This window comes from Hibiscus syriacus, unplaced genomic scaffold (assembly GCF_006381635.1).
Source record: "Hibiscus syriacus cultivar Baekdansim isolate YM2019G1 unplaced genomic scaffold, ASM638163v2 tig00111582_pilon, whole genome shotgun sequence".
NCBI lineage: Eukaryota > Viridiplantae > Streptophyta > Magnoliopsida > Malvales > Malvaceae > Hibiscus > Hibiscus syriacus.
The window spans coordinates 3,336,062-3,408,150 of record NW_024063126.1 but is presented as its reverse complement, the minus strand read 5'-3'; the positions used below and the strand labels follow the sequence as shown (position 1 = coordinate 3,408,150).

The following is a 72,089-nucleotide window of genomic DNA, read 5'->3' as shown; positions in this document are numbered from 1 at the left end:
AAACTGAGGGTGCAAAGTGAGCAAGTCTGCTCACAGTATGTCAGGATGGAGGAGTGGTCCAAGTTGAGGCATCTCAGGCATAAAGAGACACTTAAGGAGTATGTGAGTCGATTTAGAAAACTCATGCTCAAAGTCCCAAGTTTGACTGAAGAAGATGGATTCTTCACCTTCATGTTCAGATTGAAGCCATGGGCGAAGAGAGTGTTGGAGAAAATGGAAGTCAAGGAGTTGTTTAAAGCCTTGACAACAGTTGAGTCCTTCAAAGAATTTGGAGTCAAGAAGAATAAGACTTCCAAAGCAAATCCGAAAGCCAAGGGTAGCGGCAAGAGATTCCGTGATGAAGGCAAGTCAAAGGATGAGAAATGTTGTTCCTCAAGTGGCAGAGAAAATTCACTCAATGATGAACCAGCTGGTGAGTTTGGGGAAGATGTGTGTAGTCTTGGCACAAGTTCAAGTGTCAAAGATGCTAAGCCGAGTGTAAGAGTCGAGAAAATGAGGGGGCACAGACTTAAGATGCCAGAACTATTGCAAAATTACCCGAGGGGAGCCGAGTCATCCAAGGTGATGGATGAGCCCAAGATCGAGTTGTCCATAGAAGAGGATGAACTCATGATCAAAGAGGCGTTAAGAGTTGGATCAATAAGGTTCATTTATGCCAAGACGAGTAGAAGCCAAGTGCAAGAAGAGTTGTCCGTGTCCAAGGAGTTTGCCAAGCATGTTCATCTAGAGAACATGACTTCAGAGACCATTTTAAGAGAAGGGTCAAAGCAGAGGCTTGACGAGGATGTTCAAGTGAGGAACAATCCTTCAAAGACTAGTGGACAAGATTCAAAAGGAGCCAAGACGTTGAGGGACAAGGCAACCACGGAGAAACTGCCCATTTACAAGGTGGGAAGTGAGCTCCAACCTTTGTGTTAGAAGGGAGGAGGCAAGAAAAGGCATCGAACTTTGCCGTGACAAAGTGCCGATGCATGATGGCGCAAAGAAATCCAATTATAAGGGTTCAATGCGAGGAGTGTCAAACTTCAAGGAGTAAGAATGGATGACGCAAATTTTGAGTAAATGCCAATGAAATCAGAGGGGGAGGTACATCTCAACACTAATCTAATGTTCTTTTGAGTTTGATTTGCTGTTTTAAGTGAGTATAGGTCGAGCAAGACCTAACTTTTAACGCGGAGGAAACAAAGTTTGGAGGGGATCCAAGACTTTTCCGCATGACCGGGAAGGTCCAAACCAAGGCAAATCAAGACTTTTAGGAAAAAGAGTTCATACGGTAGAGATGCACTTGTGGGCGTGTTAGCCCATTTCATCACTTGGCGGCAAGAGCCGAAGCAAGCACAACCATTATGGGAGGCCGAGTCCTTATAGGGGGACATGACCAAGTGGTAGTGTCGAAAGGCAACCAAGTTGATGCAAAGTATGGCGCGAAAGATCGTGAAGTTACATGCGGCAAAAGCCAAGGCAAGCGGTTCATATGGGAGGACCAGAGTGCTATGATGAAGCAATGTAGGTGGAGGATTCAGTCAAGTGGTGGAGTTTTCCATGAAAGATGAGATGGACTCGCTTATGTCAAATCAGACGTGAGAATTAGTTGTATTATCACCAGACAAGAAACCACTACATAACAAGTGGGTTAACAAAGATGGTAACTATGGACAAACTGAAATTGTGTTCAGTTTCAGTTGGCATGCTAAAGTAACAAGACCATAAATGTTGCTGCATTGATCGAGGTGTGAAGACAGATTAAAATCAATCTTCAAGTGGGAGATTGTAAAGTCAAAAAGGGTGTGCCACTGCCTAAATGGATTTCAACAAAGGGGGCACCGAATTCAGTGCCCTCTTTTGTTGAAAATGATAATAGGGATAATTGCAATTTAGTCCCTACACTTTAGGGTATTTTCAAAGATTAGTCTTTCAGCTTCAACTATAAATACCCTTACCCATTTAGCTTCAATATCATCACAAATCATCTATTTTCCCTAATACTAAAGAGTTTAGAGAGTTTTCTTGTGAGTTGTGAGTGTTTTGTAAACACCTGTAAATTTTCTCTTTAGTAAAAGATTTACAGCAGTCCGGAGACGTATGCATAATTGGCTGAACTCCGTTATCAATTTCGGGTATTATTTTTCCGTTTTTATTTCGCATCCTCACTAATCTGGTTATAGGAAAATTACTCATTTATTTCCCAACACTTACCGACCAGCTAGTTCTCACAACCAAAATCCACGGTTGGATCAGTAGGAATAGAGGTGACCACTGTCACACACTCTTCCTCTGTAAACATTAAGTCACCCATATGTGATGAAAGCTCGTCTACTATATGCAATGAAAGAAGACAAAAAAAGGTAAATCCGGACACAAATATGTGTAAGAGAGAAGTAGGGAAAAATAGTGTATACGACAATGATACTTGTAAAACCGCAGATTATAAAGCCACAAGGAATTCCAAATTATGGAAAAATAAATATAAGTTTCCTTAATTCCTTTGATTGTAATCCAGATAATAATAGAGTACCTAAACATGTACTGTTAACCAAAGAATAAAAAATCTCATAATGCCGAAATCTAGCAAATAAAAGATAGCCTCCTAAAACAAAAGGAGAAACCACTCCCACTAGAAATAAAGGAGGGCATATAAATAAATATAACCTATTAAAGGAATCACACGAATTTGTAAAGGAAAAGGAATAAAATATCGAAGTCAAATCCTTTTCCACACAATACTCCTGAATCAAGGTAAAATAAGGAAAATCATATCCTTGCATTGATGCATAACAGAAAAGAATGAGGTTCCCAATCACAAATAGAATCTCTAGCCATCATATGCCAACCTTTACATGGTATAAATGGATAGAATGAAATATATAGAAATAAATGGGACGACTCTATCATAAGTTTCCATTTATAAGGCTCAACAAGCAACGCTGTCATATTTGTAGGATAAAAATAATCGGGATTAATAGCCCCCTGCAATTTAGTACTAGTTAAGCTCTCCCAACATGGGCTGTCCCTTTTTTCCCATATGTATGGGGTAAGGGGGAGGTAAGATAGTAGGCTGCCCCCAACACCAGGTTGAGAGCAGCTTCCGTAGGAGACCTCCAAATTATGAAATGCCCTCCGTGGGACTTGATCCCACGACCTCAAAGTTTAGAACCTTGTGCTCTACCAACATGATTCCTTATAAAAAGGAAGAAGTACGTTCCCCTTTGCATGGATAAAATGCAACCATGCAAAAATAGGTAAACTCCAGCCACAAAAAGAACAATAATAAAAAAAAGGAAAACTCCACAAGTTGCGTTGAACGGCCTGTAAGAAATGACCACCACACAGTCAACCAAGTCAAGGGAATATAAATTATTAAACCAAACAGAAATTTCAAAAAATTTATAAATAAAGTCAAATATAGGGACTTTCTCCTTTGTAAACTAACTAGTTGTCATAGAAGGTCCCACGTCCATATCACCAAACCCGGTTCCATATATGTATGGAAACGAAACCCATGCAAAATACGATCGTGGAATAATCTCAACTTTGAAATTTGAAATCAATAAGAAATCGTTAGGGACAAAGAATCCTAAATTTGCGGACCTTTCATTTATAATCTTGAAACAATAATTGTGAAAGATAACTCCAACGAAATACACACGCCACCATGTATCGTCTACTACACCACTGCAAACCCACAGCTCCCAAGATATGAAAGAAACAGAACCTTTGTAATTTGTTGAAAATGATGACCACCATTACCAAAATCTGCTAAACTATAACGAGAATTTCCAGCAATAATAAAAAACCAAGACCAACTCCATAAATCAGTCACCAACACAGTAGATCAGCATCCACAAAATTTGCCAATGGCAACGATGAAAAAAATAGAGAACACGAGTCAGCATAAAAGAAACATCGAGTAAACCAAAATCCACCAATGGACGGCATCCACAACCAAAACCAAGAAACAAGCACCAAATCAGTTGGAAGATAACCATCCCAATGCATCGACGACCATAGAGAAAACCACATAAACCAGAGCCAATAATTCTTGAAATGGAGAAATACACCACACATCAGAAATAAAAAGCATGAAATGTAACCTGAAATCAAAGGTGTACGCACTATTTTTTACCCGAAGAATAAAAAATTTATTTACGTACTTTAAAAATATTGGGAGTCACCACCTATCAGTTTAGGTATGATTGGATCGCCAAAATGTTTAAGTCTGCGAAAATAAAAATTGAGTTCGGGGCACAGTTACGTGTGATGAATGATTAGCATCTCACAATGCCCGTAAAACCGATGTTGACTTGATCACAATTTTTTTTGTTTAGATTATGAATGCAATTAATGTATTTTTTAAATTAATACAGAAATTTTAAATTTTTAAGGATAATCTCAAATTCTCTAAAGATAGAGAACCAAAATTAAACTCAAATATTCTAAAAATTCAAAATATTAATCTAATTAAAATTTGTTGAAAGCGTAGTATTTCATGGGAAATTTCGAACATTCCCCAACGTCTAAAGAGAATATTAATAACTTTGCCTCACTCGATAAAGCACCTTGAATTTATGTATTACGCTAAAAAAGCTGAAATCTAAAATTCTTTAAAATACTCCCAAATTCTCTAACATTTAAGGGAATTAAAAAAAATCTCAAAGTCCTAAGAGTTCATGATTATAATATATATATATATATATATATATATATATATATTAAAAATCAAGGATAAAATATTTTGTCTAGTAATCTCAAAATCCTCCCATGTCTAGAAATATATCGAAGTCCCACTTAAGTCGAGATAATACCTAGCTTTAAAATAATGCAATAATAATAAATAAATAAATAATTAAACATGCGACCTATTATTTAATCTAAATCCGAAAGTTTAAGCAATTTTAAAGGATTCTCTAACCATAAGGTTGAGTACAAAATTCTCTAATTAATTTTCTAAACCCTAAATAATGATAATAAAATTGTCAAAACCGTCTTTTGGGTGGACACAGAATTGGGCTTCAACTTAAGTAAGTGGGTTAGAGTCGACATCGATCATTTATTTTAAAAGAAATTTGGTTGATCAGACACCATCTTATCTGATTTGCGTTTTACCATAAATGTATCGGGCTTGGGAGTCGGTTACAGCCAAGTAAAGAATAACACCCTTGTACTGCAGTTTCGGTACCAATTAATTTTTCGGTTGTCTTAATTGCGAAAATTAAAATTAAAATTAAAAATTAAAAACTCAATTCAAATTATTTACCTTTGATCGATTTTAAAAATTTCCCTAAAAAGTAAAAAATGTTAGATAAAAAATATTAAATAAATCAAAGGGAAAAAATAAAATTAAATAAAATTAAATTAAAAATTAAAATTTTAAAAGTAATAAAATAAACGAAATAAAAAAAGGAACGAGCGAAAAGTCAAAAATATTAATGAAAATAGAATAATAATTAAATAAAAATATTAAATCAAATCTTAAATGAAAAATAAATTAGGGGTTAGATTGACAATAATAAAAGTTAAACATCAAAATTAAATTACAAAGAAATGGACTATGTTATGGTGCATTAAAGATAGGGGACCAGAAGAAGAATTTAACCATAATATTTAAAAGGCTATGGACGAGTTTACCCCTAATTAAAGGACCATAGGGAGAATTTACTCAAAGTCTTTGGTCAAGTGGGGTTTTTGTTTAATTTCACGCGTACAGGAGCCTTTTTAATGAATTTGCAATTCCATTTAAAAGAAACTTCCCCTGTAAACAAGGCGATGTTGGAGAAGACGAAGAAATTGGTGATTTGGCTTTCCCCGAAAAATCATCATAGAAATCGAAATTTGTGTGCACCGGGCCTCAGGGAACACCTGGGTATTTGGATCCGGATTACCACTTGTCGTTCCGCTTAATGGAGAAAGCGACGTTTACAGCTTCGGCGTCGTTTTATTGGAGTTGATTTCGGGGTTGATGTCGGTGGATCACGCATGGATTCTGCACGTTCTTCATGGTAACGTGTTGGAAAAAATGTTCCTAGTAAAACCATTGCTGCTGGGTCTGGCCCAAGATTTTATCCGCACACCATTCTGGTTACCGATGAATGCGGCTGTTTTGACGGTCACATTCTGCACTCCAGCCTCGTTTTGGTCCTTCCCCAAGCTCCCGATGCTGATGACGTGACCAGGGCCGCATGTGATTTGCTCCATCTAGAGATTAGTAGCACCCGGGCCGATCGACACACAATCAACGTCTGTTTGAATCTTGGAGTTGAGGTTGGTGACGTCGCTCGACAGTTGTACGAGAATACCGGCGGTGTTGGGGTTGTTACCGGAGGCGGTGACTGTCACTCCTTGCATTTTCACATTCTGGCAGCCGTTGATGATGATGTGGAACATTTGTCTTTTTACCGATGTTAATACGACGACGACGACGTTCTTCGATTTGCTAAAGCTTAGTGATATCACACCGCTGAGGTTCCTTGCAGTCGGGTTCTGAAGTAACCATGGGGAGCTCGGGTGTAAAACTGGAAAAGGAAAAAAGATTTGAGAGCAGAGGAAGAGAGGGGACCATAGCTACCCCCTTGAAAGCCCGAAACCTACTTTATTTATATTCCAAAAAGAAAACCCCCAGTCCAAAGAAAAAGACGTGAGGTGAGGAGTTGAAGATAATGTGGTGGGAGTAGTGGAGGTTGTTGGGTTGTGTTTATGAGAGAACGTCAATGGAAATGGGGTAGTGGGTTAAGATTTGGTTTTTTACTTCGGCTTTAGTGGGTGTTGGTTGCTGGGCTCGAATAAAAACTGGGGTATAGAGGATTTAAAACATTTAAAACCATTTTAACTTTTGATCAAGTAAAGTAAGAAAGATTCTTCTCGAACATCTAAATTTTTATTTGTAAAATAGACACATAAAAATGACTATTAATATTCATTTATTTTTATGAAAAATAAATTTAATTCAAAAGATTCTAGTTTGCCTAACATCTAAAGCAACTAGATTCTTCTCGAGTAACAAAATGTAAAGTTGAATATTTTAATGTGAAATGCAAATAAAATCGAGGAAATTCGACTTGCCTAACATCTAGGATAAGAGAAATTTTCATCAATTTATTTCTACTCCACATTTAAAAATTAAAGAAAAGTATATAGAATGGAATAATAATTTTAATATTGGTTAATAAGTATATAAAAATGTTTATAAATATATAAAAGGTATAATTACAAATTAACATAGGAATATATATACATTACATACATATATATATGAAAGGTTCATTATACATAAATTACATAACATATGATATATTGGGGTGGAAAAAGGCATTCACATTATTTAGAAAAAGCAGAAACATATATAAAAATATATATATATATATATATATATATATATATAACACATTTAGACTAATAACTTTAGGTAACTTACACGCATTTAATAAAAAAATGAAATATTAAAAGATCCTAAATTAAAGCATTTCAAATTAAAGCTTACACAATAGCTAAATTAAAGGGATTTGTAAATTATGGGATTTAATTAATGGAGCAAAAACTAAGGTTACATAAACAAAAGTCAGAACAGTGACTAAAATGAATAACCTATAAGTTTGCAAGTTTTAAATGAAATATCTAAAACTAACTAATAAGCTTAATGTTTAGGACTAAAACGAATCAAAGCAAAGTCCAAATGCCAAACATATGATGAGCATTAAGTAAAATACTAAAATTAAATGAACAAACATCAAACAAAAATAAATATGGGCAATGGAATGTAAATAACATAAAATATGAACACTGGAATTAAAATAAACCATAGACATTAACTAGGAGTAAAATGAAAGCTGGATGAAAGTAGGTGCTAAAATGAGAAGATTAAAAGATGAATAAATGCTTAAATAAAATCACCACTAAAGTTGGAGGACCGAGGGGATGATAATCACGCTCTTAAAAACACGCAGACACTTGGGCATGTGAGTTGCGTTACACGAGGGTCCCTTAAATGGGAATATAAATCTCCAAACTCAAAAACAACTTTTAAATTTTAATTCTAAAATTTTGAATAAAAAATGCATAAAATCCTCTAAATTGTTCAAAAGGTGTTCTTCATGTTATTCGTGTATTCACCGAAATCTTATTATTTTTCAGATTTCGGTGACTTCCCCACCGTGCCGGTTGCCATTGATCGGTATCGGTTGACATCACCGATGGCGATTCAAAGGAAAATTAAACCTGTTTTCTTCCAATTTCTCTCTTTTATCCGAAAATCACCATCGAAACTCCAAAAACAACATAAATCTTAGTAGATATAGAAAATAACATATAGAAAAAATACCTCTTTTTTATTCGATTTCTTTGAATGAAATGTTACAGATCCTAAGTTCTATTACAACAAGCCCTCCTCTTTCTCGTTTTCAGTCTCTTTTTTTTCCTCTGTTTTTTCCGATCTTTCTCCTCCCTGAATTATTGTGACTGAAAAAAATCCCCCCTTTTCTGGTTGTTGATTTCTTGCATGTTATAACAAAGGTGGCATGGAGATGGTGTGCGTTTGGTGAAACAACAACAATTGAGGTGTGGGCACTCTGAACATCATTAAGATTCGGTTGAAAACAGTGGCAGCTCAAGGCAGTTGGCTTCTTGGAGGCGACTGAAGACCTTGGAGTTGAAGGCCATGGCGACGGCTGGAGCTAGTGTGAGCGGCGACTAATGGCTAGGGTTAATAATAAAACTCCAATTGTCCTTAAATTTGGATTGTTAGATACCAAGTAGATCCAACGGCTAGCATTGGGAGGCTAAAAGGTTAATGATAAAACCCTAGTTCTTTTGGGTTGTAATACATGGGCCTCATCCTTGTTGGGTTTTATTTGTTAGATTGGCTGACTTGTATGAGTTGTTTTTGTAATGGATTGGACATGTAAAATAATAGTTAATAAAAATTAAATATTTAGCCTTTTAATATATATTTGATATCTAATAATTATTAATAATTAATAATAATATTATTATTATTAATAATCCAAATGAAATCGAGTGTTTACAGATATCCCTCTTTGCCCATTGTCGTGTCACAAGAATTGGACAAAGACGAAAAAGATATAAGTTTTCGTTTGATATCCAATCTAAGTTTAATCTAATGTCCTGCACGACTGGGTTCATTTTTTGAATCTTGATATCCTCCATGATTGAGGCTTTTAATTTTGTGTTCGGCTTCCTCCGCTGCTAAGGGTTCGCCTACTAATAGGGCATCCTTTATGATTAAGGCTCAGGGTTACGTTTGACTTTCTCTATGGTTGAGGGTTCATCTATTAGTGGGGTATCCTTTATGACTGAGTCTCAGGGTTGCATTCGGCTTCTTTCATGGATAATAGTTTGCCTACTAGCGGGGTGTCACTCATGGCTAAGGCTTGGGGTTGCGTTCAACTTACTCCAAGAATTGGACAAAGACGAAAAAGATATAAGTTTTCGTTTGATATCCAATCTAAGTTTAATCTAATGTCCTGCACGACTGGGGTTCATTTTTTGAATCTTGATATCCTCATGATTGAGGCTTTTAATTTTGTGTTCGGCTCCTCCCTGCTAAGGGTTCGCCTACTATAGGCATCCTTTATGATTAAGGCTCAGGGTTACGTTTTGACTTTCTCTATGGTTGAGGGTTCATCTATTAGTGGGTATCCTTTATGACTGAGTCTCAGGGTGCATTCGGCTTCTTTCATGGATAATAGTTTGCCTACTAGCGGGGTGTCACTCATGGCTAAGGCTTGGGGTTGCGTTCAACTTACTCCATGGCTGAGGGTTCATCTACTAATGGGTGTCCTCTATGACTAAGGCTCTAGGTTATGTTCGGCTTCCTCCATGAATGAGGGTTCGCTTACTAACAGGGTGTCCGCCATTACTAAGGCTCCAAGTTGCGTTCGACTTCCTCTATGTCTAAGGGTCCTTCCACTAACATGGTCTTTCCAATAATAGGGTTTTCTCTATGACTTAAGCTCGGGGTTGTGTTTGGCTTCCTCTATGGATAAGGGTTTGTCTACTAACTGGGTGTTCTCTATGATTGAGGCTCAGGGTTACGTTCGGCTTCCTCCATGGCTGAGGGTTCGCTTACTGATGGGGTGTCCTCTATGATTAAGGGTTGTGTTTAACTTCCTTCATGGCTGAGGGTCCGTCTAGTAACGGGGTGTCCTCTATGACTGAGGCTCAAGATTGCGCTCGACTTTCTCCAAGGCTAAGGGTTCGTCTAGTAACGGGGTGTCCTCTATGATTGAGGCTCTGGATTGCGTTCGACTTCCTCCAAGGTTGAGGGTTCATCTACTAGCGAGGTGTCATCCATGATTGAGGCTTAGGGTTGCGTTCAACTTCCTCCATGGTCGATGGTTCGTCTATTAATGAGGTGTCCTCCATGAATGAGGCTCGAGATTGCGTTTAACTTCCTCCATAGCTGAGGGTCCATTTACTAACGAGGTGTCCTCTATGATTAAGGCTTGGGGTTTTGTTCGACTTCCCTAATGGTTGAGGGTTCATCTACTAACTAGGTGTCTTCCATGACTGAGGCTCGAGATTGCTTTTGACTTCCTCCATGGCTGAGGGTTCATCTACTAACTGGGTGTCCTCCATGAATAAGGTTCAAAGTGACGTTTGACTTCCTCCATGGCTGAAGGTTCACCTACTAACGTGGGTGTCGTTCATGACTGAGGCTCTGAGTTACATTTGACTTCCTCCATGTCTGAGGGTTCGTCTACTAACATGTTGTCCTACAATACTGAGGCTCAAGCCTGTGTTTGGTGTTTGACTTCCTCCATGGCTAAGGCTCAGGACTGTGTTTGACTTCCTCCATGGCTGAGGGTTCATCTACTAACTGGGTATCCTCTATGACTGAGGTTCAAAGTGACGTTTGGCTTTCTCCATGGCTAAAGGTTCACCTACTAACGGGGTGTCATCCATGACTGAGACTCTGAGTTACATTCGACTTCCTCCCTGTCCGAGGATTCGTCTACTAACACGTTGTTCTCCATGACTGAGGCTCAGGGTTGTGTTTGGCTTTCTCCATGGCTGAGGGTTTACCTACTAACGGGATGTTTGTCGTGACTACGGCTCGGGGTTACATTTAATATTTACTATTTAATAAGAAAATTATTATTAATAATAGCTCGAACGAAAATAAGGGTCTACAAAAGGAAAACAAAAACCACCAACCAATCCAAAGATCGTGCATCAAATCGTTATTGATCCCACGGTGATGGCCAAAGAAATCCACCTTCCTATTTGCACAATAAGAGAATTCCGGAATGAGATGGAAATAAAGAATTTCAGAGAATTTATTAGATACATAATATTGGTGCATTCATCTTTTGGTCTGTTTTTTCTCTGGGAGGACACCTTAATGATTGGTGCACATATTTGTTTATCTTCATATTTGAGGCTAGAAACCACTAAAATGATCCCTAAACAAACTCGCAACCCTTCGTATCTCGAACTCCACCGACCCAAAAATTCTCAACCTATATTCCTCTCCGATGATGAAACTTCAAACTACCATGAAGAAGGTCCAAGAGATTTCACCGCGTTGCTTTAACCACTCAAGTAAACGTAAAACCTTGTCTCTTTTTATTTCGAAACAAGGGTTGTTGTAAATGCGAAAAAAAAAAAGTAGATATGCCTTTTGAAATTCCTCTATTTGTATTGATTTCTTTCAAATATGGGGAGGCCATCCTTTACAATATTTTTGTGGGGGTTTATATCAATATGCATCGGGTTACAATTAAAAAATGAAAGAATAATGCAAAAATTTGTCCCCTCCAATGTTTACCAAAATAGTCATTTTGCCCTCTATCCATTTTTTTAGAGCATTTTGGCCTCAATGTTTCATTTTAGGGCAAGAAGGCCCCTAACATTTGACAGAATAATCACTTTGCCCTTTATTCTTTTTTGAATCATTTTAGACCTCGATGTTTCATTTTAGGTTAAAAAAGGTTCTAATTCTAGATGGAGCTTTTTTGTCCCAAAGTGACATTGGGGGTTAAAATGTTCCAAAAAAACAATAGAGGGAAATGACTATTTTGGTGAACATTATGGGTTGTTTTTTGCATTATGCCATCGAGCAACTGCTAGGTTTGGGACCACTGTTGTATGAAGGGCTTCTAGTGAGATGGTCAATCCTACGTGAGGGAAGCTAGAGAGGTGACGATTGGAGTCCTTGGTTAGTGTTTTAACAACACTAATCAGCTTGCAATCTGGCCTATTAGATGTTGTTGATTGATGATGCGTGGTGGGTGATGAATTATGTCAAAATCATAGATTTGTTTGGGTTAGACCAAACGGGCCTTGGCTACTGTCTGGCTAACAAGTTTAGGTCTTAAATATAATGGGTAAAGGTTAAATGAATGGGTATGTGTTCTCTTTAGAAGTGTGCCTGTTGATTGGTATTGTAAATAAAATAAGAACTTTCGTTTTGAGGTATTTTTGGTATGTAAATGGATTTTAATATTGATTTTTTTAATTTGTTTGTATTTGGTATCCAATAATGACGGTTTTAATTTGGACTTTAAATCCCAAAATAAACACATGGTCACTAAACCCAATTAAGAATAGACTTAAACCAATCATTCACTGCCAACATTTCTCAATGGACTCGTTAATCATATGCAGAAGTCCACGAACTATTATTCCTCAATTCTATTTGAAGTAATTTGATATCAACTTGCGAACAACTTCAAATTGGTCTTTAGTCGCCTTCAATTCAGTTTGATTTGTTTAGAAAAAAATTAGGGTATTACATAGGGTATTGAAGGAAATATGTGCTCAATTTTTGTGGACAATGCTCCTTACAATGATGTAGCTGCAAGGATATTGAAAGATAGCCTTCCATTTCATATAATGCTTTCATTGAATGGGAAATTGTTCCATGATTATCATGGTGCACACATCTTGAACCTATTGGTGCATGATGATCTTTTTGAAATTGAAGATGTAATATATAATGTAAAATAAAATGTGAAGCACATCACAACATCCGTTATACGTTTGACTATATTCAATGATAGTGTTAAATAACTTCAATTACCAAATAGGAGGTTGATTTTAGATTGTTGTACACGATAGGATACGATATATTTGATGTTCTCATGTGCAGTGGAGTTTAAGGATGTATTTTCGTGATGTGTGCAATGAGATGCAAATTATAAGAATTTGCCTAGTGCTGAAGATCGAGTGAGAATTGAGGAAATTTGCTCTTTATTGGAACTTTTTAATGAATTTACCTACATTATATCATGTAAACAATGTAAATATATAGTTTTATTTTATTATTTCTTAATTTTTATTTATGATATTTTATTTAATACATGGTTTTTTTCATAAATAACATTTATTGAAGTGGATGTTCACATTTACTCCATTTATGTTTCCTTTATAATTAATGTATAATAACTATTAAGGTTTTATTTGGTTTTAGTAACCTATGATTTTTAAGCCTATAAAAGGATGCGTGTAAGCTTATAAGAGATGAGCAATAAAAGGATTGTTATCTACTCACATTGTATTTTATGTGTATGTATAATTTTATAACATGTTATTAGCACGAGTGCTATAATTAATAGAACAATCTTGTATTCTTTGTTGGCCTAGATCAAGACATAACTTCTCAAATCAATTCAAAGACTATGTTTTTTATAGCATTGGAACGAAGTATGTATTATATTTTATCATGATATTCTCATATGTATATATATATATATGTAAAAGATAACACGTTAATATGATTAATGTCTAAAAGCATACATGTATAATATACAAGGTAAATGATTAAAAGATTAATTTAAGGCTTAATGCTAAAATAAGTGTCCAACCCATACCCTAAGTTAAATTTAGGTGCCTAAAGATTTATTCGTTACAGATAGATGTCTAATGTTTTCAACGTTACACTTTTACATACCTAACATTTTCTCATGTTACACTTTTAGGTGCCTATGCAGTAACGACCATTAACAAACCATTAAGTGACATGTGTCATGTTTATATTTTGGCTTATGCAAAAATAAAAGTTCAAACTATACCTTAAGTAACTTTAGGTGCCTAAAGCATTTTTCGTTAAAAATAGGTGTATAAAACATTTTGACGTTACACTCTTATGTGTCTACACAGTAATGGCCTTTAAAAAATCATTTAGTGAAATAAATAATGTTAATATTTTTTATTTAAAAAATTTATCAATTTTTTTGTTTTTTTAAATTACAAAAAAATCATGCAACCATAAAATCTCTCATTTCAACCCCATTATTAGTTGTTGTAAACCATTATCGATCACCTTCGCCATCATCGAATGGCCACTCACCTGCTCCACTATCAACTATCCCTTTTGTTATCGTCTTAATCCCCTTAAATCCATAAAGTTAGACTTAAATCTCTAAACTTAATACCAAAATCTCTAAACCTAATCTTATATTTATCATCCTCAGCTTAAGTTAATTTTAGGGATTTATGGGGGACGGTGGAGGAGGGGAGAATGTAACTGGGGAGGGGAGAATTTTTTTCTTAATTTTTTTAAAATAAAATTTTAAAACAATATATAAATATGATACATGTGAGATAACTTAGGGTATAGTTTGAGAACTTATTTTTGCATTAAGCTAAAATATAAACATGACATGTGTCACTTAACGGGTTTTTTTAACTCCCGTTACTATTTAGGCACCTAAAAATGTAACGGAAGAAAACTTTAGGCACCTAAAAGTGTAACGAATATGTTAGGCTCCTATTTTTAATGAAAATTTCTTTAGGTATCTAAAGTTAACTAAGGTAAAGTTGGGGTGCTTATTTTTGTATTAAGTCTTAATTTAAATATTAACTTAATATTTTATACTTGTTTATTCTAATTTATTTGTTTATTTTATGATAGTATATCAATGAAAATCTTGCAAAATGAGAATTTGTGGCTCTAGACATTTTCAGAAATAACTATTTGTCTTGGATTTTAGATACCGAAATACACCTAGATGCAAATGGTCTAGGTGACACTATTAAAGAAGAAAATAAATAATATGCTCAAAATAAGAATAATGTAATGTTATTTCTTCTTCATCGCCTCCATGAGAGACTAAAATATAAATATTTGGTTGTTAAAGATCCTCTTGTTCTCAGGGATAGTATAAAGGAAATGTACGACCACCAGAAAACCATTATACTTCCTAATGCTTGATATGACTGGTTGCCTTTAAGATTATAAGATTTTAAATCATTTAACAAATATAACTCAACTATGTTTCAGATTACTTTAGAATTGAAATTATATGCTCAGAGTATCACATATGAGGATATGTTAGAAAAGTATACTCTACCTTTCACGCAAATAATGTTATCCTACAGACATAATATCGTGAAAAAAAGTTTTAAGAAATATTCTGAGTTACTATATTGTCTTCTTGTGGTCAAGAAAAATAATAAATTATTATTGAAAATCATGTATCTCATCCTACTAGTGCCAATCCATTCCCTAAAGTGAATGCAACATCTTATAGAAGAAAAAATAAAGGCATGATCAAACACTGTGGTCATGGTTATGGACGTGGTTGAGGTCATTATCATGGTCGAGGCCACAGATGAAGTGATCATTTTAAGAAACCTAATAACCACCAGAAGTGGGATTATAAGGATAATAAGAATGATAAAGATCACATTAAGAAAACATAATTTTTGTGCTACCAATGCGGTGGTACAAACCATTGGCCGTGTACTTATTGTATGCCAAAGCATCTCATGGACCTTTATCAACAAGCATTAAAAGATAAAAGAAAGAAAATAGAAACAAATTTTGTTTGCAAAAAGGATAAAAAAATTAATATAACATTGTTGGTCAAACACACTTGAATCCAATGTGGGTATTCATTTCATGGCTCATCGAGTGTCAAAATTTTAAACTTTGAATGGCCTCATCAACTTTCCATTTATCTAACAACCCCATGCTCACAAATTGGGTCAATATAAATGCCATCATATGTCTTCCTTTCATGTTCTTTGATTTGATGGTTTAACGACAAGGGTTTCTGCATCACTCATTCTTCTTGCTATAGTTTTCACTTTTTGCCATATTTCTTATTTTTCGGCATTTGAGGCAAAATGAGCCCCATTACCTTCAAAGACCTTTTCTATTCTCGAGAGATTATCATGTTTGTTTGGCCCAGATGATAACGTCTTGGAAAATTTTCTTTTGAGGAAGATTGAATTGTCATCCTTATGTAGTTTTTTCTATGATTTTGGCTCATATACATCTTTCCTTGTCATGCTCTACCATACACTTTTTCAATGAACATGAGTGTTAAAGTTATGACCTACTTTGGATTCTTTACACTAAAAAGATTAGTTCAAAGTAATAACTAGAAATCTTTTGTTTTCTTTTTAAATGTGTTAATATACTCACAAGATGCTTATAAATGAATAAAATTGAGTCTCAAAGTGAGAAAACTCGAATTCAATGATGAGAATATTTTTAAAAGAATCATAGTCATAGAAATCGGAGAGAGAATAAAAATCAAGAAACAAAATCAGATGCCTCAAGCATTACCAGCATGAACATTTCTAACCAATTAATTTGATATAATTTGGAGCACTGAGGTAAGCTTCTGTCTAGAAGATCTCAAATGTTGCCAAAATATTTGTAGATGTGAAGCTCCTCTCAAATATCTAGCTCATTAAACCAGTCAACTTGATATAGTCATAAATTGTAGACATAAAATTTTGTTTAAAAGACTTCAAATGTTGCTAAAATGTTTGTAAATGTGAAGTTCATCCCAAAGTACCGGACATTTAAAAGGCTTTTACTTGCCAGATGCCTAATATCAAAATGCATTTGAGCCACCCTTTCAGGTTTTCAACTCAAATCCTTCCTTTGTTTTCAAGAAGTTCTTCGTGTATCTTCATCTTGAACCCCCCCTTTTATTTCTTCTTTTTCTTATTTTCTATTCTTTTTTCTCTTTTTTTCCTCCTTTATCTTTTTTCCCTTTTCTTTTTTTTTTCTTTTTTATTTTTTCAATAGTAGTACTTATATAATCAAGTATGAGTTTATTGGATTACTCAATTTATCTCCATCCATCATTTTCCAAATTAACACTTCTTTGGAAAAGGCCTTTATGATGACATATGATCCTTCCTAAGTAGGCATTCATTCTCCACGAAAATCCTTATAATTGGAAATATATTTTGAAGCAGTAGATCACCTTCTCATAATTCTATTGGGCAAACTTCTATGTACTTAACTCGCATCATTTGTTTCTAATAAATTGATTCATGGAATAAAGCTTTTAACCTCATTTTCCAATGAGTTTCAACTGATTATATCAAACATGAACTCATTCAAGTTCATTCAATCTTTAATTTTGTTAAGACTTGAATCAACAAAATCTCAACATTGATAGGTAAAGCTACTTTTATTTCATACATCAAAGAGAAAAGGTGTTGTCCCTATTGAAGTATGTACTAAAGTTTGACATGTATACATGACGAAGGGTAATTTCTTGTGGCAATTCTCTATATCCTCGTAGTTGATAGACTACTAACGAGGAATTTCCACATACTTTCAACACTTAAATTTTCTTTCCATAGTCGCTCTTAAACCCATATCACAAGCCTCAAATTATACCATATTGTCAGTGTAAAAAAACTTTAGTCTGCTTGTAAAAGGGTAACTAACGTATTGTGAAGAAATTAGCATTGCCCCAATTCCTCGTCCCAAAGCATTAGATGCTCCACCAAAATAAATCTTATATGATTTTTCATTTGAAACAAACTATTATTTAAATTCTCATTTGTAAAATTCAAGTTCAGGGACTCATAATTATTCGAGGCACGACTGTGAATAAAAATATGTTAGGGCACTTCCTTTTATCGATCTTTGGTTCACATACATAATGTTAGATTATGATAACAATATTTGTTATCAGGCCATTCTTCTAGTCAATGTTGGTTGCTATATTAAGAACTTCAGTGGATTGAGTCTGGATATCGATCAAGTGGTATGGTATAACATGTATTGTATGAGCCTCCAGGTTGCCTAAACCAAAGCACAACATAGTTTCTGAATTGGTGGATACAGAACTTCATAAGCGGTGAACTTTTACTCAAACAATAGATGGCTCTTCCTTTCTCATTAGCTCATCATGTCGTTCCAGCACACATCCCATTAAATCTTCTTACTTTTTTAAGTAGATAATTAATTATTCATCACGAACTCGTGCCATTAGAATTAGGGAATTTGAGAAATACTTCTTGACTTTTTCTTGGCACTCATCATCTCATACTCTTGGAAGCAACTGGATCACATTTATTAATTCTTTGAGAAATAAAACTGGAAATAGAATTTGACCTCCAAAGGAAACCTCAAACTTTTTTGAGTACGAGGTGGGGATATTTTGAATTACTTTTACGTTATCTAGATCAATCTCAATTATTCTTTGACTGACCATAAAGCCCAAGAGCTTTCTTAATATTACCCCAAAAGTGCATTTATATGGATTGAGCTCCGACTGAGACTTTCTCAATCTCTAGAAAAGTTTTCTTAGGTTATGAACATGTTCCTCTTCAGTTTGAGATTTGGCAATCATATCATCCATGTATACTTCAATCTCTCTACATCATGTCATGGAAAAAGGTCACCATATCCCTCTTATATGTTGCTCCCTCATTTTTCAACCCAAATGTCATCACCTTATAGCAGAATGTGCCCCACATAGTTATAAAGTTTATTTTCTCAATGTCTTCTGGGTTCATTTTTATCTGATTATATCCTGAGAAACCATTTAATAAAGAGAATCAAGAATGACCCGCAGTGTTGTCCACTAGTGTATCAATATGTGGTAGAGAAAATTTGTCTTTTGGGCTTGCTCTATTGAGATCTTTGTAGTCTATACACAATTTTGCTTCTCAATATCTCTTTGGAACATGGACTATATTGACTACCTACTCTAAATAATTGGCAGCCTAGAGGAATCCCGTGTCAATCTGCTTCCTCTGTAACAACATTTTTGCCTCATTCTTTTCAGTGTTTGCCAAATTGGTTTACGATCAAGCCTTATGAGAAACTTGTGCACTACTATATTTGTATTCAATCCTAGCATATCTTGATAAGACAAGGAAAAGATGTCTTTGAAATCTTGAAACAACTCTGTCATCTCTTGTCTTGTTTCATGTGACAAAGTAATGGCAATATTCACCCCTCTTCTTTCTTCATCCATCCCCAAATTTAGAATCTCAACTTCTTCGTTGTGAGGTAAGATTTGTTTGTCCACCTTTCCCACCAACCTTAATAATTCGTTAGGAACATCATATTCCACCTCATTCTCACACTCATCGACTTCTATTAGTCACATGGGTCGCTAAAAATTTATTTATAATTAAATTCAAAAACATTCATACTATTAATGATTGAGACACATGTAAAGAAAATTTGGAATGAATATATACATTTGGGACGAAAAATAAATGTGTTGTGGAATGAATGAAAGAATACAAAATGTAAAAAATAATGTAAAAATGATAGAGAATGTAAAATGTATAAATGATTTCCACTTAAGAAATGCAAGAAAACATATTTAATTACATAAAAAAAGTAGAATTGATATATCATCCCTTACAAAAAGATTCTTTAATACTCACGGGCAAAAGCATAAGGGTTAGTTCCTATTATTACTCTAAATTTGGTCTAAAACTATAGAAAGATCCTATGTAGTCCAATTGTTCAGTTCTTCTCCATGGAAACACGGTCAGATTCATCTACGAAAGAGAATCAAGAATGACCCGCAGTGTTGTCCACTAGTGTATCAATATGTGGTAGAGAAAATTTGTCTTTTGGGCTTGCTCTATTGAGATATTTGTAGTCTATACACAATTTCGCTTCTCAATATCTCTTTGGCACATGGACTATATTGACTACCTACTCTAAATAATTGGCAGCCTAGAGGAATCCTGTGTCAATCTTCTTCCTCTGTAACAACATTTTGGCCTCATTCTTTTCAGTGTTTGCCAAATTGGTTTACGATCAAGCCTTATGAGAAACTTGTGCACTACTATATTTGTATTCAATCCTAGCATATCTTGATAAGACAAGGAAAAGATGTCTTTGAAATCTTGAAACAACTCTGTCAACTCTTGTCTTGTTTCATGTGACAAAGTAATGGCAATATTCACCCCTCTTCTTTCTTCATCCATCCCCAAATTCAAAATCTCAACTTCTTCTTTGTGAGGTAAGATTTGTTTGTCCACCTTTCCCACCAACCTTAATAATTCATTAGGAACATCATATTCCACCTCATTCTCACACTCATCGACTTCTTTTAGTCACATGGGTCGCTAAAAATTTATTTATAATTAAATTCAAAAACATTCATACTATTAATGATTGAGACACATGTAAAGAAAATTTGGAATGAATATATACATTTGGGACGAAAAATAAATGTGTTGTGGAATGAATGAAAGAATACAAAATGTAAAAAATAATGTAAAAATGATAGAGAATGTAAAATGTATAAATGATTTCCACTTAAGAAATGCAAGAAAACATATTTAATTACATAAAAAAAAAGTAGAATTGATATAGCATCCCTTACAAAAAGATTCTTTAATACTCGCGGGCAAAAGCATAAGGGTTAGTTCCTATTATTACTCTAAATTTGGTCTAAAACTATAGAAAGATCCTATGTAGTCCAATTGTTCAGTTCTTCTCCATGGAAACATGGTCAGATTCCAACCTTAAATTTTCCACCCATTCCATCTTCAGACATCATGCCAACATATAACTCTTGATCTTTCATCTTCTCTTCTTCTTGAATTACTTTCACCAACTATAGTTCAACATTAACCTTTTCAAACTTGAAAGTGTTCTTCACAAGAGGAAATGACATATATTCCAAAGGAATATCCTCTCCTTTCAGGTTGGCCTTTATCACTTCTTCTTTTTCTTCATCTCTTTATTTCCTTACTAAAATTGGGCCCAAATTTGGGTTCGAAACAATTTCCCTTGGAGAGGATAGTCTTACTTGAATTTTGAGCATCTGTTGCTGCAGCTTCTGATGGTGTAGGTGTCTAAGATATTTTAGGGGTTATAATTACCCAATTTGTTTTTAGAAGTATAGGTCAGTCTTGGGTTACATCCATTGGAATCTTCTTACTTGGATTTCTCTCCTCCTCCTCTTCTACTATGTAGCCTCCATTTGGATCAACTATGTTAATCTTCAATGGGCTAGGAATTTATGGGCTTCAGATTTTACCCTTTTGTTTTTTTTGTCTTACACATCTCAATCTCTCTCTCAAGAGGATCTTGAAATTTTCCTTCAAGGTTACTACAACCCTTATGTAACACCCCCAACCCGTATCTGACCCGAATATGAATCTGAGGTGTCACATTTACTTTTCAGAACATTTACTCTTTAAACCATAATTGAAAATTTAAACATTTATAAAATGGTGGAAACTTTAGGTAAAAGTAATTACAAAGATTCAAACTTTCCCTAAAAATAAAAACTTAACAGCTTATACAACATCATAGAGTTCGTTTAAAATACCGATCAGGGCATATGCAAATTAAAATCTTTAATTACATGCCAATAACATTTAATACAATAAAGAACCAACTGTTTATATTACTTCTGATATGATCCTTGATGGAAATATATTGTCTTGACTTCTATCCTTGCTCGTCTGTCTTCTTCGATCCTATGTGTGAAACACTCACACGCTAAGTTATTGATTTAGTGAGGCATATAATGTATAAATGAATATAATACATGCAATCACATAATTATGTTTTATAAACATCATACACTTCACCAAACAAAACATATAACATCATGCATTATTCTTTCAGGTTATTTCTTTGATAGCCCATGGTACATTTATGAGAACTTAAGGTATGTGAGTGCATTGAGGTTGTGCACAAATGATGTCACCACAGCTCATATAAATTGCACTAAAGTGTCGCATAGAAATTGCACCGAAGTTCCACATAGAAATGTCCCAAATGACCACATAATATTGTCCTGAAGGACTACGTAGAATTGTCCCGAAGGACCGTGTAGAACCCTCGACTCTTGGCATACCAATTATACCTTTAGCTCTCATATCACATACTTATGGACTTTACCATTTATATCATTTCAGATAGCTTTTCACATAGACATGTTTTCACATAGACCATTATCACATAACTTATGTCATATTCTCATATAATCATATAGATCATGTAATACATAGGATGACATGTAACACATGGCTCATGTATAACAATGCATGTAACATATATACATAAACTTGTACTCATGTACACATAGAAATCATATCAATAACATGCTTATATTCATGGAATCATACAATCAAAACAATGGAAATAGACTCATCGTAAGTCTCATTTCCATAAAACACCATATACATAGTTGTATGCACTCATCTTAGCCTCTCTAGTCAAAGCATTACACTTATAACTCTTGATTGATCTTAGTCTTAGAATCATCCAGAAATTGTCTTCGATCGATATCTACACAATAATACGATTGGCATAAATATCATAATTCATATCAATATAATCAATTCTTACTAACATAAGCTAAACAAAACACTTAAATTCACAAATTCCATATGAATAATATAGGTACCCAAAGTACAGTACCGATACTTCCTTAATGTGGTATTGATACTATACTTCAGTAACAATACCCTTTTTACATTTTGGAATTCGACCATAAAAATGGTACCGATACTTAAACATTGGTATCGATATCCATGGTATCGATGCTACTACTTCAGAATCGATACTCTATGAAGAATCTATCAACTTTTTCTTATGGTATCAATATTGTTCATTCAGTATCGATACCCAAACCCAGACAACACCTATTTTTGCTTTGGAGTGTCGGGACTGTTCATCCAGTACCGATACCCCTTGCCCATAAATCACCTTTTCCACTTCGAAATTTTACCGAAACCCAACCATCTCCCTGATAAGTGCTTAATTTAGTTAATATTTTGCTTTTAAATTACTCCTTAATCATTGGTTTTTGTGACTTATTTGTTCGTTTTGATTCATTTTCTGTGCAGGATGTCAGATTTTGGAAATTACACTAAAAGGAAAGAATTCTGCAGTTTTTTTTTATTTTAGGAATCGAAGCTGGATTAGTGGGCAAGAATTCAGGCATGAAACATCTGATGATGCGATGACATTAGCAGCTTCTAGAAGATCCAGTCAGCGTTTCTAGAAGCACGAATGGATTGGCCGTATGTTTCTGGAATTTGGATTTGGATTAAACTCAAGTTTTAGGATAATATTTTAAAAATTATATTTTATCTTTGTTTTAGATATTTTAGTTTAAATATATGTTAGTATTTCAATTAGGATTTTGGATATTATTTTAAATAGTATTTTATTTTATCTTTGTTTAAGGTATTTTAGTTTAAATTGTTTTAAGTATTTTAATTAGGATTTAATATGTTATTTTAGGAATTATCTTTAGCTTGTTTTTAGGAATTTAAAGGCTATAAATACCTTTCAGGGTAAGCCTAGAAACATATCTCTCACTTCTAAGAATTAAATCTTCTTTTTCTCTTTAGCTTTCTCTCTGTTTTTCGCGTATCTCTTTATTTTCCTTTAAACTTTGTTTTCAAATATGCTAAATATGACTTTGGTCATGCTTAGCTAAATTTTTTTAAGCCGAAGGCTAAAGAGAAGGCTCAATTCCGAATGTGTCAATTGTAAGGCACTTAAATCGCTTCAAATTTTTCTCTCTGTTTTCTGAGCTTACTTTTCAAATCAAAATGATTTTCAAAACCAAAAGTTGGCGTTGGTCTGGATGTTGTTATGGTTAACGTTGGAAGAAGGATTGTCTTATTGAAGCACATTTGACTTCCCGAGAACACACTTAGCAAAATTATTTGCTAAGTTGAAACCGAGATCAGAATCAATTATTTTTAAACAACATAATCTGAGTCGACAACGAAGAATTTTCCTTGTAAGCTGACGTGAATCTTGGAGTAAAGATTTATTACGATGATCTGAGGAATTTGAGACAAAGCTGAAGTCTGAGGCAGCTTTTACCATAAGTTTTCTTTATCCAAATTTATTTATTTTATTTATTTGTTTATTTAATTTTTATCACATTATACTTCTTTAAATAATTTAAAACCCCCTTTTATCTTTATTACTATTTTTAAATCATTATTTATTATTTTATTATTTTTCTTTTATTTTATTCTATCTTTTCAATTTAATCTGGAATTTTATCTTCTTCTAAAATCAAGAAAGAGTTTTACTGAATCAGAAACACCACAATCCCTATGGATCAACTCTGCTTCTCTATACTACTTTTTCTTTCTAATTATTAAGAAGTCGGAATTATTTTGATAGAAAAATGACGGTTATCAAATTGGCGTTGTTACCGGGGACTAATGGCAAATTCTGATTTATTTTTCTTGTTTTTGATTTATGACTAGAAGAAACCTAGGTGAATTAGCAAATATAGACCCGGAGATCGAAGCACGAGCATGAAGAATCCACACACAAATGCTTCGAGAAAAAAATAAAAAGACAAGAAGAACAAGAGTAGAGTTCAGAAATAGATTCAAATCCATAAACAAACTCTGAAGTAGACGCATACAACGAAGATCAAATCCCGATGGCAGAAGAATAACAAACGATTTGAGAGCTAGCCACAACTCCTGTCACTCAGATGCCATTATGCATTAATTTTCCTAGTGGCGGGACTCTGTTTCAATTAAAGACGGGACTCATTCATTCCACCTTCCACGACTTTCCCACTGAAGATTTGTACTAACACTTATTAGAGTTCCATGTGGTTTTCACTAGCATGAAACCAAAGGGAGTTACCAAAGATCAAAATTGAGAGCTTTCCCTTTCTCTTTAGCCGACTTGGCTAAAGATTGGTTATTTTATTTACCTCCAAATTCAAATAATTCATGGCCTGACATGAGTCGAATTTTTCTTGACATGTTCTTTCCAATGGCTAAAGAAAGAGAGTTACAAATGAACATTCTTTCCATTCAACAAAAGTGAGAATAAAGTCTTTATGACTATTGGGAGCGATTTAAAAAGCTTTGCACACATTGTCCGCAACACGAATTAAGTGAGAAAATGTTAATTCAATACTTTTATGAAGGCCTTTTACCAATGGAGATGAAAATAGTAGATGTCTCCAGTGGAGGAGCATTAGTCAACATGACCCCAACAACAACAAGGGAATTGATTTCAACCATGGCAGCCAACTCTCAACAGTTTTCAAGTGAACCCCTCCGACGGGTTCACGAGATAAGTACATTTTCCCTTGATAATAAGTTAGACAAATTAACTAAAGTAGTTAATTCACTTGTTGCAGGAAAATATGGAGCAAGAAGAGCATGTGGGATATGCACGAAACTAGACCATCTAACGAATTGTTGTTCGCTGATACAAGAAGGAGGAAATGCATAAATCAATGTCGTAGGAAACTTTTCAGGTCCTTCACAAAGACAATACAACCCATACAGCAATACTTATAATCTAGGATGGAGAGACAACCCAAACTTTAGCTATGTGGCTATCAACCAAGATCTCATCTTCAATAGCAAACGTAAAAGCCATCTTTGGAAGAAATCATATGAAAGTTAGCAATTTCACAAGAAAAGTTGGTTACATCCCAAGAAAAGTTCATTGCATCCCAGGAAAAATTCCAAAGCCGAACCGATACACATCTTTAAGAGTTGGATAACCAAATGAGCCGACTAGCTCAAACTATGGGGAAACTGGAATCACAAGGAAGACTACCTTCTCAAACAGAGTTAAATCCGAGAAAAAATGTTAGTGACATCACACTCTGAATTTGAAAAGTTATCTCACCCAAAGATCCAGCAGAAAAAGTCACACATTAGGAAGAACAAGAGGACACGCCACCTTCAGAAATGCAAGGTACATCTGACTCACATCCTTCTCTTTCTTTTCATGAAATCATGCAACCATCCTTCTTATCAAGGTTTATGAAGCGTGATAAAAGAGCTGAAGAAAATGAGGTCTTAGAGGTGTTTCAAAAAGTTCAAGTCAACATACCTCTTGTTGAAGTAATTCGACAAGTACCAAGCTATACCCGATTCTTAAAAAAACTTTGCACTACAAAGAGGAAATTAATGGGGCACAAAAAGGTAAATTTGGGAGAACATGTCTCTGCAATTTTTCAACGAAAACTCCCAACAAAGATAAAGGATCAAGGTATGTTCGATATACCTTGCAAAATAGGTGATTTTAAAATTAAACGTGCAATGTGTTACTTAGGAGCTTCAATTAATGTTATTCCATTTTCTATTTATAAAATGATTACTAACGAGCCTTTGAAGGAAACAGGAATAACCATATAGTTGGTTGATCGATCTCTGATCTATCTAGTAAGAGTGATGGAAAACGTCTTAGTAAAGGTCGATGTATTATTTTTCCTGCAGATTTCTGTGTCATTGACATGGAACATGATAGGTTGGATTCTTATTTCGAGGTACTCTTAGGCTGACCCTTCCTAAGCACAACACATACAAAGATCGATATTAGAAGTGGTATACTGACAATGGAATTTGACGGTGAGATCGTTGAATTTGATGTTTATAAAGCAATGAAATGCCCAGATCGTGTTGAAAGAATTAATTCTGTTGATATTATAGATCTTTTAATAGATGAATATATTGAATCTAATTTTTCTTATGATTTTTCCAAGGATATTGAACTTTGCCACGAAGAGGAAGAAAGGGAGTTTGAAAATATTAATTCAATCAATTCTGATTTATCTTTACCTTCCTCTAAAACTAAAATTTTACCTTCTATTTTGCAGGCACCTGAGATAGAATTGAAGCAGTTACCGGAACATTTGAAATATGCCTTTTTGTGCGAAAATGGAACCTTACCAGTGATCATCTCAAATAAATTATCCGAAGGAGAAGAGGAAGCTTTGGTAGCAGTGTTGCGCTCTCACAAAGAATCCATAGGTTGGACCATTGTCGACATTAAAGGATTAAGTCCCTTGACTTGTATGCACAAGATCAAAGTCAAAGAAGGAGCAAAGCCATCACGAGAATGACAACGCCAATTAAATCCACCAATGATGGAAATAGTAAAGAAAGAAATTCAGAAACTCCTTGACGCTGTCGTAATCTATCTGATATCGGATAGTAAATGGGTAAGTCTGATTCATGTGGTTCCCAAGAAAATGGTAGTCACAGTGGTCGAAAATCAAGAAGGGGAGTTAGTTCCAACAAGAGTTCAAAATGGATGGCGAGTTCGTATTGATTACAAGAAGTTGAACTCTCTTACATGAAAGATTAGCTGGGAAAACTCATTATTGTTGCCTTAATGGTTTTTCAGGTTTTTTCCAAATCCAGTAGCGCCAGAGGTTCAAGAAAAAATGACTTTTACTTGTCCCTTCGATACATTTGCCTATAGACGAATTCCCTTTGGTCTTTGTAATGCACCAACCACATTCCAAAGATGCATGTTAAGTATATTTTCCGACTATGTGGAGAAGGGCATCGAAGTCTTTATGGATGACTTCATGGTTTATGGTAATTCTTTTAATTAATGTCTTGATAATTTAACTGGTGTGCTTAAAAGATGATTAGAATATAACTTTGTTTTAAACTATGAAAAATGCCATTTTATGGTTGATAAAGGGTTAATTTTAGGTCATATTGTTTCCTCAAAAGAGATTGCGGTAGATAAAGCTAAAACAAATATTATACGCTCACTTCCTTACCCTACAACTGTGAGGGAAATTTGTTTTTTTATTGGCCATGTAGGATTTTACCGCAAGTTTATTAAAGACTTTTCAAAGATAGCACAACCTTTATGCAATCTTCTTCAAAAGGATCAAGACTTTGACTTTAACTCAAAATGCAAGGAGTCTTTTGATTCATTAAAGGAAAAACTTATTTCAGCTCCAATTGTTCAGCTGCCAGATTGGAATTTCCCCTTTGAACTTATGTGTGATGCATCAGATACTAGCATCGGAGCCGTTCTCGGCCAAAAAATAAGGAAAGAGACACATGTCATATCCTATGCGTCTCGAACTTTGGATTTGGCTCAGAAAAATTATTCGACCATGGAAAAAGAACTTTTTGCTATAATTTTTTCTTTAGAAAAATTTAGGTCTTATTTGCTTGCCGCTAAAATTACTATTTTTTTCTTATCATGCAACTATAAGATATTTGATGAGCAAAAAGGAAGCAAAACTAAGGCTTATCATATAGATCCTGCTTTTACAAGAATTTAACTTGGAAATTAAAGAGAAAAAGGGATACGAAAATCTAGTAGAAGATCACTTGTGTCAAATTCCCCTCTCCACATCTGACCTACCACTTAGAGAAAAAATTCTTGAAGAAAAATTGATGGTGGCGCAAAGCATAACACCATGGTTTGCGGACATGGTTAATTATTTGGCCACAAGTAAGTTACCATTAGATTTGCCGAGAGCTAAAATCAATTTAAAATTATGTCATTCTTACTCTTGCGGTGGTCATTTTGGGTCAAAACGTACAGTCCATAAAATTCTTGAATGTGGTTTCTTTTGGCCTAACATATTTCGAGACTCTTATATGTTTTGTAAAACTTGTGAAAGATGTCAACGTACAGGTAATTTAAGATGTATGAATGAAATGTCGCTTAATTCTATACAAGTTTGTGAAATTTTTTATGTTTGGGGAATTGATTATATGGGTCCTTTTATTTTGTCATTTGTAAATATTTATATTATTTTAGTTGTAGATTATGTTTCTAAATGGGTGGAAGCTAAGGCCACTTGGAATAATGATGCTAAAAATACAGTTAATTTTTTGAAAAATACTATTTTTTCCATGTTTGGCACGCCGCTGGCCATAATAAACTACAGAGGAACACATTTCATAAACTGAGTGATCGAACCATTGATGAATAAATTTGGAGTAACTCAAAGAATTGCTATCACTTACTATCCACAAACAAATGGACAGGCCGAAGTATCGAATCGGGAAATTAAAACAATTTTTGAAAAAATTGTTAAACCGGACCGAAAGGATTAGAGTTTAAAATTAATTGATGTACTTTGGGCATATCGAACTGCTTATAAATGTCCCATTGAGATGTCACCATATCGGCTTGTTTTCGATAAACCATGTCATTTACCAGTTGAGTTAGAACATCGTGCCTATTGGGCCGTTAAACAGTGTAACATGGACATGGATACGATTGGTGAAGCTCAGAAATTACAAATTCAAGAACTTGAGGAAATCCGAAGAAATGCCTATGACATTGCTCGGATATTTAAAGAAAAAACAAAAGAATTTCACGATAGTATAATTTCTTTTAAAACTTTTTCTGTCGATCAAAAGGTTTTGTTATTTAACTCCAAATTTAAACTTTTTGCAGGAAAACTCAGATCAAAATGGCTCGTACCGTTTACAGTAACTCACGTATTTCCTCATGGTACTATTGAAGTTGAAAATAACTCAGGAGTTTGATTTAAAGTCAATGGTCAAAGGTTGAAACCGTATTATGAAATGCTCCGGTTGGTCTAATTTAAGAAATTAATTTAGAGGAACCCACACTCTAAAAGATCAAGTCATCGAGCTAACGATGTTAAAAATAACGCTTTATGGGAGACAACCCATTATTATTTTTATTTTCTGTTTGTTTAATTTTAATTTTTAATTTTATTTTTCTGATTTATTTTTTTATTTTATTTTTCAAGTACCCGTTATTCCTAGTTCAATTTTAAGCAAGATAGAATCAAGAATTGTTCGAGTCGAAAGCAAAAAAATGGCGAAAACCCAACGCCAAGACATGAAGAGATCGTGTAGCAACAAACAAAGGAAGAAACATTCGGGAAAAAGGAAAGCAAAATTTCGAAATACACTGTTCGGACAGTGCAGAAAAACTAATTTGGTTTGAACAGTGCATAAAAAATAGACTTGGTTCGAACTGTGCAGAAAAGTTCGAACATAATAAATAGTGTAGAAAAAACTGATTTGGTTCGAACACTGCAGAAAAATACATAGCATATTCGAACAATGCAGTGTAGAAAAAAAATACAGTGCAGAAAAAAATAGATTTGGTTCGAACTATGCAGAAAAGTTCGAACAGAACAGTGCAGTGTAAAAAAATAATTGTAAAAAAATAACAGTGCAGTTTTGGTTCAAGAAAAAAAAACACAGCAGTATAATTTCGGTTTGAACAAAAGAGAAAATGATAAAGCTTGTTTGAGTTCTTTTCTTGAGTCTACTTCCTTTATAATAAAATCTTGGAATGATCTATCTTTTCTTGATTTTTGTTTTGTAGAAAATTTTAATATATCTTCTGGTAGGTTCTCGATCGGACATTCTACTCTACAATAGCTCGTCTCGACGTGATCGTGGCCGCAGTCGCCACTAGATCGGGGAGTATTCCTTTTCCCTCTCTTTGTTTTTCAATTTAGTATACGTTTTGGGACCAAACAAATTAAGTGAGGGGGAGGATAAGTATGTCGTCAAAATTTTCCTTGACTTGTTTAATTGTTTGAAATTGAGTTATTCTGATGTTGATATGTTGGGATCGTTGGTTGCTAGTCTTGAACTTCGCTTTATACTCTTGCTTCCTTTTGGATTATGATCATGTTTTGATCGAATTTAATTTGCATGATTGGTGATTTGTATAACTGGTGAATTTTTTTGTTGAGTATTGATATTTCATGCTTTTGTTGATAGAGATGAACTTGACTCAGTGCATATAAACTTTTCTTGTAAGATTTGAGCCTAACGAGCATAAATTTTCTTTCTTGCTCATTGTTTGACTTGAGTGTGCCAGACTAATTAGGATGTTCTAGAACTTGTAATCACAATGCATATCGAGACTACATGTTGAATGTAATGTTTTAATGTGATAGGGACACCTAGTATAAACCCACTTTTCCCAAAAAGTCTACCCATTTACATATCCACTAGTGAACCACATTTGAGCCTATTTCCCCTTCTTTGATTTACACCTCATAATTAAACCCGAAGCCTTTCTTTTTATTTTTCCTATCTTTTCACACCCTTGCCGAGACTTGAGATCTTGTATCATTCTTGTTCCATGAAAAAAATCAAAAAAATTGTTCATTGTTTTGAACAACAGAAAAAATTCACTGTTTCGAACAACAAAAAAATAAAAATAAAAATGTCCACTGTTTCGAACAGAGAAAGAAAAAAAGAAGAAGGAAAAATCGATCGTTTCAATTGCCTTTCATCTATTTTTTTTCTTTGTTTTGTCTTTCATCGTGCTTCATGTTAATTCGTGGATTGTTCTTAATTATTTTGATCTCTTGTTTTAGTATTTTAAACCTTTCTTTTTGGCCTTTTCCCTACCCTAACCTAACCCCGTTACACCTTGTTTAAAGACCCTTTGATTATTGCATTATGTTCGCTTTTAGTACTGTAGACTTGATTGGATTCCAAGCCTATGGTAATATTTTGGTTAGTTTTGGTTTGAGCGATTTCATTTACCTCAAACACTTTGAGAGGATATGTGTGGACCTTTATAACGTATTGATTCATGTTTCATTGAAGTTGGCAATTAATTGGGATATCTTACTCACTTTAAATTTTCTTAGTTGTGTCTTTGCTTGATTGTAATTTGAATTCGACAAATGTCATGGACTTAGTTCAATTGGAAGTTTGAGGAATAAATTGAAATTGAAGATGGCAACTAGTGATTTTGATATGTTAATTGATCAATGCTTGAGGACAAGCATTGAATAAGTGAGGGGGAATTTGATAAGTGCTTAATTTAGTTAATAATTTGCTTTTAAATTACTCCTTAATCATTGGTTTTTATGGCTTATTTGTTCATTTTGATTCATTTTCTGTACAGGACGTCAGATTCTGGAAATTGCACTAAAAGGAAAGAATTCTGCAATTTTTTTATTTTTGGAATTGAAGCTGGATTAGTGGGCATGAATTCGGGCATAAAACATCCGACAATGCGATGACATCAGCATCTTCTAGAAGATCCAGTCAGTATTTCTAGAAGCACGAATGGATTGGCTGTACGTTTCTGGAATTCGGTTTTGGATTAAACACAAGTTTTAGGATAATATTTTAAACATTATATTTTATCTTTGTTTTAGATATTTTAGTTTAAATAGATGTTAGTATTTAAATAAGGATTTAGGATATTATTTTAAATAGTATTTTATTTTATCTTTGTTTTAGGTATTTTAGTTTAAATAGTTTTAAGTATTTTAATTTGGATTTAAGATGTTATTTTAGGAATTATCTTCAGCTTGTTTTTAGGAATTTAAAGGCTATAAATACCCTCTCAGGGTAAGCCTAGAAACATATCTCTCACTTCTGAGAATTAAATCTTCTTTTTCTCTCTAGCTTTCTATATATTTTTTGTAGATCTCTTTATTTTCTTTTAAATTTTTTTTTCAAATATCCTAAGTATGACTTTGGTCATGCTTAGCTAATTTTCTTTTAAGCTGAAGGCTAAAGCGAAGGCTCAATTCCAAACGTGAGAATTGTAAGGCACTTAAATCGCTTCGAATTTTTCTCTCTATTTTCTGAGCTTAGTTTTCAAATCACAACGATTTTCAAAACCAAAAGTTGACGTTGGTCTGGATTTGTTATGGTTAACGTTGGAAGAAGGATTGGCTTATTGAAGCACATTCGACTTCCCGAGAACACACTTAGCATAATTGTTTGCTAAGAGGAAACCGAGATCGGAATCAGTTATTGTTGAAACAACATAATCTGAGTTGACATCGAAGAATTTTCCTTGTAACCCGACGTGAATCTTGTAGTAAAGATATGTTTTGATGATCCGAGGAATTTGAGACAAAACTGAAGTCTGAGGCTGCTTTTACCATAAGTTTTATTTATCCCAATTTATTTATTTTATTTATTTGTTTATTTAATTTTTATCTCATTATACTTCTTTAAATAATTTAAAACCCCCTTTTATCTTTATTACTATTTTTAAATCATTATTTATTATTTTATTATTTTCCTTTTATTTTATTCTATCTTTTCAATTTCATCTGGAATTCTATCTTCTTCTAAATCAAGAAGGAGTTTTACTGAATCAGAAACACCACAGCCCCTGTGGATCGACCCTGCTTCTTTATACTATTTTTCCATTCTAATTATTAAAAAAGCCAGAATTATTTTGATAGTAAAACAACGGTTATCAAACCCTTACTTTTAACTCCTTTCAAACCTTTAAACTCTAGCAAACTTATTAAAACTAACTTAACACACTTTAACATCCAAAATTCCCATAGAACACTTAGAACCAAAAATCATACCAATTATTCAACATGCCTCAAAACCATTTCTAATACTTTAGGATTCTCATTCCAACTCATGACAAGTCAAATTTCACTTCAAACTTCACTTACTAACTCTTTCTAAAAAATTCACTCAAAATATCCTTTTATTCAATCACTCATAACTTGTAATTCTTTTAGTTTTTACTTCTCTATAAGCTTTCATAAGTTTTCCTAATACTCCAAGAATCAAAACCATTCATAAATTGCAAAAAATAACCAACTAGAAGAATTCTTACCTTAGCTATGGAGCTCACGTAGAGAAGAGGAAAAAAGGATAAAGAAAGAAAGAAACTTATGGATTCATTCACTCCCTCTTCCTTTCCTCCACGTAGATATATAAAACATCCATAAAAAATTTTGATTCATTCATTGACTAATGAAAATTATACCCTTCAATCCCTTCTTTACTATTCAGTCCTACACAAAGATATTCCAATTAAATCCTTGAACTCTTTCATTTTTTGAAATTAGACATGAAGTTTTTAAATCTTATACTTTAGTCACTAACCCGAATTTTGGGATGTTACACCTTAACCGAACATCCTGAGGTTTCATTCTGGTTTACCCAAGGAACCTCCTTACAGGACCATTTTTCAAGCGGAGGCCACTCTGACTGGAAATAATGTGGTGCAATCAGTCCGGTTTCGAGTATTTTATAATGTAATTTTTTGCACGAAAAGTGAAAAGAAGGGAACTGAAAAATTTTGAGATTCCTTTTTATTCTCATATAACCCTCCCGATGATAGGCTAGCTTGTGATGGCTTTAGAGGTTGAGTTTGGTTATCTTGACTTGATAATTGCAAAGGATTAAATAATTGACTCATAAGAGTCAGACCCTTTTTATCCTTCTTGATTAGAATTTAGTTTTTTTCTATGCCATTCTTCTTCAAGTGAGGCTCATCTCTCACAAGGAAACTTTCATCTTTCAGTGTCTTTTCATTCATTATTAATTCAACGGTGTTTTTTAGAACCACGTCTAATTTCTGAAGTTGGCTTGAGTTACCTTGCTCTTTAAATGGCTCTTGATCATCTATGATGTTACTTTAACCCTATAACTAATATTTAGAGTCTTATTTAAGGTCTTTGTAGTGGAATCCTCTAGTGGTTTCTTCTCATAGATCATAATATTCATCATGTGCATCAATTTAGACATATGTTCTCTTGAATCATCTTGAAATTCTTTGCTTGATCATTCATCTCTTATTGATTTCTAACAAGTTGTTCATGTCTCTCAATTCTATTAACTCATTCTAATATCTCATTCATGGCTCACAATCCTCTTGGTATGACCAGGATTACTCCTACTTTCTTTCAAGATCTCTTTCATGGAATCCTCCACAAATATAACTCTTATTTTCATGATTGAGTGCATGTAAAAATGCTTAAAAGCAATACAAATGTAGAATGAAAGATGCAGATGCAAAAATTGTTAATTTTGAAAGTGATCATCGTAGAACAACCTTAACTTATAAAACAAGGTTTCATTACACTAGGTGGTCAGAACAAATCTATGTCTTCATTTTTTAACCTTATTCCAATATTGCACCCACAATCATTGTTGTCCCAAAGTTGACCCATCTCTCGCAATCGATAGCGTTCATGCCTTCTAGTCCATCATTGAATCTTAAGGTCTCCACTCTTTTCAAGGAAGTCTTCAATTGATTTTGAATTCTTTTTTATTATTTGTCATTCCTTCGAACATCGTCAGACATTAAACTGGATAACTTGATTAAGAAACTCTTGTTTTATTATGAAGGTCTTCTAATATCAGTAACACTTTATGAATTAACACCTTTATATGACATGAAGATGCAAATGCTCGAAAGGAATAAACATAAAGAAAATGAGTTAGTACACATAAGGAAATCAGTACAATAGTGTGTATACTCATATTTCAATGTAACACTAAGGAAAAGGTTGACTATGGTTACATGCATGGTTTGGTTGTAGAGTAAAAAGTACTCGAATTATCCTTTTTGATACCCTCTTAGGCTTTCTAGACCCTCAATCCTCACCCATTATAGGCTTATACGAATCGAGTTTAATTCGAGGGGATGTATTTCTGTATACTCGTCCGGAGGTTTACTCACGAAGGTATAAGTACTTTGTACCCCGAAAGTGGTTTACTAGCCCGTATAGAGGTTTACTTGTGAAGGCATAACAACCATCTCCCACTTAATTTGGATAAAGCTCGGATAGAGAGCTTATGTTATATGCGTGCATTATGAATGCCAATAATAAAATATGCATAAATTAAATACGCATAAATCATAAATAAAAAACAAGTGCATGGATGTGAATCAATTATCTAAGCCAAAAATATGTGTTATCAAGTAAAAGTCGTTCCCAATAAAAAGATCTCAGCGGTTTCGCCAAGCTATATGCACCATTTTTTACTCAAACAATAAAAAAATTATGTATATACTTTTAAAAAAAAATAATGGGAGTCACCTCCAATCAGTTTTGGTGTGATTGGATCACCAAAAATGTTCAAGTCTGCGAAAACCAAAATTGAGTTCGGGGGCACAATTATGTGTGAGGAAAAATTAGCACCCTCACGACGCCCGTAAAAAATACTTGATCAAGAATATTTTTTGTTTATATTATGAATGCAATTAATGTATTTTTCAGATTACTACAAAAATTTTAAAATTTTAAGGATAATCCCAAATTCTCTAACGGCTAAGAGAACCAAAATTAAACTCAAATATTCTAAAAATTCAAATATTAATCTATATTAAAAATTTCAAAAGCATAGTCTTTCATGGGCAATTTCGAGCATTCCCCAACGTCTAGGAGAATATTATGAGCTTTGCCTCACTCAAGAAAGCACCTCGATTTTTATGTATTACGATAAAATAACTGAAATATACAACTCTTTAAAATACTCCCAAATTCTCTAACATCTAAGGGGATTTAATTTTTTTCCTCAAAGTCCAAACAGTTCATGATTATAATATATTTTTAAAAAATCAAGGATAAAATCTTGCATCTAGTAATCTCGAAATCCTTCAACGTCTAGAAGGATATCAAAGACCCACTTAAGTCGAGATAATACCTAGCTTTAAAAAAATGCAATAATAATAAATACAAATTAAACATGCGATCTATTATTTAATCTAAATCCAAAATTGTAAGTAATTTAAAAGTACTCTCTAACCATAAGGTTGAGTACAAAATTCTCTAATGAATTCTCTAAACCCAAAATAATGATAATATAATAAATACATAAAATTGATTAAAGAAATTCAAAACTAAGATTAATTGGAAGTTTCAACTCGATCAACATCTAGAGCAAGAAAGATTCTCCTCGAACATCTAAATTTTTATTTGAAAAATAGCCGCATAAAAATGACTATTAATATTCATTTATTTTTATGAAAAATAAAATTAATTCAAAAGATTATAGTTTGCCTAACATTTAAGACAACTAGATTCTCCTCGGGTAAAAAAATGTAAAGTTGAATATTTAATGTGGAACCCAAATAAAATCAAGGAAATTCGACTTGCCTAACATCTAATATAAGATAAATTTCCCTCAATTTATTTTTACTCCACATTTAAAAGGTAAAGTAAAGTGTGTATTTTATTATAAAAAATGTTTATAAATATATAAAAGGTATACTTACAAATTATATATACATACATATATATTAAAGGCTTATTATACATAAATTACATAACATATGATATATTGGGAAAAAAGGCATTCACATATTATTTAGAAAAAGAAGAAACATATATATATATAGAAATATATGTATGTATGTATATGTGTGTGTATATGTATGTATATATGTGTGTATATGTATGTATGTATTCTCTCTCTATATATATATAACATTTAAACTAATAACTTTAGTTAACTTACACGCATTTAATAAAAAAGGCAATATTAAAATATCCTAAACTAAAGCATTTCAAATTAAAGTAAGAACACTGGAATTAAAGTAAACCATAGACATAAGCTAGGACTAAAATGAAGGCGGGATGAAAGTAGGGTGCTTAAACGTGAAGATTGAAAGATGAATCTGAAATGAAATCACCACGAAAGTTGTAGGACCGAGGGGATGATAATCTTGCTCTTAAAAACGCTCAGACACTTGGGCATGTGAGTTCGGTTACACGTGGGTCCCTTAGATGGGAATATAAATCTCCAAAATAAAAAACAACTTTTAAATTTTAGAATAAAAAAATATCATAACATCCTCTGAAATGTTCAAGAGGTTTTCTTCATGTTCTTCGTGGGTTCACCATAATTTTATTATTTTCCAGATTCCTGTGATTTCCCCACTGCGTCGGCTTCCATTGATCGTTATCGGTTGCCATCACCGATGGCGATTCAAAGGAAAATTAAATATTTTTCTTCCCCTTTCTCTTTTATCCGAAAATCACCATCAAAATCCAAAAACAACACAAATCTTAGTAGATCTAGAAAAGAACATATAGAAAAGTACCTCTTTTTTTTATTCGATTTTCTTTGAAAGAAATGTTACAAATCCTAGAGTGTCTTTCTCCTTCCTAATTTTTTTGTGACTGAAAAAATCCCCCCTTTTTGGTTGTTGATTTCTTGCATGTTATAACAAATGTGGCGTGCAGATGGTGTGCGTTTGGTGAAACAACAACAGTTTAGGTTTGGATACACTGAACGTCATTAATATTCCGGAAATGCTGGATTTTGCTTTGATATTCTTCGATTTTTATTTGATTTTTGTTGATTTTTTTAGATATGGTTGAAAAAAGTGGCTGCTGGAGGCGGTTGGTTTCTTGGGGGTGACTGACGACCTTGGAGTTGAAGGCCACGACGTCGGTTGGAGCTAGTGTGAGAGGAGGCTGATGGCTAGGATTAATGATAAAACCCTTGTTCTCCTTAAATCTAAACTGTTAGATCCCAAGTAGATCCAACGGCTAGCATTGGGTGGCTGGAGGGTTAATGATAAAACCCTAGTTCCTTTGTGTTGTGATACATGGGCCTCATCCTTGTTGGGTTTTATCTGTTAGGTTGGCTGACTTGTATGAGTTGTTTTTGTAATGGATTGGGCCTGTAAAACAATAGTTAATAAAATTTTAATATTTTAGCATTTTAATTTATATAATATTTAATAATTATTAATAATAATAACCAAATGAAAATGGGTGTATGCTCCTATTTGCCTATTTTTGTGTAATGAGAATTGGACAAATACGAAAAAGACACAAGTTTTCGTCTGCATGTCTGACATCCAATCTGAATTTAATCTAATGTACTCCATGATTAAGGCTCTAGATTGTGTTCGGCTTCCTCCACGGATGAGGGTTTACCTACTATTAGGGCGTCATCCATAATTGAGGGTTTAGACTTCCTACATGGCTGAGGGTGTTCTCCATGACTGAGGTTTAGGATTCATCGACATCGTTTTTCGCTCGGACGGAAAAAAGTCGATACCGATTCGGGGTTTTTTTCTTTGAAAATATTTAAAAATGTGAGGAGTCGTCACTAATCATTTAAGGTAATATTAAAACACCGTAAAAATTGAGTTATTTTAATAAAAATATTTTATTTTAATAAAATATCGAGTTTTGGGGTCTGCGCAGAAATCTCGTTCGGGAGTCTATTACGCGTAGGGAAGGATTAGCACCCCTACAAGCGCCCAAAATTGGTACCTAGTTGATTACCCTCTATTTAATATTGAAAATTTTGAGTTCGCTCTTTATTTAATTTAAAAACCATTAAGGATGCAAAGTTGAAAATGATATTCGTTTATCGAGACCGATAGCATTCGCCCCCGAGCGTAAATGCGGGAGATCAGCTATTGTGCCTAATAACCGAACATTATCTCGTTTTTAGAAAAATATGATACGGTTTTGAAAAGGATAATAACTTATTCGGGGAATTACCAGTAGTCACCCCTTGAGCACGATCGCGGGAGATATACTATTAATTCCTTAGATAAGTGAACAGTGCCTTAGAGTTATTAAAACAATGCAATCAAGCAAAATTTTATTTATCCTAATTATGCTAAAAGTAAATTAAGACTTTTTCTATGTGACAAATTATGAAAATTAAAGAACCTAGGGGCTTAAATCTAAAAACGTAGGCTCTAATATTAATCCTATTTGATTTTAATTAATTATTGAATCAAATAACCAAGATGGTCCCTCGAGCGTTTACGCGAGGGCCAACTCGAATTATCCCCTAAATTAAAAAACTAGTTTGAAATCTAAGTTAAAATGGAGGCTATATTTAACCTATTTAATCATGTCAATATTAAAAATCTAATCGAAGTTCGAGGATTAAACGGGCCAAGATCTAAAGTATCGAGTTCTAAAAGATTTAAAAGTTTGGTACCTAAATTAATAATTTCTAAAGTTAGGGGTAATTAAAATCTAATTATTACCTAAATTATTACACTAAAATTTTTAGAACATTTTAATTATTAATTAATTTTTAATCGAACAATTGATTCGAGTAATTGAGCGTATAATGCGAAAACTCTACTCCAATTGTTCCCTAATTAAACTAGAGTGTTGTTCTAATTCCTAAGTTTGATTTATGAGTCTAATCTAACATCAAAATTAGAAAACTAACTAAATAACATTAAATAATAAATTTAAAATAAATAAATAAATAAACAAGAAGAAAATATGAATTAAATTGGTGCTAATAACAAATTACTGGATTACATGAATGAATTAAATATATATAAAATACTTAATTAAAATAAACTGAAAATTAAGTAACCGAATAGAAATAAAATGAAAACATATTAAGGACTAAAGTACAAGAGAAGCATACATCGTGGGGACTAAAACTAATTATTCATTTCCTTTTAAAACCTAAAATATACAATTAAATAAAAATCCAAAATTACGACACTTGTCCTACCAAATTTAAATAAAATTAAACACGTCATTACATAGGACCAACATACAAAATCACACTTAAATTCGGATGACTAAATAACAAATAACCCCATAAATAAATAACCTACATAAAAAATAAGCAAATGACAAGTTCAGTCCTCTCAGGTGACCCAAACGTAAAAACGCGCAAAAATATTAGGAACCAATTAGTAAATAATCCGATAAGTGATAACACATGTACAAAAATTGTAAATAACAAAAACGATACTCTTCTGGGACTGGAATGCAAAACACGACCGAAACTAGGGGGTCTGAAGAGAAATAACCCATGAAGCTCTAATATATAACCCAACTTCACCTTTTTTTTTTGTTTCATTTCAACCCCAGCTCTCCAATGAAAAGAGCTAAAAGCTCTCAAATTTCCTCTTCCCCCTCGGGCGAGAACTCGCCGAAGTCCAGCACCGCCGCATCCCTGTGGCTTCGGCCACCGTACACGGTGGTCGGAGCCCTTCAACCAAGCCCAAAACACTCGTCTCTATCCGATCTACCCTTTTCAAAACCGAACCCAACACCAAAACACCCCAAACAAACCTCGGATCTACTCGAAAATGGCCCGACCCTTCGTGTGCCTCGTACTCCAGCGACCCTCGACGGCGGAGCAGACCCCTCTCACCCCAAAACCGCAAAACCTATCCTTTAAAAGCTAGATCTACTCCTAAAAACGACATGCAAAGCGCCTTTGAACCCCTAGAATCCCCTATCTCTTCGACTCCCTTTCCATCATCCTACATCGGCGACCAAACTCCGGTGAGACCCCTCCTCTTCTCAGGTAATTTCTGGACTCTTATTTATCTAATTTTTTTGTTATCTTGCTGGTTAGCTGGGTTGATGAGAAAATTCCTTCGATTATTTTTTTATTTCGAATATATATATCCTGAATATATTTAGTGCTTTTTTAATACCTAAAATCATTTCATTCGGAAAAAAAGTTATACTGATACATACAACACAAAAAAAAAACGCACGAAATAAGAAAAATAAATTAGGGATGATATTCGAATGAATGAAAAAAAAAAGCAAAATACCCTTTAGATCGTGGTAGATTTTTGCTTCTCTTTCTCTTATTGATTTTCCCAGTCCCCTTTCATTTTACATTGATTTAGGGTTTTATAACCCATTACATATGTGAAAATAATAAAAAGAAATGATGGTGGTGGATGTGTTGGAGCAGGGTATGGGCGAACGTATGGGGCTGCGCGTGGGTGTCTGACAGCCATGAGTTGATGCTTGGTGGATATACGAGCCAGCTCGAGAATCTGGGAGTAAAACATGGCTGTGCATGGTGTGAAGTATGGGGTTGATTATAAAATGGTGCTCACAGGATTGAATTCGACTTCATCCATGGTTAAGTCTACTAACGAGTGCCCTCCATGACTGAGGCTCAGGATTGCGTTCGACTTTTTCCATGGTTGAGGGTTTGTCTACTAATGGGTTGTCTTACATGAATGAGGCTAAGGGTTGCATTCAACTTCCTCCATGTTTGAGGGTTCGTCTACTAACGACCTGTAAAACAATAGTTAATAAAAATTTAACATTTTAGCCTTTTAATATATATATTTAATATTGACATAATGTAATAAAATAACATTAATGTTTGATAGTATTGTTAAATTTACTTGTATTATTTTTTGGAACATTTGATCCCAAACGTTTTATTTTGAGTTAAAAAAACACTTTCGTTGGATGAAAATCGTTAATCAACTGACAGTAAACGTATGATATTGATTAAGCAAGAACATGTGAACCTAGATGTTGATGTAGCGTGTCTAGATCATGAAAGATAATGACATGACACTGTCATGTCAGTTTTTTAAATAAAAATTAAAATATTATTTTTAATATTTATATATTTTTTATTTAATATTTTTGTCCAAAGGGAAACCCTAACCATAATATAAACAAACCAGCTGCCTCATTTGTTTTTAAAGTTCTCTCAAAACACTACCCTCTGACTCTTATCTAAAGAGAACAAAAAATCCGGCCACGCCAAACTTTACTTTGACCACCCTTCTCTACGTCTGGTGAAAGCTTTAAATGAAATCTCATACGAACCCAACGCCTCCGCTAAAACCCTTTGAGAGCCCTTCATCACCATAGAACGGCGCTTACACACTGCCCAACCACTAACCGTAGTGGTCGGTTAACTCATGACCTAGATCTAAACCAAACGAGCCCCTTTATTCTTTATATAAATCTTAAAACCATTTTTCAAAAAGACCAAACGAACACCATAAACGACCGAGAGCTTTGACACTTTTGTTCCCACGATAATCGACAACCGGCGGAACGCTTAACAAAACCCAGCTAACAGAATCTTCATCCCAATTTATCTATTTTTTAATTCAAAAATTTTTCTAAAAAATTAAAATTCCCTCTTTTGCATGTATTGATTGTTTCAATTTAAAAAAAAAAAACAATGGAAAAGCTTAGTTCCAATGGCCGAAATTATTTCCTTTACCACACAATCCATCGGTTAGTCCTTTCTCTGATGAAAGTGTCGCTGCTATGTTTCATACTTCCTTTAGAGTTGTTGCTCCACGTAAAGCTGCAGATGAAGGAAAGAAAAAAATCATAGAGAAAACATATTCGAAAATCACGAAATAGAGGGGACGAAAAATCATTTTTCAAAAAACCAAAAACCAGAGAAGGAATCCACAACTATTCGACCAACAAAAAACAACAACCAGTTTTAAAATAAAATCCAAATCGAGAGAGTAATGAGATTAACGATTAAAAAACCATTCATAAAAACTATCCCTTTCGGAGATGAGTCGTCGTTTTCGTTCTTCACCGGAGCAAGGAGTTTCCTTTGAAGAATCGAAGGTAGTCTTTGAAAACTCATCATGTTCTCATTTTTTGGGTCTCCAAAGGTTGAGTTTTTAAGATTCAGAACCTATTTTTGGTTCGATTGAGGGGATAAGTGATTTAGGATTTCGTTTAGAAGTCATGGGTGGTTAAAGGAGGGTGTTTGGCGATTGTTAGCTCCTCATCGGAGCCTTTAAAGGCGGAGGAGAAAGCTTTGTTCGTGAGTTTCTCTTGAGTGAAAGCATGTTTTGTCGTTTAGTTTAAATTTAAATCAATATGGTGTTGAGACATGTTATCTTTTTATTAAAAAATATATTAAATAAAAATATATAAATATTAAAAATAATATTTTAATTTTTATTTAAAAATTTGACGTGACATTGTTATATTATTATCTTTCATGAACTGGACACGACATAACAGTATCTGGGTTCGTGTGTTCTTGTTTGACCGTCAGTTGACTAACGGTTTTCATCCAACAAAGGTATTTTTTGATCCAAAATTAAACGTTTGGGGGTTAAATGTTCCATAAAAATAATACGAGAAAATTTGACAATACTGTTAAACGTTAAGATTATTTTATTACATTACACCTTTAATATTTAATAATTAATATTAAATAACAATATTATTAATAATAATAACCAAAACGAAAACGAATATGTAGAAAAGGGAAAAAAACCAACAACCAATTCAAAGATCATACATAAAATCGTCATTGATCAGACGGTGATGGCCAATGAAATCCGCCTTCCTATTTGCACAAGAAGAGAATTCCAGAAGGAGATGGCGATAAAGAATTTCAGAGAATTTGTTAGATACATAATAATGGTGCATTAATCTTTTGGTCTATTTTTTCTCTGGGAGGACACCTTAATGATTGGTGTGCATATATTTTTTTTACCTTCAGATTTGAGGCTAGAAACCACTAAAACGAGCCCTAAATGCCACAAACGGACTCACAACCCTTCGTATCCCAAACTCTGATAACCCAAAAAAGCTCAATCTCTATTACTCTCTGATGATGAAACCTCAAATTACCATGCAGAAGGTCCAAGATATCTCACTGTGGTGCTTTTACCAATCAGGTAAATGCGAAACCCAGTTTTTCTTTATTTCGAAACAAGGGGGTTGTTGTATATGCCAAAAAGAGGTGGAGATACCTTTTGAAATTATTCTATTTGTATTGATTTCTTTTAAATACGGGGAGGCCACCCTTTACAATATTTTGGTGGGGGTTTATATCAACATGCGCTGGGTTACAATCGGAAAATGAAAAAAAAAATTGATTTTACAACTCATTCCGTCGTTTTATTTGTTTGTTTGCATGGGGTTGTTGATGAGGCATGGGGGACCATCGACTTGCTTGCTTGGAGGCACTGAATGGATTGGGAGAACGGGGGACCATGATTGAGCAAGGAATAATGCCAAAATTAATCCCCCAACATTTACCAAAATGATTATTTCGTCCCTTATCCATTTTTTGGGAGCATTTGGGCTCCAATGTTTCATTTTAGGGCAAGAAGACCCCTAACATTTGACAAAATAATCATTTTGTCCTTTATTCTTTTTTAAGCATTTTAGCCCTCAACGTTTCATTTTAGGTTAAAAAATTTTCTATTCTATAGCGATAATCATGTGTTAACTAATGGTTTTCATCAATAGAGGGAGCTTTTTGTCCCAAAGTGAAATGTTGGGGAGCTAAAATGCTAAAAAAAGAATGGGGGAAAATGACTATTTTGATAAACGTTGGGGGGTTATTTTTGGCATTATGCCATCGAGCAACTGGTGGGTTTGAGACCACTGTTGTACGAGGGGCTTCTAGTAAGGTAGTCGATCCCACGTGAGGGGAGCTAGAGAGGCGACGATTGGAGTAATTTTTTAGGGTTTCAACAACCCTAATCAACTTACAATCTGACCTGTTAGATGCCATCAAATCTGACGATTGATGATGTCTGGCAGGTGATGAATTATGTCAAAATCCTAGATTTGTTTGGGTTAGACCAAACGGGCCTTGGCAACTGATCAACAAACACGTTTAGGTCTTAAATGTAATGGGTAAAGGTTAAATGAATGGGTATGTATCCTCTTTAGAAGTGGGTATGTTGATTGGTCTTGTAAATAAAAAAGGGTAAAGTATAGTAATGATCACTGAACTTTTCTAAAACTTTCATTTAGGTCCCCTAACTTTTAAAACTTGCAATACAGTCCTCTAACATTTAGTCTGTTTGCAATATGGTCCCCGACTGTTACACTACCGTTAGTACGTTTGCAATATGGTCACTAAACTTTTCAAGCGCTTGCATTTAGGTCCCCTAATTTTTAAAACTTACAACACAGTCCTCACTTTTATTCTAAACCCTAACTTTCAAAATAATTCAATTATATTTTAAACCCTAAATTTTAAAATACTTTAATTTAAGGTTTAGAATATAATTAAAGTATTTTGGAATTTGAGGTTTATAATGTAATTGAAGTGTTTTGTAATTTTGAACATGAATTTGCTATTTGACAGTGTTTACTTCAATATAAATTTGAGGTTTGTTGAATGCACATCCAACAACTGTCGCACTTTGAACATGAAAAGTGAATCTATCACGTTTATTGCATAAACCGTTGAAGTAAAAGTAACAAGGCCAATTTGTCTTGTTCGTAGCTGTCGCACTTTGGTATGGCGATCTAATAGGTTTGGATGGAACTTGAGCATGCACATCCAACGACTGCGAAAATAGTAAAGAGTTTTAGTTCATAGGACTACAATATACAGCCAAGCAATAACTAAAATAAACCAAGGATGTCAATTAATAAGACATTCAAAATGAGGACTTAATAAATAAAGGGAAAGAGATGCGGTCATAGTCACTCCAAAAGCTAAGGTGTCAAATGGGTTGTTTAAGATATACATTAGATGTCAAATACAACATTACCAGTTGCAAATGCATTAATGGCCTACCCTTTTAACATATAATTGCTTCTAATGCTCCATGTTTAATGTTCCTCAATAGCCAAACATGATGGAAATCTAAAGCAGATAGCGGAACTAAAATCATAGGACCTCGTAATTCTTGTAAATTCATGGCATGTCAGCAATAAAAGACATTGTAAAATATAGAGGACACTGCAACAAACATATATATGCCAGAAATGAAGGTGCAAATGTGTAATGATCGGGCAACATATCAAGTAGTTGCTCTAAATATACTACCTTGCCATGATGCCTTTCGAGTTGCGTGCATGCAGAATTGTCTTCTAAAGCTATAATTCAATATAGATTCAACTGTAAAATTTCCAAAACATGTAAAAAAAATCAAATTCGTTCACGATATATAAGTCCCATAATCAACATGAACTTATTAAAAAGAATATGAACTCATATGAAGCTGAAAACCACAGGTCAGATCAATATAATTCCTAGTAAACTAGTACCAACAGTCTCTCGGATTGATCCTGGCGATTTCACTATGTTGATACTCACAACCAATTCCCTGATTTAAAGAAAAACCAAACAAGAAGATCAAAAAAATTTATCCTAGGACCCTCTTTCACTTCTATTCTGATGGACTGAATATCTTCCATAAGAAGTATTAAAAGTTTTGATTAAGAAGAAGGAAAGAAAATTAGATGGTTTGTTTTAAAACTAACACTAAATATCCAGATCATTGACATGCAGTTCCAGAAACATAAAATTTTCAACAAAAAAACACACAATGCGAACTGAAAATGGGAAAGTGCGAAAGAGGAAAAGCTTACTTCCGGATACCCAAAAGAGAAAATAAATACCTTCTTGCAAGTGAGCGAAGATGCTAAGAAATAAACGCAATCGGTGTTGCGTTCCAGCAATTCTTTCTCCATTTTTTCTTTGTAAATAAAAAGATGAAAGACCGAGCACTACTTGGGTTTACAATTTTACATGGCAGAAAATTAAAGAACAAAAACCAAACGAGAGTGCATGTGAGCGAAAGAGATTGAGAGGTGAATGCGCTGTTTGGAATTTCGTTATAATTGATCATCTGTTGAAAAATCTTTAACCACAAGGATTAAAAGACGAAATTATTTTATGCCATTTATACAAAATAATTCCATATTTGTGGGTGACTTTCAACAATGATACTTAGTTCATCTTAGTAGTATTTGTTAACTCTGCATTTCTAACCCCATTTTTTTCTCACAAGTATTTCATCGAACATCTATGCTTTACTTGAGATGACATGTATCTAACATTACACCTTGAATCGTTGATGGTCCCGATAGTCCCTTGGTCGGGTTTTCTCTCAATGAACCCTTATTCAAGTAAACACCTACACATAATTCAAAGTTAGATTAGAATTTCCCATGCATTCCTGGCTGAAAAGTTACGCTGGAAATGAGAAGAGAGAAGAAAAAAAAGGAAATTTGAGATCGAAAAGGAATTTAGGGTTTAGAATAAAATTAAGGACTGTGTTGCAAGTTTTAAAAGTTGGGGGACATAAATGCAAGTGCCAGAAAAGTTCAGTGACCATATTGCAAACGTACTAATGGCAGGGTAACGGTCGGGGACCATATTGCAAATAGACTAAATGTTGGAGGACTGTATTGCAAGTTTTAAAAGTTGGGGAACCTAAATGAAAGTTTTAGAAAAGTTCAATACCATTACTATACTTTACCCATAAAAAAATTGGTTTTAAGGTATTTTTTGTATGTAAATGGACTTTAATTTGGATTTTTAATTTGTTTGTATATGGTATTCAATAATCACTACAAGAAAATATACCTTTAATGACACACGAACGATGACACACACTAATTTATGACTTGCAAAAAATTTATGTCATAAAAAATGTCATGTTTTTTAAATTCTGAACGATTTATGACTTACAATAATGTGTGTCATATTTAATAGTCATAATCCAAAAAAATTGCAAAAACATGGAGTACAGTTTTAATTGTGTGTCATCTGTAAAAGTCATATTTTAATTCTCCCCATTATTTTCATACTTTCTCGCTTCTTCCCCCTCGATAACAAAGGTCACGCCGCTTGCTTCCCCTATTTTTCTCTTTTTCCCTTTTTCTCTTTGCATCAGTTCATTTTTCTCTTTAAGTGGGAGGCGATATATCTTCAGCCCAAGCAGTTCTACTCGGAGCTTTAGCTCCTGGTGTCAATGTCGGTTCAATTCCCTTCTCGATGATCTATTATACATGATATATACAGCCATTTGTATCTAGTTTGAATCTTTTTGTTGTTTGGGTTTCAGGCTCTAACATGGAATACACTAAAATCAATGTTTCTGATGTTGGGTATGTGCCTTCCTGTTATGCTGGGTTTCTAGTGAATCTTCTTTGATTCTTCATGTTTCTTTCCTCGTTCTAATTGTCGTTGCCCTCTTTTTGCTTCTTAACTGGTTTTGTTTCTTAATTCTTTGCTAGATTTTTACCCAGTCAAGTCAATATTAATTTTTCTAGCTTTTCATTAATTTTGGAGTTGCATTATGTGTTATTCATGCTTTGATCATTACATGAATGTTATTTTACTCAAATTCAGATTCGTGTGTGAGTGTTAGTAGATTCATGAGTATGGTTAACTTTTTTTAAGATTTTTCATATTCTAGTGTTGATTGTAATGGGAGTGTCAAATTCATGTGTATGGTTAAAATTTTTTTAAAGATTTTTCATGTATTTGAACTATCCTTAGTAATGGTGTCTCATATTCATGTGTCAGACATGGATGATGAATAACATAGCTCGAAACAAAACCATGGAACTATGTATGGGTCATTAGACAAACTTTCTATGTTAGATTTGAGAACATACTTGGATAAATAGGGTATATTTTGCTATATTAACTATGTCAACTTAGAGGAATTTTGTGTGTTCAATATTAAACATGATGAATATTGTAGCTTATAACTTTTACAATGTTCTCTACCTCTATGTCATGTAATTTGTTATATTCGATTTCAGTTAGGGTTGGACCTAACATGACATGGTTTAGATAACAAGTTTAAGTAGGGGGCTTGGAATTTAGTTTTGAAGATGTCGATTCTTGCATGCTTGCTTAGTTCTTTTCTCAGTTTTAGAACAATGAAATGGAGGGATGCAACATGAAATGAGTGTTTTTTTTCTTATGATGATCTTTATGCAAGTGTGTAATTACATATGCATGGGGATGATGATTCGGAGCAGTGAAATTGAATCTCTAATCTTTTTTTTCTAGTTGGAATCTGTTACTCTGTATACACCCTGAATTTTGCTGATTGGATTACTTATGTAGGTTCCTTGAACAGACCAGTTTGGTCTTTATCGAACATCAAGTGCAAGAGATGGACTTGATAGCGAAAGACCGTACGAGATAATCAGCAAGAATCAGTTTAACTGGATGAATTGGTTGCCTTTTTTTCTCTAACATTTGGATAGTATTACAAGTGAAGATGTCATCGAACACAAGGCAAATCACATCGGAGACACTCCGATCATTATCTTCTCTTCTCTTCTCCTTATGTTTTCTCTTCACGCACTCAATTAGGGGTATGTATCTTCATTTCATTTTTTTCCTCATGCAATTCCTAGATCTTGGTCGCACTGGGAAATTTTTACATCTGTTTCGGCAACAACGAACTAACAAGACACAAAAAGTATAAACAATAAAATTTGTAGTTCTATTTCAATGTTCTTTGTTAGAAAGTTTTACTTTCCTACCTTTTCTTTCGTTTTCTTCTATATTTTTGTGATAATATGTAGGTCGTGTCAGATGGCTTGTCTGTTACACTGGGGATTGTTGCTGCTACTGGATTAGGCTTATTGGCTTTTTCAGAGGTATGGTTTTTGAGCAATGTTACTTGGTTGTGAGTGTCAGATAGGGATATGCCACTACAAGAAAATATACCTTTAATGACACACGAACGATGACACACACTAATTTATGACTTGCAAAACATGCGTGTCATAAAAAAATGTCATGTTTTTTAAAATCTGAACGATTTATGACTTACAATAATGTGTGTCATATTTAATAGTCATAATTCAAAAAAATTACAAAAAAACGGAGTATAGTTTTAATTGTGTGTCATCTTTAGGAGTCATTTTCTAATTTCTCCCCCCATTATTTTCATCATTTCCCTCTTCTTCCTGCCGATAATTATCAGTTCACGCCGCTTCTTCCACAGGTATTCCTCGTTCTCTATTCCACCATTCAATTTGGGTTTCTGGTCTTAGGAATTATTATGTTATATTCCTGTGAATTTGAGATCTCTCAAGATTGCAACCTCTCTCGCCTTTCGCTTCCCGTAACTCTACTTAGGTAATTTTCCCCCTTTTCTACTCCCAATTCTGAGAAAAAACAAAACGTCTAAAAATGAAAACGATTTTTCAAAACAATTCTTCGCTGCTCCTTTTGTTTTGATTTTCTGAAGAAAAAGCAAGAAAAAAAGAAAAGGATATCCAGTAAAGATTTAATAGCAATGGAGTCGAGAATGGATCATTACGAGATATGGAACGAATTGGCCGTGGAGCTTTTGGCGCTGCCATTCTCGTTTATCATAAAATTGAAAAGAACATGTACTTTTTTTTATTTTTTTCAATTTCTGATTTTAATTAATGTGTAATTTGATTTTTTGACTATTTTTCTTAAAAAAATAGGTATGTTTTGAAGAAGATCAGATTGGCGCGACAAACGGAGCGCTGTAGGAGTTCTACGCATCAAGAAGTTAGTTGTTACTTTCATCTAAACAAATTAATCTGTTTTCTCCTTAAAAGAATAGCGAGTTTAATATTCCAATTTATGATCTAGTTTCATTTTTGTGGTATGTAGATTTCACTTATTTCGCGAATCCAACATGTTTACGTTGTTCAATTTAAGGAAGCTTGGGTTGAGAAAGTAAGATACCAGACTACTGTTTTTTTGCTAGGATTATCGAATCAAAATCTGGCTTCACTTTGTAGCTTGTTGAGTCCGTGACTGCTTCGTTTTTTTTTTCTGTTGATTTTGTGTTTTGCAATTGTAATGTAGGGTTGCTATGTTTGCATTGTTACTGGATACTGCGAAGGTGGAGATATGTGAGTTTCCACGTTTGTATGTAGAAGTTTGATTCGGAGTTTTTTGTTTTTAGACATCCTGCAAAATTTGTAGTATTTTATTATTTTCCTGTTTAACTGTTTTTAACAGGGATGAATTGATGAAAAAATCAAATGGGATCTATTTCCCGGAGGAGGTAATCTTATCTCTTTATTCCTATTGATTTTACAAGTTAGTTTCTTCTTAGAATTGTGTGGCACGGTAAAAGGTTCCCCGTTGGGGTTTCCACTTCCATGGTCCTCACCTAATTGTGGAAGAGAGGAGGTGGTTACGACTTACAGTTAATTCCGCTGGTTTTGAACGTAGAAGCTTTGCAAGTGGTTCGCGCATCTACTTCTGGCAGTTGAATATCTGCATTCAAATTTTGTTCTGCATCAGGACATAAAGGTACGAATGTCAATTTACATTGGTCTTTCTATTAACTTATTTATTATGGACTAACTTCAGCACTTTCTTGGTAGTGTTCCAATATTTTTCTTACCAAAATTTATAACAATACCAAGTAGATTAACATAAATAATCACTTAATCATTTTTAAGGAAAGAACTAAGCAAAAAAGAATCATTTGTTGTTACCTTAGTATATTTTGGTATGGCATCATTACTTAGGAACTGAAAATATATGCATGTATGCGACTTCTGGGTAGTTAGTTGAAGTGTGTTACATTTGGTGATAGGAGAGATGTATTAATAATTAATCATAAAAGGGCCCATAATTTGTGCAAGGATTAAATATCGGAGTGCTGTAAATCAACTGTCACTCATGTTGTATCGATCATAAATATCCAAAGAAATAGCGTATATAAATGTATCTATTGGGTTAAATTTTGTACTCGTCAATCCTTGCTCTCATAAACACTTTTGGACAAAGGAAGTGTGAAGGAGGGAGTTGAAACCTGCACCATGAGCCTCCAATGCAATGAGTATGAGAACAACCACTAGTCTAAAACTCGGTATTCTCAATCCCTTATATTGACAATGAACAATACTTATTTACCTTTTGATATCATTGTTCTATTTTTGTATTTATTCTTATATTAGAATGTGCTAATTATTTTTAGTTCCAGTACTAGATAATAGTGGTTTTGTACGTGCCTCAGGAGGTTGGAACTCCCAATTATATGTGTCCTGAACTGCTTGCAGATATTCCTTATGGTTTCAAGTCTGATATCTGGTCTCTGGGTATGTCTTTTCTCGAGTGTTTGACTTACATACATGTATATATATATCAGCTGAATTGCTTCTTGTTGAACAGGGTACTGTATGTATGAGATGGTTGCTCGTCGCCCTGCTTTTGAAGCTTTTGTAAGAGTTCTCACAAATGTTTTTGTTGAATATGCTTATTGTATTCAGTAATGAGTTTACACAGTTTCTCTTTCTGACAAATAGCACGAATTTCATTTGATGTTTTATTAAAAGGGAATTTAAAATTTTCTTTTTTATTCCCTTCCTTTTTTCTCATTATGGAATTTTTTCCATTGCCAAATATAATGAAACATTCTATCTTTTGGTTATCTGAATTGAGAATAATATGTAGCAACCTTTGCTAGGTTCATAACAGTTTCCATGAATTCTGCACTCCACTCTTTAAAATAATGCTTTCAAAGTAGTTAATGTTATCCTCATCTAGTGTGATGTCTTATCCTTTGAGAGGTTTTCTATAAATTACCATTTGTATGCCTCCACTATCTGTGTAAATTATACAAATTTAATTCCATTAATTTTTGTTAAACTTCTTGTTCTAGGACATGGTAGGGTTGATAAGCAAGATAAATCGTTCCTCTATGGGCCCTTTGCCTTCTTGCTACTCTCCATCATTGTAAGTCTCAATATTAACTTTAGAGCTCACTCTTATTGTATGTTCTCATGATAACCAAGTATTCTCTGTGATTTTTCATGCTCATACTGTGCTTTTCTACCCTTGTTTCCTCATTTGCTTTAATTATTCTTTTATGTATTAGGTTTCAACAATGTGCAGATTTCTTGATCAGATTATTCTTATAAATGTAGAATTTTTAAATTGGTTCCGTGAAAATTTATTTCTTCTCCCTTAATAAGGCAAAAATAGTGAAGTTTTGTTTAATTCCCAAGGGACTGGTGATCTGTATTTTGGCAGTAACACTAAGCATGATTAGTGCTATATATTTGTCAAGTAATCAAGTCCTTGCTACATGATTGTTAATTTATTTAATTTTACACAAACATAAGGCAGTTCAAGGGCATGCTAAGAAAGAGCATCGACCAAGTGTAAGTTTTTTTTGCTCAATTCCAAGGATTCTCCACATGTAGGACTTCAATGTAACATTTTGAGTTTTCACCTTGATTGCAGCTATATGTTGATAAGTATCGTCCATCATTTAGCTTCCTTTCGAAGAACTGCTACTTGGATAAGCATGTTACCAGTGGTCGTGGTAATAGGAAAAATATGGTCGAGAGTCAGAATAGTAATAGCTTATGTAGTGATAAAGATAGTTCGGTTTCAATTCACAGGAACACTGACACAAGGATTCCAAATAATAATAATGAGGCCACTGGCACAGATTCCAGTTCTAAGGAAGAAGATATTTGCCCCATTAGTTTCTCTGGTAAAGTGATGAAAAAGGAAGGATGAAACCTTCTCATGTTCAATCAAAGAAACCCAAATCCATCAAAGGCGTAGTAACTACTTTGAAAGAATGGCAAGTAAGAGAAAGTGGTTCCCCTATGAGAGGCGGGCATACAAAAGCTACATGTGGTTTGCGCAGCTACTTCTGGCAGTTGAATATATGCATTCAAATTTTGTTCTGGACATAAAGGTATGAATGTTTAATTTACATTGGTCTTTCTATTAACTTATTTATTATGGACTGACTTCAGCACTTTCTTGGTAGTGTTCCAATATTTTTATTGGTATCTTATTTTAGCAGCTAATTAGTGACCATCATGCACTTTTATCATATTGAGGATATTGATCACACTTTTCATAACTTCTTTTGCTGGTTGCATGAACTGGCTAGTTGTTGTCTTGTTTGTGCACTATACAATTTGTTCATGCTACAACTTAATATTTTAGAATATCAAACTGTTTCTTTATAATAAAAGGGTATTATTTCTGAATGTCATTTTTTAATTCATCTATGTTATGTAGTCTCCAAAACCATAGCTGAGGATTCTGCTTGGACATTTGCAAAGGAAAGGGCCTTGACTTGGTAGCTACATTGATGGTAACTTCTGTTATTTGCTTCTATATATTGATAAATTCTGTTGTAAGTAATGAGTGAATTCTTGAATCTAATTACATGTTTTAAGCATGGGAAATCGTACTATTTGTCGATATATGAATTAATGTCTAAAGGAACAATTTGAAATGTTCGGTGGAGTTGTGAAAGCATTTGACACGTACTAGCACTTAAAATCCAAATTTGATTTTGTCAAGTACTATAGACGTAACAGGGACTCTCTTGTGGTTATTATTTGTGATGATATTGTTGTGAACAAAGTTGGAATTTTTATAATGCTATTGATTTTATGACTTTGCATAATGTTATTATGCTTCAAAGAATGCATATGTAAAATTGGTCATTTTAGTACTCTTTAATAGTTCATTATATGCTTCACTTTAAATAAGTTAAATTATATACTTATTCATATTTTTACTTAGGTTGGCGATGGGAAAGAAGAATATACGGATGATGACTTGATGATAAAATAAGTATAAATTATATACTATTTCATATTTTTACTTAGGTTGGCGATGGGAAAGAAGAATATACGGATGATGACATTGATGATATTCGCAAAGAATGGGTATCTTATGTGGCAACTTTATTATGCCTTGATATTTGTATCGACATATGATTAATACAATATTTTGATACTTAATGTGAATATATTGTATGCAAATGGATTTCTTATATATAATATGGTACATAGATTTAGTATTATGAGGCATTCAATGTGATTTAGTTTGATTATTTGTCAATCTACAATATATATATATATATAATTTATGAAATACAATTACGACACACGAACGTTTTTCGTCTTTTTAAATGATGTGTGCTTCAATGACACGCAATGTAAGTCATATATGCGTGTCATAAATTTATGACACACAAATGTATGTCAAGCAGATTTATGACGGGGGCTTCAATGACGTGCAATGTAAGTCATGCATGCGTGTCATAAATTTATGACGCACAAATGTGTGTCATCTTAATTTATGACGAGGGCTTCAATGACGCGCAATATAAGTCATACATGCGTGTCATAAATTTATGACGCACAAATGTGTGTCATCTTAATTTATGACGGGGGCTTCAATGACGCGCAATGTAAGTCATACATGCGCGTCATAAATGCGCATCATAAATGCGCGTCATAGATTTATGACACACAATTGCGCGTCATAAAAAATTCATGTCGGTGGCTTCAACGACAGGTATTTGTGTGTCATCCGCACCCATATATGACGCGCAATGCGCGTCATTAAAGGGTATTTTTCTTGTAGTGTGTGTCGGAGACCGGTAGGCTCAACTTTTTTCAAGTTATGCATTTGGATGGTCCTTGGAGGAACGTGTCCTTGCATGTTCAAAAAATGTGTAGGCCATGAGTACTTTAAGAGAAATAAAGAGTCCGAGCAGTATAGTTTTTAAGTCCCTTCGATAGTACTTGGGTATTTTCCATCAAAAACACTCAAATAGTGGTTTTCTCCCATCATCTTTAGGTAGAAATTGTTCTTGAACTTGTGGGCTCAGCTGCTATTATTCAGCTTCTGAGCAAGAAGCTTCTATTTGCAGAGGTAAGTCTCCACTTCTATTTGAGTATTTTTTCCATGAATTTAATTGAAATCAAGTATTTTGTGCCTTAGTTTTTTATCCTCCTATTTGTAACAGGATCTTTGGTTGGGTAAAGCCCTGATCTAGTGGTTTTCTTATCGCTTGTTGAGAAATGTTGGCAAGATCTTTGTGATCAAATGTTGATGATTCGTGGTATAGCCTTGTACCTGGACAAAACATATGTTAAACAAAACCCAAATGTACGTTCTTTGTGGGACATGGGCCTGCAAATCTTCCGTAAACATCTTTCTCTGGCTCCGAAAGTTGAGCACAAAACTATCACCGATCTTTTAAGAATGATTGAGAGTGAGAGGTAACTCTAACAAAACTCAAGTTGAAATGTGAAAAAAAATTCCTATTCTGGTTTTTGTGGATTTCAAAGTAACAACCTATACAAAAAAAGCAATGTTGTTTCAATATTACTATTCCTTTGCTTGTTTTACTTCTTTTTCTATGATTTTAGTGGTAGAAGGTGGTTACATATCTTCATTTGTCGAAAAAAGTTCCTAGAAAGGTCAATTAGGATGCCTAATCAATTTAACTATAACCTGCTTCGTTCTTGCTCATTTTAATTATCTGTGCTTCCATTATTCTCAAGGAAAAACCTAAAAATTGTTGAGGAACTTACTATTTTGTTGCTTTCTTTCTTGTAATTCTCATGCATTTAGTTTCCTTCCACATAAATTTTGCCCCTTAGTTTCTTGGATGATGTTAGTAATTAATTCTTATCTTTCAGGTGTTAATTAAATTTGTATCATGTAATCCACTGTGTTTGTTTTGATCATGCAGGTTAGGTGAAGCAGTGGACAGGACATTACTTAACCATCTTTTGAAGATGTTTACTGCTTTGGGCATTTACTCGAAAAGTTTTGAGAAGCCTTTCCTGGAGTGCACATCCGAGTTTTATGCAGCTGAAGGAATGAAATACATGCAGCAATCGGATGTTCCAGATTACTTGAAGCATGTAGAGGTGTCTCTTCATATTTCATTTTCTCAGTTAGCAGTGATTGTTACTCTGTATTTTGAATTGTTCATGTTTTATCCTTCTAAAAAAATGTTAAATTTGTCACATTATTCCATATATATGGAATTTGAATCGACATATGATTACAATATTTTTTATAACTTAATGTGAATATATTGTATGCAAAAATTTATGACACACAAATGTGTGTCATCTTCATTTATGACGGGGGCTTCAATGACGCGCAATGAGCGTCATAAATACACGTCATAAACGAGCTCCATAAATGTGTGTCATAAATGCTAGTCATAGATTTATGACGCACAATTGTGCGTCATCTGATATTTATGTCAGTGGCTTCAATGACACAAATTTTTGTGTCATCTGCACCCATAGATGACGTGCATTGCGAGTCATTAAAGGGGTTTTTTTCTAGTAGTGAATGAAGGCTTTAATTTAGACTTTAACTAGACTTAAACCCATCATTCACTGTAAACATTTCTCAATAGCCTCGTTAATCATATGCAAAACTCCAAGAACTATTCTTCCTCAATGCTACTTGAAGTAATTTGATGTCAACTCGCGCACAACTTCAAATTGGTCTTCAATCGTCTTCAATCCAATTTGAATTGTTTAGACAAAATTAGGGTATTATATAGGGTATTAAAGGAAAAATGTGCTCAATTTTTATGGACAATGCTCCTTACAATGATGTAGCTGCAAGGATGTTGAAATATAGCCTTCACTTCATAAAAGACTTTCATTGAATGGGAAATTGTTCCATGATCGTTATTGTGCACACATCTTGAACCTATTGGTTTTTGAAATTGAAGATGTAATTGATAATGTAAGAAGTGTGAAGCACATCACAACATCCATTATATGTTTGACTATGTTCAATGATAGTGTTAAATAATTTCAATTGTCAAATAGGAGATTGATTTTCGATGTTCTCATGTGCATTGGAGTTTAAGGATGTGTTTTTGCGATATGTGCAACAAGATGTAATTTATAAGTATTTGCCTAGTGCTCAAGATTGGGTGAGAATTGAGGGAGTTTGCTCTTTATTGGAACTTTTTAATGAATTTACCTATAGTATATCATGTAAACAATGTAAATATATAGTTTTATTTTATTATTTCTTAATTTTTATTTATGATATTTAATTTAATACATGGTTTTTGTCATAAATAACATTTATTGAAATGGATGTTCACATTTTCTCCATTTATGTTCCTTTATAATTAATGTATAATAACTATTAAGGTTTTATTTGGTTTTAGTAACCTATGATTTTTAAGCCTATAAAGGGATGCATGTAAGCTTATAAGAGATGAGGAATAAAAGGATTGTTATCTACTCACATTGTATTTTATGTGTATGTATAATTTTATATCACGTTATCAGCACGAGTGCTATAATTAATAAAACAATCATGTATTCTTTGTTGGCCTAGATCAAGACATAACTTCTCAAATCAATTCAAAGACACTATGTTTTTTTTATAGCATTGGAACGAGGTATGTATTATATTTTATCATGATATTCTCGTATGTATATATCTATGTAAAAGATAACACGTTAATGGCTTATGTCTAAAAGCTTACATGTATAATATACAAGGTAAATGATTATAAGATTAATTTAAGGATTAATGTTAAAATAAGTGTCCAAATTATACCCTAAGTTAAATTTAGGTGTTTAAAGATTTATTCGTTAAAAATAGATGTCTAAAGTTTCCTACGTTACACTTTTAGGTGCCTAACATTTTCTTTGTTATACTTTTAGTTGCCTATTTAGTAACAACCGTTAAAAAAGCTGTTAAGTGACACGTGTCATATTTATATTTTAGATTAATGCAAAAATAAGAGCTCAAACTATACCTTAAGTTAACTTTAGGTGCCTAAATAATTTTTTGTTAAAAATAGGTGTCTAAATAATTTTTCGTTAAAAATAGGTGTCTAACATTTTGACGATACACTTTTAGGTGTCTATAGAGTAATTGTTGTTAAAAAATCATTAAGTGCAACGAATCATGTTTACTTTTTTTTATTTTAAAAATAATATTATTATTATTATTAATTTCTTTAATTTTTTTCTAAAATTGCAAAAAAAAAATGCAACCCTAAAATCTCTCATTTCAACCCCATTATCAGTTTTCGTCAACCATCATCGGTCACGTTCGCCATTATCGAACGACCACTCATCTATCTTCAGACCTCCACTACCAACTATCCCTCTTGTTATTGTCTCAATCCCCTTCAATCCATAAATTCAAACTTAAATCTCTAAACTTAATACCAAAATCGCTAACCCTGCTCTTATATTTATCATCCTTACCTTAAGTTAATTTTAGGTATTTATGGAGATGGTGGAGGGGGTTTGAATGCAACTGAGGATGGGAGAAATTTTTATTAATTTTTTAAAAATATTTTTTAAAAAAATATATAAACGTGACGCATGTCAGATAACAACCGAATTTAACGATCTTACAGTCTAGGCATCTAAAAGAGCATCGTCGAGAACATTAGACATCTATTCTTAATGAAAACAATTTAGGCGCCAAAAGTTACTTAGGGTATAGTTTGGGAACTTATTTTTGGATTAAGCTAAAATATAAAAATGACACGTGTCACTTAACGATTTTTTAACGATTATTACTACGTAGGAACCTAAAAATGTAACGAGAGAAAACATTAGGCACCTAAAAGTGTAACAGTGAAAACGTTAGACTCTTATTTTTAATGAAAAATTCTTTAGGCATCTAAAGTTAACTTAAGGTATAGTTTGAACACTTATTTTTGTATTAAGTCTTAATTTATTATTAACTTAATATTTTATACTTCTTTATTCTAATTTATTTGTTTATTTTATGATAGTATATCAATGAAAAATCTTACAAAATTAGAATTTGTGGCTCTAGTCATTTACGAAAAGAATTATTTGTCTTGGATTTTAGATACAAAAATACACCTAGATGTAATGTTCTAGGTGACACTATTAAAAATTAAAATAAAGAATCTGCTCAAAATAAGGTTAAGGCCATGATATTTGTTCTTCGTCAACTCCATAAGAGACTAAAATCTAAATATTTGGATGTTAAAGATCATCATTTTCTTTGGTATAGTCTAAAGGAAAAAGTATGACCACCAGAAAACCATTATACCTCCTAAAGCTCGATATGTTGGTTGCCTTTGTGATTACAATATTTTAAATGAACTAACGAATATAACTCAACTATGTTTCATATTACTTCACAGTTGAAATTATGTGACCAAAGTATTACCGATGAAGATATGTTAGAAAAAACATACTCCATTTTTCACGCAATTAATGTTATCTTACCGACATGATATATTGAAAAAGATTTTAAGAAATATTCTAAGTTAATATATTGTCTTCTTGTGGTCGAGCAAAATATTAAATTATTAATGAAAAATCATGTGTCTCTTCCAACTGGTGCCAATCAATTCCCTAAAGGGAATACAACATCTTATAGAGGAAAAAAAATAAAGGCATCATAAAAAAATGTGGTCATGGTTATAGACACGGTCAAGGTCATTATCATAGTTGAGACCGCGGATGAAGTGATCATTTTAAGAAACCTAATAACCACCAGAAGTGGGATTATAAGGATAATAAGAATGAAAAAGATCATATTAATAAAGCATAATCTTTGTGCTACCAATACGGTGGTACAAACCATTGGTCGTGTACTTGTCATACACCAAAGCATCTCGTGGACCTTGATCAACAATCATTAAAAGATAAAGGAAAGAAAATAGAAACAAATTTTGTTTACAAAAATGATAAAAATGAATATGACATTGCTGGTTAAACACACTTGAATGTTGCTAATTATTGGTTATCAAACATATTTTTGATGCAGCTGATTTCTTCATCGCCCCTAATGGGAATAATTGGTCTTTCAATTCTTGTTTTACAAGAACAAATTTTATGTCAATTTAATTTATTAACATCATGGTTTTTATGTTTTATATTGGGATTGTTGAAGCTCAATTTAAAAACCAAAAAATGTACAAGGGGATGAATTGGAAAAAATGTTTAGGGAGTAAGGAGAAAGAAAAGATAGAAAATTTTGCACAGAGATTTATAGTGGTTCGACTTCTCAACTAAGTCTACATCCACTACCTAAGCTCCTCACTTAGGATTTTCCAACAAATCCACTAATTTGTTCTTTCTTTTTCAAGGACAAAGAGATAACCTTTACAAACTCCCTAGCTTTTCAAAGGCTTAGCTAGAACCAAAACCCCTTTAAATAAGGAAAAAGATGTAAACAAAGAAACCTCTAAAAAGGAAGGTGTTTACAAATTAAAGCTCACTAAACACTAATATTTACAAGAGAATAGAAATAAAGAGTGAAAAGGTCTTCTCTGGTGTTTGATTGCTTGGATAGGTGTTCTAACACATCTTCAAATGTCTTGAACTTGTATTATAAGTTGGAAGGTCGTTTTTAGCCGTTCGGAGTGATTTGGATCCGTTGGGGATGTTTTCTCTGCAAAAAATAAAATTGCCCAGTATAGAGGGTATCGGTACTCCTATAGGGAGTATCGGTATTACCTTTGTAATATTTAAATAAAACTAATTGTTACTAGCCGTTGGGCCTAACAGTATCGATACTAAGCCTATGGTATCGATACTACTTTGTAAAGTAGTATTCGTACCCCTTTGAGTATTGATACCATTTTTTTCATTTTGGAATTTGAACAATATTGGTAGTATCTATACTACATAGAGAGTATCGATACTTCTCTTACCTAGGGTATCGATACCACATGAACAATATCGATATTGTTCATATAGTATCGATACTTTAAGAACAGTATCGGTACTACGTACGTTGAAAATCAGTTTTGTGCTCAAATTCACTTTTAATGGACTTTGAATTATTTTTGAAAACATTGAATAAATTCAATTTAAGTCCAAAAACATTTTATCTTTATTTGTTATATCTAAACATTATAAAAATATGGTACAATAATCTCCTCTTTTGATATAACAAAACATTTGAAAAATTGTTTTTGGCAAAACTCCCCCTTAATAAAACATTTAATGAAAAGGAGAAATGTTTTGGAAAATGTTAAAAGATCCCCCTTTCTCATTAAGAAATTGAATTTTTCAAACCAAACTTCTTCCCCTTTTTGTTATATCAAAATTAATTCAACTTTAAAGTTCAAAAATAACATTGGAGAGTAAGTGGTAAATTTGACATTAAAAGCATTTGAAAAATCAAAACTCCCCCTTAATAAATGCATTCCAAACAGAATTTGACTTTAAAAACATGACACTTAAAAAAAATGAACTTCTACAAAGAATAACAAACATGTTAGTGGCACATGAAATTCAATATATCCAAGTCTAAAATACTTTATGCATTACCAATTATTGAAATTATGTGCATATGCATAAAGCTTTCAAAAAATGTTATACATTTGAAAAATTGATATCAATTGTTAGAGAGATTTCATTTGCAATAAGTCACTTGCATAAACATTTAAATTAAGGTCAAAAATTAAAATTTGTAAAATCAAATCATTTAAAAGTTGATATCAATTGTTAGAGAGATATCAGTTGCATTCAAAACCAATTTTGACCAAAATTCATTATGATGAACTAAAAATTATGATAAATCATTAAAACTTTAAAATGTTAATCATAATATATTTTCAATATACATAGATGAAAAAATATATAAAATTATTTAAAATCAAAGCTCATGCATGCTTAAACCTAAATGAGCAACCAATTAATTAAAACAAAAGCATTAAGCTTAGAGGTTACCCATTCATTTTCAAGTATGGCTAGAGCATTTGAATATCTTCATTTTCATCACCATTGCTCTCACACACCTACAAGAGACATTTAAGTAGATTTTGGTATCCAAATTGCTTTGGATCTTTGGACGTTAGTTTCAATGCCCCTTGTTCCCTTAAAAACCCATACTTGTCTAATTTTAAAACGTTTTCCTTTCTTCAAAGGAAAAGTATGTTCCAAATGACCATGAAAATGGCAATGTGAACATTTTTCCATTTTTAAGCATAGTGAGTTGGCTTTAGAAATTAATTCTTTTTATTTTGTTAACTTTCAAATCAAAATTTTCTTTTTCTAAATCATTAATTTTGATTTTTGAAATTTCTAAATCATTTTTCAAAGTTTCATTTTGATTTTCAAAATCAACTTTGAATTTCAAAATCAAATCATTTTCAACTTTATATTTTGAAATTAATTTCTTATATTTGGAATTCATGGTCTCAAATTCCAATTACAACTCATTATAAGCATCTTGTAACTCATCAAAAGAATATGAATGTAATTTATCTGAGTTAGAGGATACCTTGGTCTTTTTACGACCCATTAGAGACATCAACTTGTTGGTTCTTCTTTCTTGTCTACATATATTTCCTCGAGCTTATTCCAAAGCTCCTTGGCATTCGAACACAAAGAAACTCCTTCATAGATATTGGGACCGAATGCACAAAGCAACAAGTGCATGGCCTTGGCATTTTGTTGAGCTTTCTTCCATTCTTGGGAACTCCACTTCTTTGAAGAAGAGTAGTTATTCTCAATCATCTCCCATGCATCAATATCATTGGATTCAATGAATAGCTTCATTACTTTCTTCCAATGACAATAGTTTTCTCCATTGAAATATGGATGCTTGTTGATCGGTTGTGAGTCTTCCATGTAGAACGCGCCGGAGGTAGAAGTCATCTTCTTGTTGGTTGTGTCGACAGTCGGTAGATCTTCTTCGAAGATTGTCTCAAGGTTGTTAAACTTTCTAATGAGTCAAGTTTCGATACCAATTATTGGGATTGTTGAAGCTTAATTTGAACAACCGAAAAATATACAAGGGGATGAATTGGCAAAAATTGTTTAGGGAGTAAGGAGAAAAAAAAGATAGACAATTTTGCATAATGATTTATGGTAATTCGACTTCTCAACTAAGTCTACATTCACTACCTAAGCTCCTCACTTAGGATTTCTAACAAATCCACTAATTTGTTCTTTCTTTTTCAAGGACAAAGAGATAACCTTTTCAAACTTCCTAGCTTTTCAAAGGCTTAGCTAGAACCAAAACCCCTTTAAACAAGGAAAAAGATGTAAACAAAGAAACCTCTGAAAAGGAAGGTGTGTACAAATTAAAGCTCACTAAACACTAATATTTACAAGAGAATATAAATAAAGAGTGAAAAGGTCTTCTCTAGTGTTTGATTGCTCGGATAAGTGTTCTAACACATATTCAAATGTCTTGAACTTGTATTTATAAGTTGGAATGAGTTTGTGATCGTTTCTAGCCGTTGGGAGTGATTTGGAGCCGTTAGGGATTTTTTTTGCAAAATAAAACTACCCAGTACAAAGGGTATCGGTACTCCTATAGGGAGTATCTGTACTACCTTTGTAATATTTAAATAAAACTAAACGTTACTAGTCGTTGGGCCTGACGGTATCGATACTAAGCCTATGGTATCGATATTACTTTGTAAAGTAGTATCAGTACCCCTTTGGGTATCAGTACCATTTTTGTATTCTGGAATTTGAGCAATGCTGGTAGTATCGATACTACCTAGAGAGTATCGATACTTCTCTTACCTAGGGTATCTGTACAACATGAACAATATCGATAATGTTCATATAGTATCAATACTGTAAGAACATTATCGATACTATGTACGTTGAAAATCAGTTTTATGCTCAAATTCACTTTTAATGGACTTTGAATTATTTTTGAAAACTTTGAATAAATTCAATTCAAGTCCAAAAACATTTTATCTTAATTTGTTATATCAAAACATTATAAAAACGTGATTCAACATTTTAATTTTTTCCAAAAATTTAATATGTTTTGAATATTTTCATGACATTTATTTATTTTATTTGAAGAATATGATTGCTTCTCAAATACAATTTATGAATATTTATGCTTAGCATATAGTGTAACTACACATGCTATACTTAATTATAAGAAATATGTTTCTCATTTAACAATGAAACAAGATAATGTGAGTATTATATCTTGAAGTACTAAAATCATAGAAGGATTTGGAAGAACAAATATATTATTTTCAAATAGAACTAAATTTATAATTAACAATGTGTTATACTTTCTGAAGTTTCAAAGATATTTATTAAGTTTTAAAGATATTTGTCATAATGAATATCATTTTGATATTATAAATGAAGGGGATGTTGAATATCTTCAAATTACGAGTATAAATTAAGGCAATAAAATAATCTTGGAAAAATTATCTACACTCTCTTCTAGATTGTACTACACTAGAATTAGTACAATTAAAAAAACATGTTATTACAAACCAGAAGTTTACTAATAACTTTATTATTTGGCATGACTGGTTAGGTTATCTAGGTTCAATTATGATGTGAAACATTATTGAAAATTCACGTGGCCATTCATCAATAACCAATATATTCTTCAAATGAATGCTTTTTCATGTGATGCTTGCTCTCAAGGTAGATTGATTATTCAATCATCACCAGTTAAGATAGATTATGAATCTATTAATTATCTTGAACAAATACAAGGTGATATATATATGGGCTCATACACCCTCTTTGTGGACCATTTAGATATTTTACGATTTTAATCTATGCATCGACTAGATGGTCATATGTATCCTTGTTATCAACCTGCAACCTAGCCTTTGTGAGGTTACTTCCTTAGTTAATTAAATTACGAGAACAATTTTCAGATTTTCCTACAAATGAAATTACGAGCACATTTTTCATATTTTCCTACAAAGACATTTCATCTTGATAATGTTGGTAAATTTAGGTCTCAAGCGTTCAATGATTATTCTATGTCCATTGGAATAAGTGTTAAACATCCTATAGCTCATGTTCATACACAAAACATTCTTGTAGAGTCATTTATTAAAGGTCTTCAATTAATTGCAAGATTGTTACTAACGAAGTCAAAACTTTCAATTTCTGTGTGGGGTCATATCATTTTACATGTAGGCCTGTAAATGAACTGAATGTTCAGCGAACCGTTCATGAACCGTATGGCAGGAAGTTCGTTTATGTGCGTTTATTTATTAAATGAACGAACATGAACATAGGTCTCGTTCGTTCATTTACGTTCGTGAACGTTCGGTTATGTTCGTTTATGTTCGTTCATTTATGTTTAACCCAATCTTCTTAAATTAATTTTGGTGACCAATTTGTAAGTACCTTAAAAATATTAATTAATTTGATATTCTGATGACCAACTCTATAATTAACCCAATTTTATTTGGAGATTAAATCCAATATGTTAACCTGTGAGGCACCTCGCACCTATATTAATTTTCCCCCTTTTTTCCCCAAACCCTAGTGTTCATTAGAGAGTGGAAACGATCGGTGAAATCTTCAAAACAAGTTATATTATAGTGCAATCTGAAGTTTTATAGGTCTGCTTTCATCTCTTTCTCTGTTTTATATGGCTTAATAGTTGATATGTAAAGTTATTGCCAGTATCTTCACATCTAAAACTCAAGAAAACATCATACTTCTTTCTAGAAATAGATAGGAAGATAAAGGTAACAATCGGAAGTATATGAGCATCAGTAAAGAGAAAAATATATAGAATTTGCCAGAAAACAAAACAAATGTTTCTATGCAATTTCTGAAAAAGAGTGTAATAACGGAAGTAATGGATTTTTCAGGAAGAACCCATTAATAAGTAGAAAATACACTTTGACAATGAACTTTTGTTTTCATAGTTCTTGTGTGACTTTTAGTTGTGGAGTAGACTTTAGGTACGTTAAAATTTTGAATGATGGTTTAGCAATAATACTAGTTACGATATATAGCATCGGAGGGATTTCAGATCTATGTTATTGCCTTGTAGTCCAATTTGTACCGTTCGAAATCTTCATGCTGTTAAATTTTCTACTCTACCAACGGAAAGGATCATTATTAACAAATCTCACTAAAGCCTGACATTGATGTCACAAAACTTTTAGCCAGCGAATTTATTAGAATAACGTAGTGGAAAATGATTGTTCATATGTAATCATGGACCACTAAGATAATTATTATAGTGTTAAATTAAAGTCGTGTGAATCATTTAATATCTTTAAAAGATCGATTGAAATATCTGATATCTTCAAACATTTCATCACTGCTAATCAGCTCTTACGCTATTTATCACTGTAGATTTGGTTGATTTGCATTGTCGACTATTTTTCGTGAAAGAACAATGGAAGGTAGGGTCTCCAACGTTTATGTTCGTTTATGTTCGTGTTCATTTATGTTCGTGTTCGTTTATGTTCGTGTTCGTTTATGTTCGTTTATTTATTAAATGAACGAACATGAACAAGCTATATTCCTTAATGAACGAACATGAACAAGCTATATTCCTTAATGAACGAACATGAACAAAAAAAATTTGTTCGTTTATGTTCGTGTTCGTTTATGTTCATTTTCGTTTATGTTCGTTTATTTATTAAATGAACGAACATGAACATACCTCCGTTCGTGTGTGATCGGTTCGTTTACAGACCTATTTACATGCAACATCACTAATTCGCATTAGGCTAATAAGTTACCATAAGTTCTCCCCATTACAAATGGTTTTTGGTTAGAAACCAAATATATCTCATCTTAGAATTTTTAGATGTGCAGTATATGTTCCTATAACTCCACCACAATGCATAAAGATGGGTCCTCATAGGAGATTATAAATATGTGTTGGATTTGAATCCCCTTCAATAGTTAAATATCTCGAGCCTTTTATAGGAAATTTATTTACAACTCGATTTGATGATTCTCATTTTAATTAGTCAGTTTTCCCAATAATAAGGGAGAAAATAAATAACTGAAAAAATAAATAAGTTGGAATGAATTATTATTATCTCATTTTGATCCACGTACCAAAAAATGTGAACTTAAAGTTCAAAGGATAATTCATTTACAAAAATTAACAAATCAATAGTCATATGCTTTTACTAACCTAAATGAGTGATTAAGTCACATGTACCAGCTATGAATGCTCCAATTAAAATTCATGTCCCAAATGGACAAACTATAGTTGCTAATGATTCGTTAACACACCTGAAGCGTGGTAGCCCAGTAGGTTCCAAAGATAATAATCCCTGAAAAATAAGAAAAACTATATCTAATAATGGTCTTATCCAAGAATCAAAAGACTTGAAAAGTCTTCGGAAGATATTACAAGATCTTCATAAAAGACATTTAACATGACTCGAGTACCTAATAATGAACAGATCTCAATAAATTATGTCATGTCTTGTAATAAGTGGAACCAAAATCAAATCGATGATATATTTGCATGCAATATATTACTAGAGATTTTGAATGATAATGTTGATCATAAACCTATATCAATTGAATAATGTAAACAAAGAAATGATTGGTCAGAATGAAAAGAGACAATTGGGGCAGAATTAAATCTCTTAAAAAGAGAGAAGTATTTGAACCTATAGTACGTACACTAAATGGTGTAAAACCAACGGGATATAAATGATTTTTTGTGAGAAAGAGAAATAAAAAGGGGAAAATTGTGAGATTTGAAGCTTGTTTGGTTGCACAAGGATTTTCACAAAGATCCAAAATTGACTATGAGGAAACATATTCCTCGGTTATGGACGTAACTACCTTTAAATTTTTTCAGTAGTTTGGTAATAAAAGAAGGACTTAATTTCACCTAACGGATGTTGTTACAATCTATTTGTATGAGCCTTTTGATAATAACATTTATATGAAACTTCCAGAAGGATTTAATCTGCTAGAAGTAACTAATTCAAGTTATCGGGAATATTATTCAATCAAATTAAACATATCTCTTTATGGATTAAAATAATCTAGACGCATGTTGTATAATCGCCTTAGTGAGTACTTATTAGTAGAAGGCTATAAGTATGATTTTCCTGTGCATTTTTATCAAGAGATTCGACTTTGAATTTTTATTATTGTTGTGTATTTTGATGATTTAAATATCGTTGGGACTCCTGAAGAGATCTCTCTATAAATGGAATACTTAAATAAAGAATTTGAAATGAAAGACCTTGAAAAGACAAGATTTTATATTAGAATACATATTGAACACCTAAAGAATGAAATTTATGTACATCAATCAACTTACATAGAAAAATGCTAAAGAAATTATACATGCATAATGCACATCCATTGAGCACCCTGATGGTCGTTAGGTCGTTAGATGTAAATAAAAATATTTTTTGTCCTCCAAATAAAGATGAAAATCTCCTTGGTCCAGAAGTATCATAATTAAGTGTCATTGATGCATTAAGTATCTCTCTAGCCATACAATACCTACTATACTATTTACTTTCAATTTGTTAGCAAGATTTAGCTCATGTCTAACTCGAAGATGTTGGAATAGGGCAAAACATATATTTCGTTATCTTCAAGGTACAAAAGACATGTGATTATTGTTTCATATTTTATTCGAAATATAATTGGTTGGTTTTACAGATACAGGGTACTTATCAGATTCTTCATCACAAACTAGTTATATATTTGCATATGTAGACACTGCAATTTCTTGGCGATCTATGAAAAAACAATTCTATCACTTCCTCTAATTATGCTGAGATTTTGACTATCCACGAGGCTACTCATAAATGTTTGTGGTTAAGGTCTATAATTCATCACATTCTAAGAGATTGTGGGTTATGCTTCGAAAGAATAGTTATGACTGTCTTAAATTAAAATAATATAGCTTGTATTACCCAACTTGAGAAATGATACATAAAGGGTGATAGAATAAAATACATCTCACCAAAATTATTTTTCACTCATGATATACAAAAGAATGATGACATTAATTTCCAACAGATTCACTCAAATGAAATTTTTGCATATCTATTTACTAAGGCGCTTCTTACTTCTATAATTAAGAAGTTAATTTTCAACATTGGACTGCATCATTTCAGAGATCTTTAATGATGCGTTCATGAGAGGCATAAATATTTGTTGCACTCTTTCTCCTTTATTCATCATTTTGTCCTACTAGATTTTCCTAGAAAGATTTTTAATGAGGTGGCATGTCATGTGTATTAAAGGATGGTTTACTCTTTTTTCCTTCATTGGATTTTGTCCTTCATTGGGTTTTGTCCCTCAATGATTTATTTTAGTAAGATTTTAACTAGGCACATATTTTATTGATGAACATCCAAGGGATAATGTTATAAATAATATTTATTGAAATAGATGTTCACATTTACTCCATTTATGTTTCCTTTATTATTAATGTATAATAACTATTAAAGTTTAATTTGGTTCTAGTAACCTATAGTTTTTAAGCCTATAAAAGGATGCATCTAAAGCTTATAAGAGATGAGCAATAAAAGGATGCGTGTAAAGCTTATAAGAGATGAGCAATAACAGTTTTCCTTTATGATTTTATAATTTGTTATATATTTTTTAAATTTTTAATAGTATTTTTAGTATTTTAATATATATATATATATTTTAGTAATTTATTTTTTAATGTTTTATATTATTTTTGAATATTTAAATATTTCATATTTTCAATTTAAAATGATTTATATTTTTCTAAAAAATTAAATAATTCCATGAACTTTAAAAAATCATTTTAACCCCTCGATCAACAATTTAACCGCATCACTAAAACATATAAGAGATGAGTAATCAAAGGATGCGTGTAAAGCTTATAAGAGATGAGCAGTAACAGTTTTCCTTTTTGATTTTATAGTTTGATATATATTTTTAAATTTTTAATAGTATTTTAGTATTTTATATATATATATATATATATATATAATTTGTTAGTAATTTATTTTTTAATGTTTTATATTATTTTTGAATTTTTGAATATTTTATATTTTCAATTTAAAATGATTTATATTTTTCTAAAAAAAATTAAATAAGCCCATGAACTTTAAAAAATCATTTTAACCCTAGAACTCGATCAACAATTTAATTTATCTGTCATGTCATCAACCACCGTAGATAACCACATCACTACCATAGACTTCCATGTCAGCATCATGAACTACCACGTTAGTATCGTAACGATCAACATTTGTTTGCATTGATCGAAGGACAAAATCGGGTTTTTTTCTCAATAAGAGTCACATTTAATGCAAAACAAATTAATGAGTCGTATTATTTTTTAAAAAAAAAGTTTGAGTGTCTCAAATATCATTAAGTCTTTTAAAAATAAAAATATAACATTAGTGATCAATTTATTCAAAAACTAGTATGATGATAAAAAGAAAGGTAAACTCTACGTTTAGTACCCCTTAACTATAATTTTTGTTCCGTTTTGGTCGTCCAATGATTTTTTGTTTTAAAATTATACCTAACGATACTTTTTGCTTCATTTTAGTCACCCACTGTTAAAAAACTAATGGTGATGATGATCATATTTGATTTTTTTTAAATGTCACATTAGTAATTCTATTAATTTTTTAACGACGGTGGACCAAAATGAAACCAAAACGTAACGTTAGGTATGATTTTGAAATAAAAAACAATTGATGATCATAACATAATAAAAATGATAATTGAAGTACTAAAACATGTAGTTTACCTTAAAAATAAAAATTCTAAAATAATTGAATGTCCAATCATGTTGTTTACACATATAATTTTTATGTTTGCTTTAAATACATGCACATTTGGTTTATTGGGATGATGTACTAGATTCTTTAAACAATATCAATAGTTCAAACTGTGATGTTTGAGAATAGAGCAAACTAAGTTTGGAGAATAACCCTTACCTCTACAATACCTTATATAGATTAATCGCTTAATAAATTAGATATCAGCAATTAATTTAAAAAATATATGTACATTTTCGTCAACCTCCTCTTAAGAATACTTCTCGAGTCATTGGATACTAGAGAGCACATTGGGTGTTGAGGAAATGGTATACATACTTTCCTTTCTCCAAAAATTATATTTTTATTTACAATGTGGAAGGTGTCGGTGGTCTTGCTTTACTTCTTGGTCAAAATAATTTCATTCATTTATACAAATATGGTAATAATAATTATATACTTTTTAATATTAATGGAAATTATTAATTATATTTGGTATTGTTCCCTGTTCTACATCTAAAACATCAAAACTATTAATTATAGGGTAAACTACATATTTAGTATTCCAACTATCACGTTTTTTCGTTTTGATCACCTAACTACTTTTTGTTTTAAAATTATACTTAACATTACGTTTTGATTTCATTTTGGTCACCTATCGTTAAAAATTTAACGATGATGTCGATACGATTTTTAA

General features: G+C 32.9%; 1 long non-coding RNA gene and 1 pseudogene across 1 annotated transcript; one reads left to right on the top strand and one right to left on the bottom strand.

The window, feature by feature from the left end:
* Nucleotides 1-41,197: 41,197 nt before the first annotated feature.
* Nucleotides 41,198-43,217, bottom strand: LOC120165280. The gene is made up of 2 exons (XR_005519794.1): nucleotides 42,652-43,217; nucleotides 41,198-41,696 (listed from the first exon to the last, which is right to left on the bottom strand). It is a non-coding gene; the product is annotated as an uncharacterized LOC120165280 (long non-coding RNA).
* Nucleotides 43,218-50,431: 7,214 nt separating this feature from the next.
* On the top strand, nucleotides 50,432-53,655 carry LOC120165235 (annotated as a pseudogene).
* Nucleotides 53,656-72,089: the final 18,434 nt, after the last annotated feature.